We start from the raw sequence: 71621 nt of genomic DNA, 5'->3' as shown, positions 1-71621 counted from the left end.
CCCTTTATCCTGGCCATTTTCGGTCTGGGGGCTCGACATCCTCGGCCCATTTCCCCGAGTAGTCGGGGGCTTTGAGTACTTGTACATTGCAATCGACAAGTTCACAAAGTGGCCGGAAGTGGAAGCAGTGAGGAAGGTGACAGCACAGTCAGCAGTCAAGTTCTTCAGGTCGATTGTTTGCTGCTTCGGGATCCCTAACAGGATAATCACCGACAACGGTACGCAATTCACGAGCCGCACCTTCATGCAGTACGTCCAAGATCTTGGCGCCAAGGTCGGCTTCGCTTCTGTTGCTCACCCAAGAAGCAACGGTCAAGCGGAGAGGGCAAATACTGAAGTGCTGCGTGGGCTCAAGACCAGGACTTTCGACAGGCTGCACAAGTGCGGAAGAAACTGGATCGAGGAGCTGCCGGTGGTTCTTTGGTCGATCAGGACGACGCCAAATCGAGCCACTGGCCAGACACCTTTCGCTCTAGTCTATGGAGCAGAGGCAGTTCTCCCCACGGAACTCGTATACGGGTCACCTCGAGTGCTCGCTTATGATGAGCTTGAGCAAGAGCAGCTGCGACAAGATGACGCGCTACTCCTTGAGGAAGACCGTCTTCAGGCTACTGTACGAGCTGCTCGCTACCAGCAAGCTTTGCGCCGCTACCATAGCCGCAAAGTTAACGCTAGAAGTCTCGAGGAAGGCGGCCTTGTTCTTCGGCGTGTTCAGTCCGCCAAGAATTCCAACAAGTTGACGCCGAAGTGGGAAGGCCCTTACCGGGTGAAACGAGTCACTAGGCCTGGCATTGTCCGCCTTGAGACCGAAGATAGCATTCCGGTGAGCAATTCCTGGAACATTGAGCATCTTCGTAAGTTTTACCCGTAAGGCGCGGTTGCCGGAACCTGTTCCGGCAACCACCTTTTGTACAAGTCTTGCCGCTGTTGCATGTAATCCTTTGTACAAAGCCGGGCGCAGACCCCGTGCATAACTAAAGCTCATATGCTCCGCACATCTTGTCAATTCCATGCTTTCTATTTTTTGCATATGTGATCTGACACTTTGTGCAGCACCTACTCCCCGGTAAGCAATAACGAGCCGTAAGGCTCCATATCTTTATTTTCTCCTCTTTGTTTTTTCTCAAGGAAAGGAAGGTTCCCTCGCCCACAAGTTTGCCGGGGGGGGGGGGGGAAGGAGAAGATAATGGTATGGACCAGGCGTCGTTCAAGAAAGTTTCGCCTTACCGGGAAGCAAACAATAGAAAAGCTAAGTTGCCAAAGTTTGAGCAATCAGATTTTTTAAAATTTTAAGTTATCTCCCTTGAATGACTGCACTTTGTATGGAAAACCTGTGCGCGGAGGAACCAACTCGTAGCTAGTTGCGCCCTTACTTTGTTTCGAGTCCGCTCAACAACTTAAGTGAGCTGCGACTAGTTGCGACAAGGTTTCTTGTCGGTAGCGGCACCGCCAGCAGGCTGCTGACGTCCCGCACTCAGCGCTCGCGGCTAAGGTGCCTGCACCGGCAAGTTCCCTAAAAGCGTAGGGCAAAAACATACAAAGGGAGGAATCAAGTAAAGGGAATAACATTGCAATCATTACCCGGAATAGAGTTATATTACAAGGTAGCTTGTCGCGGCTCTAACAGATTGTTCTCATAACATGACCAGCAGCGACAAGAAAAGAAGAAAACGGGCGGCCTAGTCTACGCGATGCCCTCAATCCTCTTGATCCCACTCACCTTATCCACAATGGGTGCGACAAGGGTCTTGAGCGCCTCCAGATCAGCATCCGGCGGCAGGGTCTTGAGGACGTTGGTGAGGTTGAGGCCCGGGTTGCGGAAGGCCATCTTCACCAACACCTTTTGAAGAGCTCCCGCGCAGATCTTGCGCGACTCGTCGGCCAGCTGCTTTGGGATCTTCTCCCGGAGTCGCTGGAGGGCCGTCGCCACGCCTTTGAAGAACAAGATGAGCTTGGCGCTGGGTTGGAGGTTCTCGTCGGAGGGATACCCGAGATCCTCCATCCCCAGCTGCGCCAGCTCCCTGTCAATGTCTGCGGCAACATTCACGAGACCCTCCGTCCAGTGCTCCACATTCTCCCTAAAAGTGTTCTGGGCGGCAGCGGCACTCGCCAGCAGCGCCTTGTCGGCCTTGACCTCCTCCTTCAAGGCCGCCTCCTGCTCCCTGGCGCCGTCCAGCGTCTTGATCAAAGTAGTTAGCTTCAACTCAAGATCTGCGTTGGAGTCCTTGGCGGCGCTGAGATCCTTGCCCTTCTCGACGAGACGAGCCTGCAGCTCTGAGTGGCTGTAGGCATCCTTCTCCCGCTCACGCTTGAGCGCGGCAAGCTCCTCACCGCTCGCCTTGAGATCGGCCTCTAGCTGCGCCACCTTCGTCTCCAGCTCCTTCTTGGCGGCCTCGGCAGCATCCTCCGCTTGCTTGAGGGCTCCGCCGAATGTTCGCTCGCGCGCGGCAAGCTCCTCCTCATGGGCGTCAAGGTTGACCTTCCGCTGCACCAGCTCGCCCTCCTGCGCAGACAGCTTTTCAGCGGCAAGCCGCTGTTGCTCTTCGACTTCAGCCTTCTCGAGGAGGAAGGCCTTCTGCTCTTCGGCGAGTTGCTCCCGCTCCTCTGCCAGGGACCGGAGAGCTTCCTGGTTGAGACCCCGGAGCTCCTCCGCGCGCTTTTCGATGTCCACTCACGCCTTCGCGACAAGCGCCTCGCGGGATTCCAGCTTGGCTTGCCGGGCATGATAGAGCGACACCAGCTTCCGCAGTAGCCGCTCCTCCTCAGGCTCGCTGCTGCTGCTGCTCGGCACGTCAACCAGCGTCAGCCCAGCGGAGGCGAGCACCTCTCCGTCGAAGCTCTCTCCTTCGACCGGCGCCCTGGAGCTCGACGCCCAGGGGAGGTTGATGAAGACGCCATCGCCGGCCTTCAAGTAGACGCCTGGCTGGGGCTCTTCGGAGCCTGGCGCTGCAGCAGCGGCGGACGGGTCGGCGGTCGACGTAGCGCCTGGCGCTCCTGCGGCCTCAGGGCCGTCAGTGCGATCGCCAGACCCCCCGCCTGCTTCTGCGGCGGCAGCTTTGGCGGCCTCTGCGCCGGCGGGATCGTCAGCATCGGCTGCTTCTTCGGTGGCAGCGGCGTCGTCGGCGGCAACCTCGGTCTCCATCGGCTCCGCAGCAGATGGGTCTGACGGCCGGAAAAGGGAGAAGAGTCAAGCAAATACCCAAAAAAAAGAAGATCAAAAGAAGAAGAACCCAAGGGAAGTTTTGAAGCGAGAGGATTACTTGTACCAGGTTCTGCAGTCGTGGTCTCCGCCGCCGGGGGGCCGCTGGTGCTGTCCCTTGCCGGAGAACTCTCCCTTGCGGGAGACTTCTCCCTTGCCGGAGGACTCTCCCTTGGCATTTCGGGGGCGGCCTCCGGGCGCTCCTGGTGGGGCTGCTCTGCTCCTACACAAACCAACAGTCAGATGTCAGCAAAGAAAGAGTATCCATGCGTGCCTAACAGCGGAAAGTGAACCATATACTTACGCTGGGGGCTGCTCTGGAGAACAGTTGCCGGGTCCGGCAAGGTTGTCTCGGACGCACCCCCTGCTGTCGCGGTGGGTTCGTCCTCGATGATAATCACCGGGACCTTGGCCCTCTTCGCTGCTCTCTGGGCCAGAGTCCTAAAAAGGAATAAGTTCAGAGTAAAGCAAATGAGATACAAGACAAAACAGCAAGAATTGAAGAACTACAAGTACAACAAGAGAATCTTACTCTTCTTCTTCCTCGTCGGAACTGAACGCGGAGAAGTCGAAGTCCGGCTCACGTCCGGCGCGAGGAGGCGGAGAAGTAGTTTCCCTTGGCCGCTTGGCGGGAACAGCGGCGGTGGTCTGAGACGACCCCGCTCCAGCTGCCGCCGCGGCGTGAGAAGCGACAGGAGCAGAAGCGGTGGTCCGGGTGGACCCCGCTCCAGTTGCCGTAGCAGCGTGAGGTGCTCCCGCAGCAACAGTGCTTGCCGCGGTGGAGCGTGTCGCGCGGCGCGGCGGCTGTTCACTCGCCCGCCGCCCCGCTACGTCCTCGGCCTTGCGGAGACGCCTTCTTGGTGGAGATGGAGGCTCTGCTTGCGGCGAGCTGCCTGAAGATGAGGAGGAAGAGGAGTTGATCTCCAGCGAGCCGCTCGTATCCTCGGCGGGCTCGCTCGGCTCGACGTCATGCCCGGCAAGCTCTTTCTCGCCGACGAGCTCTTCTCGCTCGCCACGGCTTGCCGCCTCTGCTGCCTCTGCCTCCTCCACGGTGAATCCAAATTCGCCCGCGGCTGCGGCTGCCGCCGCCTCTTCCAGCCTAGTGGCGATGTGTGTCATCTCCGCATCGGTGGTGTCGCGGGTGAGGCTATTCTTTTCGTCGGAGCGGACCGGCACTTCTACCAAGCCGTCAAAGAACTCCTGCACGACGTTGTCTGCAGGCTCTTGCCAAGTTGGGACAATTCCATGCGAATCGCACAGCGGCATCATTGCACGGATGCGGTCGAGCGCGGAGTTGTTGCACAGCGGAACGACACCCTTCGGCAACCTGAACACTTCGGAATGTTGAGGGTCGTACTTGAACAGCTCCTGGAGCATCGCGTTGAGCTCCAGAACAGTGAAGTTGAAGTTGAGGCCCGGACGCAGCCTCATGATATCCGCCGCATTCTTGAATTCCCAGGCGGGTCTCCCCCGTTCCTGCAGGGGGGTGATGCGGCGGCGAAGAAAATCTGCGCCAACAGCGCCTACAGTGAGCCCGGCAAGCCTAAGGCGTAGGATCCGGGTGACAGCAATCTTCAGCCTATCGTCTTCCCGGGCCACGTCACTCCAATCGCTGCCGCATGCTACTGGGGCTTGGCGCCGGGCCGGCAATCCAGCACCAGTCTGCTCTCCATTCCTCCCACTTGTCGCGGAACTCTCCCTCCAGATAAGTGTCCTTCTTGCCGGCCCTCGAGATCCAGGCGATTCCGCCGGATAAAGGCTCTCCTCTCTCTACTCGGGGCATAAAGAAGTGGCGAAAAAGGGCTACATTGGGATAGACTCCGACAAAGTTTTCGCAGAGATGTGCGAAAACTGCCATGGTCAGAACAGCATTGGGGGTGAAGTCAAGGAGGTGGAACCCGTAGGTGTTCATAATATCGCAGAAAAACTCAGAGAAGGGCGGGCAGAGCCCGCATTAGAAGAACAAGGCGAAGAAAGGATATCCGTTTGGAGCCGTTTTCCAAGCGGCGGCTGGAAGTACCTTCGTGCGCGGATGCGCTCGCGTTTCCGTCGACCAGAAGAGGTAGTAATTCTCCCTCAGCTCCCTTGCGGCGAGCTTGGGGGGAAGATTGCCCGCTCCTTTCGCAGCGCCGCAAGCCGCTGCGCCTCGGTTGACTTCACAACCTTCCCTTTGTCGGCTCTCGGAGCCATGGCGGAAGTGGTGGAGGAGGTCGACGGCGTTGGTGGTGCTGGTGGCGATGGGGGGCGGGGCGCTGCTCTCTTTCAGCTTTGGGAAGACAAGGGAGCGGCGGAGATTTCCGAGATTGGAGTAGCAACCGGCGAATGGGCGAACTACCCCTGTTTCCCATGCTTATAAAGAGGGAGGGGGCGGACGTTCCTCCTTTCCGAATAAAGAAATCACCCACGATCTCTCCCACGACGCCGCATTCAACGCATGCCGTTCGGAGAGGGCGCGGTGGATACAGAGAGAGATACGGCGTAACCCAGGCCGCGCGTGCCCGTGCCCTGTTTTGGGCCTGGCCCAACAACGCTCGGTACCGTGTATGGCCCAGGCCCGGGGGCTCCTGTCGGTGTACTAGAGTAGGGGTACCCTAGTATCCCGAACTTGTGCACGGGCAGTCGCAGCATCCCGCGGCAAGGCTTGCCGGGTGACCGCCAAGGTCCTCTGTGGTTCCTTTGGAGCCATTCAAGGACAAAGTATCCAAGCCAAGGAGACAAGACCCCGGCAAGAGGAGCTTGCCGGGAAGGCCAACCAAGGCATCTCAAGGAACTTGCCGCGACGCGCCACGCGTCCCGGCAAGGCCCGGTGAGCGACAAGCTCCCGGACGCGACAAGACAACGACCGCGGCAAGGCGCTTGCCGCGGCAAGCCACCACTCTGTGCCCGCGCTCCAGCACATCCACCAACGTGTCGCTCTGGGACCCTTCCAGGCGTACGTGGCGGGAGGTTGTGCAGCCAGCGGTGCGCGGTGGCAAGCGGCACTGACAAGATTGCCATCGTGGCGAGCGGTGGCGTCCCTGACGGTCCCTTTTGCACTATTTAGGCGACGCAGACGGGCATTTAATGCCCTTGTCCCCTGCCGTCAGGGTTAGGTATGATACACTGTAGCAGGTAGCTGTACCAACCGCAACACCTTTCCATTTTTACCCTTGTCTATGTTGCCACCTGTCGGTGACCCCTTGAGCATATAAAAGGAGGCCCATGCGTAACGTAGAGAAAAAAAAGAGAACACTCACGCTCGGTCTCGTTAGCTGCTGGGGTGTACTGTAGCACTCCGCGCTCCCGAGCAAGAACTCAATACAAACCACAAAGCAGGAGTAGGGTTTTACGCATCCGTGCGGCCCGAACCTGGGTAAACTGCTCGTGTGCTTCGCCTCGATCCGCTCTTCGTGCGACCCTCGCCCCCGCCGAACCGAAAGGGACTCGGTCCGCCGGTCCCATAGGTGCTCGTGGATTAGTCCCCCGACAGTAATGGACAATGCTTACCATACCATGGGATCACTTGATCCCTCTCGGTACTTCTTCTACGCTTTGTGAGTTGATCAACTTGATTCACTCTTGACTTAGTCTTGATCAACATTGAATCTTTCCAACTCTCTTCATTTGGATGATGTCTTGAAGGTAAACATGAATGATCACACAATCTTCTTCTTCAAGACATGCTTGCAATAAGCTCAACTCACACATGACCAATCTTTGGATAATTCCTTGAAAAGCACTTTGGCCATCTCAACTCGCACATGGCCAATCTTTGGATAATTCCTTGAAAAGCACTTTGGCCATCTCAACTCACACATGGCCAATCTTTGGATAATTCCTTGAAAAGCACTTTGGCCATCTCATAAACTCCTTGAAACCAACACATGGACTTCAAGACAATCCTATGGACAAATGCTTCAAATATAACTCAAGGCAACCGTTAGTCCATAGAGATTGTCATCAATTACCAAAACCACACATGGGGGCACCGCATGTCCTTTCACCATTGTCACCACATATACGCACGGCAAGACATACATCAAGTGTTCTCAAATCTTTAAAGACTCAATCCAATAAGATAACTCCAAAGGGGAAACTCAATTCATTACAAGAGAGAAGAGGGGGAGGAGAAACATAAGATCCAACTATAATAGCAAAGCTCACGATACATCAAGATCGTGCCAAATCAAGAACATGAGAGAGAGATCAAACACATAGCTACTGGTACATACCCTCAGCCCCGAGGGAGAACTACTCCCTCCTCGTCATGGAGAGCACCGGGATGATGAAGATGGCCACCGGAGAGGGATTGCCCCCTCCGGCAGGGTGCCGAAACAGGGTCCCGATTGGTTTTTGGTGGCTACAGAGGCTTGCGGCGGCGGAACTCCCGATCTATTGTCCATTTTGGAAGTTTTAGGTTACGTAGGTATATATGGGTGCAGGAGGTACGTCGGTGGACCGAAGGGGGGGGGCACGAGGCAGGGGGGGCACGCCCGAGGGGGGTGGGCGTGCCCCCTACCCTTGTGAGCTCCTCCTTCATCTTCTGACATAGGGTCCAAGTCTATCCGGTAGGTTTCCTTCCAAAAATAACTTCTCCAGTTGATTTCGTTCCGTTTCGACTCCGTTTCATATTCCTTTTCTTCGAAACACTAAAATAGGCAAAAAAAACAGCAAATCTGGGCTGAGCCTCCGGTTAATAGGTTAGTCCCGAAAGTAATATAAAAGTGGATAATAAAGCCCAATATTGCCCAAAACAGTACATAATATAGCATGGAGCAATCAAAAATTATCGATACGTTGGAGACGTATCAAGCATCCCCAAGCTTAATTCCTGCTCGTCCTCGAGTAGGTAAATGATAAAAAAGATAATTTTTGATGTGGAATGCTAGTTGGCATAATTTCAATGTAATTCTTATTACTTGTGATATGAATATTCAGATCCGAAAGATTCAAGACAAAAGTTCATATTGACATAAAAATAATAATACTTCAAGCATACTAACTAAGCAATTATGTCTTCTCAAAATAACATGGCCAAAGAAAGTTCATCCCTACAAAATCATATAGTTTAGTCATGCTCCATTTTCATCACACAAGAATGCTCTCATCATGCACAACCCCGATGACAAGCCAAGCAATTGTTTCATACTTTAGTAATCTCAAACCTATAAACTTTCACGCAATACATGAGCGCGAGCCATGGATATAGTACTATGGGTGGAATAGAATAATGAGGGGGTTATGTGGAGAAGACAAAAAAGGAGAAATTCTCACATCAACGAGGCTAATCAATGGGCTATGGAGATGCCCACCGATTGATGTTAATGCAAGGAGTAGGGATTGCCATGCAACGGATGCACTAGAGCTATAAATGTATGAAAGCTCAACAAAATAAACTAGTGGGTGTGCATCCAACTTGCTTGCTCACGAATACCTAGGGCACTTGAGGAGGCCCATTGTTGGAATATACAAGCCAAGTTCTATAATGAAAAATTCCCACTAGTATATGAAAGTGACAAAACAAGAGACTCTCTATCATAAAGATCATGGTGCTACTTTGAAGCACAAGTGTGGAAAAAGGATAGTAGCATTGTCCCTTTTTTATTTGGCCTTTCTTTTTTTTATTTGGCCTTTTTTGGCCCCTTTTTATTTGGCCTTTCTTTTTTTTCTTTTTTGTTGGGACAATACTCTATGAATGATGATCATCACACTTCTATTTATTTACAACTCAATGATTACAACTCGATACTTAGAACAAAATATGACTCTATATGAATGCCTTCGGCGGTGTACCGGGATTGCGATGAATCAAGAGCGACATGTATGAAAAATTATGAACGGTGGCTTTGCCACAAATACGATGTCAACTACATGATCATGCTAAGCAATATGACAATGATGAATGTGTCATGATAAACTGGATGGTGGAAAGTTGCATGGCAATATATCTCGGAATGGCTATGGAAATGCCATAATAGGTAGGTATGGTGGCTGTTTTGAGGAAGATATAAGGAGGTTTATGTGTGACAGAGCGTATCATATCACGGGGTTTGGATGCACCGACTAAGTTTGCGCCAACTCTCAATGTGAGAAAGGGCAATGCACGGTACCGAAGAGGCTAGCAAGGATGGAAGGGTGAGAGTGCGTATAATCCATGGACTCAACATTAGTCATAAAGAACTCACATACTTATTGCAAAAATCTACAAGTCATCAAAAACCTCAGTACTATGAGCATGCTCCTAGGGGGATAGATTGGTAGGAAAAGACCACCGCTCGTCCCCGACCGCCACTCATAAGGAGGACAATCAAATAACACCTCATGTTTCAAATTTGTTACATAACGTTTACCATACGTGCATGCTACGGGACTTGCAAACTTCAACACAAGCATTTCTCAATTTCACAACTACTCAACTAGCACGACTTTGATATTATTACCTCCATATCTCAAAACAATCATCAAGCATCAAAACTTCTCTTAGTATTCAACACACTCATAAGAGAATTTTATTATTAATCTTGTATACCTAGCATATTAGGATTTTAAGCAAATTACCATGCTATTTAAGACTCTCAAAATAATCTAAGTGAATCATGAGAGTTCATCTATTCCTTCAAAATAAAACTACCACCATGCTCTAAAAGGTATAAGTGAAGCACTAGAGCAAATGACAAACTACTCTGAAAGATATAAGTGAAGATCAATGAGTAGTCGAATAATTATGCAACTATGTGAAGACTCTCTAACATTTAATAATTTCAGATCTTGGTATTCTATTCAAACAGCAAGCAAAGAAAAATAAAATGACATTCTAAGAATGGCAAACATCATGTGAAGAAGCAAAACCTTAGGATCAACCGAAGCTAACCGATAATTGTTGAAGAAGAAAGGTGGGATGCCAACCGGGGCATCCCCAAGCTTAGATGCTTGAGACTTCTTGGAATATTATCTTGGGGTGCCTTGGGCATCCCCAATCTTGAGATTTTGTGTCTCCTTAATTCCTCTCATATCAAGATCTCCCTAAATCTCAAAAGCTTCATCCACACAAAATTCAACAAGGACTCGTGAGATAAGTTAGTATAAACCATTGCAAAAACCTTATATACTCTACTGTAGCAAATCACTAAAATTATTATTCAACATTGCATACTAAATGCCTCTGCATATTTAATAGTCCTATACTCAAATAGAATCATTAAAGAAGCAAACATATGCAAACAATGCAAACATAACAGCAATCTGCCTAAACAGGATAGTCTGTAAAGAATGCTGCAACATCCATACTTCCCTTGCTCCAAAAATTATGAAAGAAAATTCCCACTGTAGTAAATTTATCAGATCTTAATATGCAAAATGTTTCAACATTTTATCACATTCTGAATTTTCTAGGGAATTATTGCAACAGCGGTAAACTTTCTGTTTTCAAACAGCAACATGTATACTTGTAACATAGGCATAGTAAAGGCTATCAATGCCACTTTTATTGAAATAAAAGATGCAAAACATTGTTCTAAATAACAGCAAGCAAATCCTAAAAAAATAAATTGATGCTCCAAGCAAAACACATATCATGTGGCGAATAAAAATATAGCTCCAAGTAAAGTTACCGATGAACGAAGACGAAAGAGGGGATGCCTTCCGGGGCATCCCCAAGCTTAGGCTCTTGGTTGTCCTGGAATATTACCTTGGGGTGCCTTGGGCATCCCCAAGCTTAGGCTCTTCCCACTCCTTATTCCATAGTCCATTGAATCCTTACCCAAAACTTGAAAACTTCACAACACAAAACTTAAAGTAGAAAACTTGTGAGCTCCGTTAGTATAAGAAAACAAAACACCACTTCAAGGTACTGTAATGAACTCATTATTTATTTATATTGGTTTTAAACCTACTGTATTCCAACTTCTCTATGGTTTATAAAATATTTTACTAGCCATAGATTCATCAAAATAAGTAAACAACACATGAAAAACAGAATCTGTCAAAAACAGAACAGTCTGTAGTAATCTGGATCAAACTTATACTTATGGAACTCAAAAAATTCTCAAATAAATTGATGGACCTGAGGAATTTATATATTAATCTTCTGCAAAAAGAATTAACTAAATATCACTCTCCAAATAAAAATGGCAGTAGTTCTCGTGAGCGCTAAAGTTTCTGTTTTTGACAGCATGATTAACAAGACTTTCCCCAAGCCTTCCCAAAGGTTCTACTTGGCACAAACACTAATTAAAAGCATAAAACCACATATAAACAGAGGCTAGATGAATTATTTATTACTAAACAGGAACAAAAAGCAAGGAACTAAAATAAAATTCGGTTGCCTCCCAACAAGCGCTATCGTTTAATTCCCCTAGCTAGGCATGATGATTTCAACGATGATCACATAAAAGATAAGAATTGAAACATAAAGAGAGCATCATGAAGAATATGACTAGAACATTTAAGTCTAACATACTCCCTATGCATAGGGATTTTGTGAGCAAACAACTTGTGGGAACAAGAATCAACTTGCATGGGAAGGTAAAACAAGGATAACTTCAAAATTTTAAGCACATAGAGAGGAAACTTGATATTATTGCAATTCCTACAAGCATATGTTCCTCCCTCATAATAATTTTCAGTAGCATCATGAATGAATTCAACAATATAACCAGCACCTAAAGCTTTCTTTTCATGATCTACAAGCATAGAAAATTTACTACTCTCCACACAAGCAAAATTCTTCTCATTAATAATAGTGGGAGAAAACTCAACAAAATAACTATCATGTGATTGAAAATTAAGATCAAGATGACAAGTTTCATGGTTATCATTATTCTTTAAAGCATACGTGTCATCACACTAATCATCATAGATAGGAGGCATGCTTTTATCATAATAAATTTTCTCATCAAAACTTGGGGGACAAAAAATATCATCTTCATCAAACATAGCTTCCCCAAGCTTGTGGCTTTGCATATCATTAGCATCATGGATATTCAAGGAATTCATACTAACAACATTGCAATCATGCTCATCATTCAAATATTTAGTGCCAAACATTCTATAGATTTCTTCTTCTAGCACTTGGGCACAATTATCCTTTCCATCATACTCACGAAAGATATTAAAAAGGTGAAGCGTATGAGACAAACTCAATTCCATTTTTATAGTTTTATTTTATAAACTAAACTAGTGATAAAACAAGAAACTAAAAGACTCGATTGCAAGATCTAAGATATACCTTCAAGCACTCACCTCCCCGGCAACGGCGCCAGAAAAGAGCTTGATGTCTACTACACAACCTTCTTCTTGTAGACGTTGTTGGGCCTCCAAGTGCAGAGGTTTGTAGGACAGTAGCAAATTTCCCTCAAGTGGATGACCTAAGGTTTATCAATCCATAGGAGGCGTAGGATGAAGATGGTCTCTCTCAAGCAACCCTGCAACCAAATAACAAAGAGTCTCTTGTGTTCCCAACACACCCAATACAATGGTAAATTGTATAGGTGCACTAGTTCGGCGAAGAGATGGTGATACAAGTGGTATATGGATAGTAGATAAAGGTATTTGTAATCTGAAATAATAAAAACAGCAAGGTAGCAAGTGATAAAAGTGAGCATAAATGGTATTGCAATGATAGGAAATAAGGCCTGGGGTTCATACTTTCGCTAGTGTAAGTTCCCTCAACAATAATAACATAATTGGATCACATAACTATCCCTCAACATGCAACAAAGAGTCACTCCAAAGTCACTAATAGCGGAGAACGAACGAAGAGATTATGGTAGGGTACGAAACCACCTCAAAGTTATTCTTTCCAATCAATCCATTGGGCTATTCCTATAAGTGTCACAAACAGCCCTAGAGTTCGTACTAGAATAACACCTTAAGACACAAATCAATCAAAACCCTAATGTCACCTAGATACTCCAATGTCACCTCAAGTATCCGTGGGTATGATTATACGATATGCGTCACACAATCTCAGATTCATCTATTCAACCAACACAAAGGACCTCAAAGAGTGCCCCAAGGTTTCTACCTTAGAATCACGACGAAAACGTGTGCCAACCCCTATGCATAGGTTCATGGGCGGAACCCGCAAGTTGATCACCAAAACATACATCAAGTGAATCACGTGGCATCCCATTGTCACCACATATACGCACGGCAAGACATACATCAAGTGTTCTCAAATCTTTAAAGACTCAATCCAATAAGATAACTCCAAAGGGGAAACTCAATTCATTACAAGAGAGAAGTGGGGGAGGAGAAACATAAGATCCAACTATAATAGCAAAGCTCGCGATACATCAAGATCGTGCCAAATCAAGAACACGAGAGAGAGATCAAACACATAGCTACTGCTACATACCCTCAGCCCCGAGGGAGAACTACTCCCTCCTCGTCATGGAGAGCACCGGGATGATGAAGATGGCCACCGGAGAGGGATTGCCCCCTCCGGCAGGGTGCCGAAACAGGGTCCCGATTGGTTTTTGGTGGCTACGGAGGCTTGCGGCGGCGGAACTCCCGATCTATTGTCCGTTTTGGAAGTTTTAGGTTACGTAGGTATATATGGGTGCAGGAGGTACGTCGGTGGACCGAAGGGGGGGCCAGGAGGCAGGGGGCGCGCCCAGGGGGGTGGGCACGCCCCTACCCTCGTGAGCTCCTCCTTCATCTTCTGACGTAGGGTCCAAGTCTATCCGGTAGGTTTCCTTCCAAAAATAACTTCTCTAGTTGATTTCGTTCCGTTTCGACTCCGTTTGATATTCCTTTTCTTCGAAACACTGAAATAGGCAAAAAAACAGCAAATCTGGGCTGTGCCTCCGGTTAATAGGTTAGTCCCGAAAGTAATATAAAAGTGGATAATAAAGCCCAATATTGCCCAAAACAGTAGATAATATAGCATGTAGCAATCAAAAATTATAGATACGTTGGAGACGTATCACCTAACCATAGCATGAAACATATGGATCCAAATCAGCCCCTTACGAAGCAACGCATAAACTAGGGTTTAAGCTTCTGTCACTCTAGCAACCCATCATCTACTTATTACTTCCCAATGCCTTCCTCTAGGCCCAAATAATGGTGAAGTGTTATGTAGTCGACGTTCACATAACACCACTAGAGGCTAGACAACATACATCTCATCAAAATATCGAACGAATACCAAATTCACATGACTACTAATAGCAAGACTTCTCCCATGTCCTCAGGAACGAAAGTAACTACTCACAAAGCATAAACATGTTCATGATCAGAGGGGTATTAATATGCATATAGGATCTGAACATATGATCTTCCACCAATTAAACCAACTAGCATCAACTACAAGGAGTAATTAACACTACTAGCAACCTACTAGCACCAATCCCGGACTTGGAGACAAGAACTGGATACAAGAGATGAACTAGGGTTTTGAGATGAGATGGTGCTGATGAAGATGTTGATGGAGATTGCCCTCTCCCGATGAGAGTAGCGTTGGTGATGACGATGGCGATGATTTCCCCCTCCGGGAGGGAAGTTTACCTGGCAGAACAGCTCTGCCGGAGCTCTAGATTGGATCCGCTAAGGTTCCGCCTCGTGGCGGCGGAGTTTCGTCCCGAAAGGTTGCTTCTTCTTTTTTTGCTCGAGAAAGACTTCATATAGCAGAAGATGGTCATCAGAGAGCCACCAGGGGGTCCACGAGGTAGGGGGCGTGCCCTAGGGGGGCGCCCCCACCCTCGTGAGCAGGGTGTGGGCCCCCTGGTCTTCATCTTTGGCGAGGATTTTTCATTATTTATTATAAGGTGTTCCGTGGAGTTTCAGGACTTTTGGAGTTGTGCAGAATAGGCCTCTAATATTTGCTCCTTTCCCAGCCCAGAATTCCAGCTGCCGGCATTCTCCCTCCTTATGTAAACCTTGTAAAATAAGAGAGAATAGCCATAATTATTGGGACATAATGTGAAATAACAGCCCATAATGCAGTAAATATCGATATAAAAGCATGATGCAAAATGGACATATCAACTCCCCCAAGTTTAGACCTCGCTTGTCCTCAAGCGAAAGACGATAACAATAAATATGTCCCCATGTTTAGAGGTAGAGGCGTTGATAAAAATAAAATACGGACATGAAGGCATCATGATTATTCTCATAACAGCAACATATATAGATATTGTCATATGATTACTTATGTTCAAGTGATGATCTATTCACAATGCAAAAGTATGAATCAGAAACCTTATTGAGAACCAACAAACTATAACCTCAGTCATTGAAGCAATTGCAATTTGTCATAACATCAGAAAGAGTCTATGTCAGAGCTAAAAAGCAAGTCCACATACTCAACTATCATCTAGTCCTTCATAATTGCTAACACTCACGCAATACTTATGGTTACAGAGTTTTAATCGGACACGGAGAAAGATAGGGGCTCATAGTTTCGCTCCACAACCTTTTACCTCGAGGGTAATGTCAACAATAATAACTCATGCCCCCCTACATCCAATTAGATATATCAATCAGGATCTTTCCAACACACTATGCTTGCCCAAGGATAAAATGTAAAAAGGAAAGGTGAAGATCACCATGACTCTTGCATAAGGTAGAAGATAATAATAAAAGATAGGCCCTTCGCAGAGGGAAGCAGAGGTTGCCATGCGCTTTTATGGTTGGATGCACAAAATCTTAATGCGAAAGAACGTCACTTTATATTGCCCCTTGTGATATGAACCTTTATTATGCAGTTCGTCGCTTTTATTACTTCCACATCACAAGATCGTATAAAGCTTATTTCTCCCACACTAATCATAAATATTTAGAGCAATTTTTATTGCTTTGCACCGATGACAACTTACTTGAAGGATCTTACTCAGTCCATAGGTAGATATGGCGGACTCTCATGGCAAAACTGGTTTAAGGGTATTTGGAAGCACAAGTAGTATCTCTACTTGGTGTTGAGAATTTGGCTAGAAAGAGGGGGAAAGGCAAGCTCAACATGTTGGACGATCCATGACAACATACTTTATCTCAGATATAAGAAAACATAACGCATTACGTTGTCTTCCTTGTCCAACATCAACTCTTTAGCATGTCATATTTTAATGAGTGTTCCCAATCATAAAAGATGTCAATAATAGTGTATTTATATGTGAAACCTCTCTTTCCTTATTACTTCCTATTAATTGCAACGATGACCAAAGCTATGTCTGCTAACTCCCAACAACTTTTAATCATCACACTCTTTCTATGTGAAGTCATTACTATCAATAAGATCAATATGAACTTTTGTTTCTTCTTATTCTTTTTCTCTTTTCTTTTATTCACCCAAGATCATAGCAAGAAAATCAAGCTCTTGACTCAACACTAATCTTTATTATATAGCTCACGGACTCGATTACATAGAGAGATCATAAGGTAAAACTCAAAACTAGATCATGCCATAAACTTTATTCTACTAAATCAAAATACTACTAATATGATCGAACTAAGGAAAACGGTAAAGATAGGAGTTGTGATTGTGATACGATATCGGGGCACCTCCCCCAAGCTTGGCAGTTGCCAAGGGGAGTGCCCATACCCATGTTATTATGTCTCCTTGGTTGGTGAAGAAGGTGGAGGTGTTGTTGACTTAGTTGATGGCATAGACTTCTCCCTTAATTTGCACTTGAGGACGTCATTTTGATCCCACAAATCATCAATCTCCCACTCCAGGGGTAATATCTTTTTGCATAGGTCCTTCTTATTTTCCCGCAAGAGACGAAAAGGGATAAACTCGAATTTTGGTTTCTTTACCCTATGAGGGAGACTTGACTTTTTGAACTCCATGTGCATATCCCCAGGTTGAGGTAATGGGGCTTCATCTTCATCTGAGCTCGTCTCCTCCTTCCCATTGGGTTCATAGTCCTCTTCTTCCTCCGTGGTCCAACCATCGTGCTCCACATCTCCATAGATCTTAGGATTAGCTAAGTAATCATCCACATAGCTTTCTCCTTCCGAATCCTGGGAAGACATGTTGATCTAATCTGCAGCAGCAACAGCTCAAAACAAAAACAGAGGATATTTGCGTGATACGGGAGTCAAAACCTTCGGGAGAATATATAGTGAATTTTTACCGACCAAAATACATATCGTGCAAGAAAACAGAGTCCGGAAGGCACACGAGGTGCTCACGAGGTAGGGGGGCGCGCCCTCCACCCTCGTGTCCTTCCCGGACTGCTACTTAATTTTCTATTTTTCTAAATATTCCAAAACGGAGAAATATTGCCTTAAAAACTGTTTTCGAGTCGGTTTACTTACCGTACCACATACCTATTCCTTTTCGGAGTCTGAAACGTTCTGGAAAGTGTCCCTTATGTATTCCTCCGGGGTTACGGTTTCAAGAATATTGGTTTCAACATTTATGGGATTACCTGAGATATAATGTTTGATTCTTTGACCGTTTACCACCTTCGGATGTGTGCCTTCGAAGTTGTTGATTTTTATGGCACTGGAACGATAGACCTCCTCAATAACATAGGGGCCTTCCCATTTAGAGAGAAGTTCTCCTGAAAAAATCTTAAACGAGAGTTGTATAGCAATACATAATCACCTACTCGTTCCGTTCCTAAATATTTGTCTTTCTAGAGATTTCAAATGGTCACCACATACGGATGTATATAGACATATTTTAGAGTGTAGGTTCACTTATTTTGCTTCGTATATAGTCACCATTTGAAACCTCTAAAAAGACAAATATTTAGGAACGGAGGGAGTACATTAAACTCACGCTTTTGTATCCTTTTGTCATGCCATCTTTTAACCTTTTCTTTAAACAACTTGGCATTTTCATAAGCTTGGGTTCTCCATTCATCAAGTGAGCTAATATCAAATAACATTAAACTCAATTCTACTTGACCACTAGACTGTGGGTGATACGGAGATGCAATTCTATGATTAACGTCATATTTAGCAAGCATTTTACGGAAAGCACCATGAATAAAATGTGAACCACCATCAGTCATTAAATATCTAGGGACTCCAAACCTCGGAAAAATAACTTCTTTAAGCATTTTAATAGAAGTGTTATGATCAGCACTACTAGTTGGAATAGCTTCTACCCACTTAGTAACGTAATCAACAGCAACTAAAATATGTGTATATCCATTAGAGGCAGGAAGAGGTCCCATATAATCAAAGCCCCAAACATCAAATGGTTCAATAACAAGTGAATAATTCATAGGCATTTCTTGACGTCTAGTAATATTACCAATTCTTTGACATTCATCACAAGATAGGACAAACTTACGGGCATCCTTGAAGAGAGTAGGCCAATAAAAACCGGATTGCAATACCTTATGTGCAGTTCTATCTCCCACGTGGTGTCCTCCATAAGTTTCGGAGTGGCACTTGCATAGGATCTGTTCCTGTTCATGCTCAGGTACACAACGTCTAATAACACCATCTACTCTTTCTTTATAAAGATGTGGGTCATCCCAAAAATAATGTCTCAAATCATAGAAGAACTTTTTCTTTTGTTGGTATGTGAAGCTAGGTGGTATAAATTTAGCAACAATGTAATTAGCATAATCAGCATACCAAGGAGTGCTAAGAGAAGTACTTATGACATTTAGTTGTTCATCAGGAAAGCTATCATCAATAGGTAGTGGGTCATCAAGAACATTCTCTAACCTAGATAAGTTGTCTGCAACGGGGTTCTCAGCTCCTCTTCTATCAACAATATGTAAATCAAATTCTTGTAGCAAGAGAACCCATCTAATAAGTCTAGGTTTAGCATCTATCTTCTCCATAAGATATTTAATAGCAGCATGATCAGTGTGGATAGTTACTTTAGAATCAACAATATAAGATCTAAACTTATCACAAGCAAATACAACTGCTAAAAGTTCTTTTTCAGTAGTAGCATAATTTCTTTGAGCATTGTCTAGAGTCTTACTAGCATAATGGATAACATTTAATTTCTTATCAACTCTTTGCCCTAGAACAGCACTTACAGCATAATCGCTAGCATCACACATAATTTCAAAGGGTAAATTCCAATCAGGTGGCTGAACAACAGGTGCAGAGACTAATGCTTTCTTAAGTATTTCAAATGCTTCTACACAATCATCATCAAAGACAAATGGTATATCTTTTTGTAATAAATTAGTAAGAGGCCGAGAAATTTTTGAGAAGTCCTTAATGAACCTCCTATAAAATCCGGCGTGACCAAGGAAACTTCTTATACCTTTGATGTCCTTGGGACATGGCATCTTTTCAATAGCATCAACCTTGGCTTTATCAACTTCAATACCTCTTTCAGAAACTTTATGCCCCAAGACAATACCTTCATTAGCCATAAAGTGGCACTTTTCCCAATTCAAGACAAGATTAGTTTCTTCACATCTCTGCAAAACTCGATCAAGATTGCTCAAGCAATCATCAAAAGAAGATCCATAGACGGAAAAGTCGTCCATGAAAACCTCACAAATCTTTTCACAAAAGTCAGAGAATATAGCCATCATGCATCTTTGAAAGGTAGCAGGTGCATTACATAAACCAAAAGGCATACGTCTATAAGCAAAAGTACCAAAAGGGCATGTAAAAGTAGTCTTAGATTGATCTTTAGCCGACACAGGTATTTGAGATAAACCAGAATAACCATCTAGAAAGCAGTAATGTGTATGTTTGCATAATCTTTCTAGCATTTGATCGATAAAAGGTAAGGGGTAATGATCTTTCTTAGTAGCCTTATTTAATTTGCGGAAATCAATTACCATCCTATAACCTGTAGTAATTCTTTGTGGAATCAATTCATCTTTATCATTAGGAACAACAGTAATACCTCCCTTCTTAGGGACACAATGAACATGACTTACCCACTGACTATCAGCAACGGGATAAATTATACCTGCCTCTAGAAGCTTTAGTATTTCTTTTCTTACCACTTCTTTCATTTTAGGATTCAGACGTCGTTGAGGATCACGAGCTGGTTTGGCATCTGCTTCCAAATTTAGTTTATGTTGACATAGAGTGGGACTAATGCCCTTAAGATCATCAAGAGTATATCTAATAGCAGCACGGTGCTTCTTCAGAGTTTTCAATAATCTTTCTTCTTCATGCTCTGAAAGGTTAGCACTAATAATAACAAGATATATCTTCTTTTCATCAAGATAAGCATATTTAAGATTATCAGGCAACGGTTTAAGCTCAAACACGGGATCACCTTTAGGTGGAGGGGGATCCCCTAGGATTTCAACAGGCAAATTGTGTTTCAGAATAGGTTCCTGTTTAAAAAATACTTCATCTATTTCCCTTCTTTCATTCATAAACATATCATTCTCATGATCTACCAAATATTGTTCTAAAGGATCACTAGGAGGTACGACAATAGAAGCAAGACCAATAATTTCATCCTTACTAGGCAATTCTTCTTCACGGTGTTGTTTACTAAATTTAGAGAAATTAAATTCATGAGTCATATCATCCAAGCCAATAGTAATGGTAGCATCCACGACAATAGAAGCAAGTCTATGGTAGCATTAACATTACTTAAGAAGGGTCTACCAAATATAATGGGACAAAAGCTATCTTGTGGGGAACCAAGAACAAGAAAATCAGCCGGATATTTAGTTTTCCCACACAGGACTTCAACATCTCTAACAATTCCCATTGGTGAAATAGTATCTCTATTAGCAAGTTTAATAGTGACATCAATTTCTTCTAACTCAACAGGTGCAATGTCATGCATAATTTCTTTGTATAAGTCAATAGGTATTGCACTAGCACTAGCACCCATATCACATAAGCCATGATAACAATGGTCTCCTATTTTAACAGAAATAACAGGCATGCCTACCACAGGTCTAGGTTTATCTGTATCATGGGGTTTAGCAATTCTAGCAGTTTCATTACAAAACTAAATAACATGCCCATCAATATTATCAGACAAGAGATCTTTAATAATAGCAACATTAGGTTCAACTTTAACTTGTTCAGGAGGTATATGAGTTCTAATATTGCTTTTACGAACCACAGTTGAAGCTTTAGCATGATCCTTTATTCTAACAGGGAAAGGTCGTTTCTCAACATAAGAAGTAGGAACAATAGGATCATTATAAGTGATAGTCTTTCTTCAACTTTAATAGGTGCAGCTACTTTTACTTCTATGGGAGGATGATATTTAAACCACTTCTCCTTGGGGAGATCAACATAAGTAGCAAAAGATTCGTAGAAAGTAGCTACTATCTCAGAGTCGAGTCCATATTTAGTGCTAAACTTACGGAAAATATCGGTATCCATAAAATATTTAACACAATCAAAACTAGGTGTCATACTTGACTCCTTACCATTGTCGAGGTCCCAATCTTCAGAGTTGCATTTAATTCTTTCCAATAAATCCTATTTGAATTCAATAGTCTTCATCATAAAAGAGCCATCACAAGAAGTATCAAGCATGGTGCGATTGTTACCAGAAAGCCGAGCATAAATATTTTGAATAATCATTTCTCTTGAGAGCTCGTGATTGGGGCATGAATATAACATTGACTTAAGCCTCCCCCAAGCTTGAGCAATGCTTTCTCATTCGCGAGGCCAAAAATTATATATATAATTGCGATCATGATGAACAATATGCATAGGATAAAACTTCTGATGAAATTCCAATTTCAATCGTTTGTAATTCCAAGACCTCATATCATCACATAGTCTATACCATGTCGATGCATCTCCCTTCAAAGATAAAGGGAATACCTTCTTCTTAACAACATCTCCAGGTACACCTGCAAGCTTAAATAATCCACAAACTTCATCCACATATATTAGATGTTCATCAGGATGTTTTGTTCATCTCCTAAAAAAGGATTAGCTAGCAGTTTTTCCATTATACCCGAAGGAACTTCAAAGCAAGCATTTTCATTTTCAGTAGGTTCAGTAGGTTGAGGAGCAACTCTTTGCTCTACTGGTCGGGGTGAAGATACCCCAAACAAGCCCCTCAGAGGATTACTTTCCATAGTAACAAGTGACAGTAAATTTCAGCACACTATATAAATTTTTCCTTACCAAATTCCTCCTACCAAAGGTGCTTCACTCCCCGGCAACGACGACAGAAAAGAGTCTTGATGACCCACAAGTATAGGGGATCTATCGTAGTCCTTTCAATAAGTAAGAGTGTCGAATCCAACAAGGAGTAGAAGGAAATGATAAGCGGTTTCCAGCAAGGTATTCTCTGGAAGTACTGAAATAAGTGGTAACAGATAGTTCCGTGATAAGATAAGTTGTAATGAGTGAGGGAGTCCTGGATTAGGGGGTGTTCGGGTAGCCGGACTATACCTTCAGCCGAACTCCAGGACTATGAAGATACAGGATTGAAGACTTCGTCCCGTGTCCGGATGGGACTTTCCTTGGCGTGGAAGGCAAGCTTGGCGATGCGGATATTCAAGATCTCCTACCATTGTAACCGACTTTGTGTAACCCTAACCCTCTCCGGTGTCTATATAAACCGGAGGGTTTTAGTCCGTAGGACAACTTCATCATACAACAATCATACCATAGGCTAGCTTCTAGGGTTTAGCCTCCTTGATCTCGTGGTAGATCTACTCTTGTACTACCCATATCATCAATATTAATCAAGCAGGACGTAGGGTTTTACCTCCATCAAGAGGGCCCGAACCTGGGTAAAACATTGTGTCCCTTGTCTCATGTTACCATCCGTCCTAGACACACAGTTCGGGACCCCCTACCCGAGATCCACCGGTTTTGACACCGACATTGGTGCTTTCATTGAGAGTTCCTCTGTGTCGTCGCTTTCAGGCCCGATGGCTTCTTCGATCATCAACCACGATGCAGTCCAGGGTGAGACTTTTCTCCCCGGACAGATCTTCGTCTTCGGCGGCTTCGCACTGCGGGCCAACTCGCTTGGTCACCTTGAGCAGATCGAAAGTTACGCCCCTGGCCATCAGGTCAGGTTTGGAAGCCTAAACTACACGGCTGACATCCGCGGGGACTTGATCTTCGACGGATTCGAGCCACAGCCAAGCGTGCCGCACTATCTCGATGGGCATGATATAGCTCTGCCGCCGAACAGCGCCTTGGAGGCCGCACACGCATCGGTTCCGACCATTGATTCGGAGCCCACTGCGCCAATCGAGGATCAGCGGTTGGACGCTACCTCAGGGGCTGCGATCGAGCCGAACTCCAGCCCCGCACTCTGCATAGCCCGTGACTCCGAGGAGCCGGATTCCTCTCCGAACTCCGAGCCCCCCGCGCCCCTGCCGATCGAATCCGATTGGGCGCCGATAATGGAGTTCACCACCGCGGACATCTTTCAGCACTCGCCCTTCGGCGACATCCTGAATTCTCTAAAGTCTCTCTCTTTATCAGGAGAGCCCTGGCTGGACTACGGTCAGCAAGGTTGGGATACGGACGATGAAGAAATTCAAAACCCACCCACCACCCACTTCATAGCCACTGTCGACGACTTAACCGACATGCTTGACTTCGACTCCGAAGACATCGACGGCATGGACGACGATGCAGGAGACGAACACAAACCAGCACCTGTAGGGCGTTGGAAGGCCACCTCGTCATATGACATATATATGGTGGACACTCCAAAGGATGGAGATGGTGATGGAACAGCGGTGGACGATACCTCTAAGAAACAGCCCAAGCGCTGGCGTCAGCGGCGCCGCTCTAAATCCTGCCAAAGCAAAAATGGTGATTCCGGCACGGGAGATAATACTACTCCGGATAGCGCCGAAGAACACCACCTCCAGCAAAATTTGGCACAGGAGGACAGAGAAGCCAGCCCTCACAAGAGGGCGGCGGACCAAGAGGTTGAGGACGATAATTATACGCCTCCCTCCGAAGACGAGGCAAGCCTCAACGATGACGAGTTCGTCGTGCCAGAAGATCTTGCCGAACAAGAACGTTTTAAACGCAGGCTCATGGCCACGGCAAGCAGCCTCAAGAAAAAGCGGCAACAGCTTAGAGCTGATCAGGATTTGCTAGCTGACAGATGGACTGAAGTCCTTGCGGCCGAAGAGTATGAACTCGAACGCCCCTCCAAGAGTTACCCAAAGCGCAGGCTGCTACCCCGACTAGAGGAGGAAGCACCTACATCACCAGCGCATGACATGGCCGACCGGCCACCTCGTGGCCGCGACAGAGAGGCCTCTTGGTCCTCCACTCAAGCCATGCCCCGGCACCGCGTCAAGCATACTAAGGCACGGGAAAATGCGCCTGACCTACGCGACATCCTGGAGGACAAGGCAAGGCAAACAAGATCGATCTACGGATCGCGCAGGCGCCCCACGGCATGTGACGGTGATCGGCACTCCGGACGCAATGAATCCGGCTGGGCCGAACTCAACAGACAAAGCTCCTTCGAGCTGCGTCGTGATATAGCCCAAACAGAGGCGCCGCACACCCACTATGCTTCACAGATGAAGTAATGGATCATAAAATCCCTGAGGGCTTCAAACCCGTAAACATCGAATCGTATGATGGCACAACAGATCCTGCGGTATGGATCGAGGATTATCTCCTTCTTATCCACATGGCCCGCGGCGATGATCTACACGCCATCAAATACCTCCCACTCAAACTTAAGGGACCGGCCCGGCATTGGCTTAACAGCTTGCCAGCAAACTCAATCGGTTCTTGGGAGGACCTGGAAGCCGCATTCCTTGACAACTTCCAGGGCACTTATGTGCGACCACCAGACGCCGATGACCTAAGCCACATAATTCAGCAGCCAGAAGAATCGGCCAGAAAATTCTGGACACAGTTCCTAACAAAGAAAAACCAGATAGTCGACTGTCCGGACGCAGAGGCCTTAGCAGCCTTCAAGCATAATATCCATGACGAGTGGCTGGCCCGGCACCTGGGACAGGAAAAGCCGAAATCTATGGCAGCCCTCACGACACTCATGACCCGCTTTTGCGCGGGAGAAGATAGCTGGCTAGCTCACAGTAACAACTTAACTAAGAACACTGCTAATTCGAATACCAAGGACAAAAGTGACAGGTCGCGTCGGAACAAACAAAAGCGTCGCGTTAACAGCGACAGCAACGAGGATACGACAGTTAATGCCGGATTTTGAGGCTACAAATCCGGTCAACGGAAACAACCATTCAAAAGAAAAACTCAGGGCCCATCCAGTTTGGACCGAATACTCGACCGCTTGTGCCAGATACATGGCACCCTCGAAAAGCCAGCCAATCACACCAACAGGGATTGTTGGGTGTTCAAGCAGGCAGACAAGTTAAGAGCCGAAAACAAAGACAAGGGGCTGCATAGCGATGACGAGGAGGAGCCCAGGCCGCCAAACAACAGTGGACAGAAGGGATTTCCCCCGCAAGTGCGGACGGTGAACATGATATACGCAACCCACATCCCCAAGAGGGAGCGGAAGCGTGCGTTACGGGACGTATATGCGATGGAGCCGGTCGCCCCAAAGTTCAACCCATGGTCCTCCTGCCCGATCACCTTTGATCGAAGGGACCACCCCACTAGCATCCGTCACGGCGGCTTCGCCGCATTGGTTCTAGACCCAATCATTGACGGATTTCATCTCACAAGAGTCCTCATGGACGGCGGCAGCAGCCTGAACCTGCTTTACCAGGATACAGTGCGAAAGATGGGCATGGATCCCTCGAGGATCAAGCCCACCAAAACGACCTTTAAAGGCGTCATACCAGGTGTAGAAAGCCAACTGTACAGGCTCAGTTACACTGGAAGTGGTCTTCGGATCTCCGGATAACTTCCGAAGCAAGGAGTTAATCTTCGACATAGTCCCGTTCCGTAGTGGCTATCACGCACTGCTCGGGCGAACCGCATTCGCAAAATTCAACACGGTACCGCACTATGCATACCTCAAGCTCAAGATGCCAGGCCCTAAAGGAGTAATCACGGTCAATGGGAACACTGAACGCTCCCTCCGAACGGAGGAGCACACGGTAGCGCTCGCAGCAGAAGTACACAGCAGCCTCTCTAGGCAGTTCTCCAGTTCGGCCTTCAAAAAGCCGGACACTGTCAAGCGCGCCCGGAGTACCCTACAACAAGACCGCCTGGCACATTCCGAGCTAGCGTAGCAATGTGGCCCCAACCCTAGCCCTCGCGATATAGCGAAACCAGCGCTTCGCGTACATAACTATGCTCTTGAAATACCATGGGCACAGGGGAAGGGGCACTATCACGGCACGCCCGAAATACGGCTTAAACCGCACCAGGGGCTGCCGGATTCCTTCTTTTTTTCTCTTACTCTCAGGACTCCATACTTCGGATGACCCGTTCGGCAATTCAACTGCCGCACAAACGATGCAAGATCCAGGGAAGCAGACAAGCCACGCCGCATTATGGAACTCCCAAGTGGTCTCTATTGCGAGCAGTATACCTGTTTTTAATACAATTCCGCGGCCTGCCCCTGGCCAGGACATGTTAAATAGTCCAATTTATTCTGCTTATCACACTATTTGTATCGTTCCGCTTTCATAGCAGCCTTTCTATAAACAATGCATAGCTTTTTGTCTATTTTTTGCATTACCCTCTTTTTATATATATGTTTATTAATAACATGCTGCATCCGTACACTGTGGTACGGCAAAATACGCTAGGGGCTTCAGTACCCATCAATATGGTGTGAGAAGTCCGTCCACTTTCACAAGTGCGGCACCCCGAACTTATAGCACTATATGCATCGGCTCCGAATCATGATTTGGGTCAATAGTTGGGTTTGCCCGGCTCCTATGTTTTGGTGCCTTACGTTCCGCTATATCGGCTAAGGTAGCACTAGGAGAACCACTGCGATTGTGCCCCAGTTGAGCTGGGCCGAGCACCTCAGTGGAGAAAGCTAAAACTGACTGTCATGATGAGGCGAGAGACCGCTCGCTGTTCGAGAGGTTTTTCGAGTCCTTAAAGGCTTATGCTGCTTCGAGCGAGGAACCGGCTCTGTCCGGCCAAGGCGTGGATAGCGCCCCGAACTCGGTCTTCCGAATACTAGGGGCTTCGCCGAAATTTAAAATTATAGAGTTCTATGGTTAAGTGAGAGTGTTCAAGCATTATAGTCCGATTGCCTTGTTCGTTGTGCTGACCGCCTCCCTCGACGGACCCAATCATGGGAAAAAGAGCACTCAGGTTTATCCCGAACACCCCAGCACTAGTGGCATGGGGGCAGAAGCCGACGACTGGCCATCTCTCAATTTTTTGATAAACGGCCGCACAGAAAGTAATATTTTAAATTCAAGCATTGCTTAGCGCATATGAACAAGTTTTCAGTGCATAGGATAACACGAGCGAGTTCATTCAAAAATTACATCCTTGGTACATTCATCCGCCACAAGGCGGGCACCAGCAAGAACATCCTTGTAATAGTTCTTGGGCTTGCGATGCTCCTTCCCCGACGGCGGCCCGTCCTTCATAAGCTTCTCACCGTCCAGCTTACCCCAATGCACCTTTGCACGGGCAAGGGCCCTACGGGCACCTTCGATGCAGACGGAGCGCTTGATGACCTCGAGCCTTGGACAAGCCTCCACCAGCCGCCGCACCAGTCCGAAGTAGCTCCCAGGCAGGGCCTCTCTAGGCCACAGCCGAACTATGAAGCCCTTCAGGGCCTGTTCGGCCGCCTTGTGGAGCTCGACCAGCTGCTTCAGCTGGTCGCTCAAGGGCACAGGGTGTCCTGCCTCAGCATACTGAGACCAGAACACCTTCTCTGTTGAGCTGCCTTCCTCGGCTCGGTAGAATGCGGCGGCATCGGATACGCTGCGGGGAAGATCTGTGAATGCCCTTGGAGAGCTCCGGATTCGGGTAAGTAACTAGTTTACTTTTATATGTCTGCTTTGCATATAGAATGCCTTACCCGCCGCTATCTTTTTCACTGCATCCAATTCCTGGAGGGCCTTCTGGGCTTCGGCCTTGGCAGATTTGGCAGTTTTAAGGGCCGCAGCAAGCTCGGACACTCGCGTCTTCAAGTCGAGCTCCAAACTCTCATGTTTTTGCATGAGAACCTGAAGCTCTTGCCGCACCTCGCCGACCTGCGCCTCAAATTACTCCCGCTCGGCGCGCTCCGTGGCCGCTTTCTTCTCGGCCTTGGACAACACCTGCTTGAGGGTCGCCACCTCAGTTGTGGCCCCTACAATAAGTAGTATACTCCTGTCATTTTTTGCAATTGCGCCTTCCTATAGGCATTTTTTCTATAAGGTATCTCTTACCTTCTTTCTCCTCGAGCTGCCGTTTGGCAAGGCCGAGCTCTTGCTCGGTCCGCTCGAGGCCCTGCTTCAGGGCACCCACCTTCGCAGTCAGTGCGACGGTGGCCAGCAGCGAAGCCTGCATATGTATATTGACTCCTTTTTAGTTAGACTCCTGCGATATTTAATAGATCCTCTATTCGGCTTTTCTTTCCGAACGCCAAACAGAGCATCAGGGGCTACTGTCTATATGGTAATATTTTTACATATTTTTAGTTTCCTCGAAGCCTGTTAGAAGGCTAGCACAAGCTTCATTTAGTCCGCTTTTGGCGGACCGGACCTTCTGGACCACCGTACTCATGATGGCACGGTGCTCCTCGTCGATGGAGGCGCCCTTAAGCTCCTCCAGTAGATTGTCCGGCGCTTCCGGTTGGACGGAGGACGCCGGCTCAGTAGGCTTGCTCCTCTTGGAAGGAGTTCGCCTACCGTGGTCCGAAACCGTTGATGATTCCGGCGCAGTGTCCGGCTTAAAGCCGGACTTGGAGCCCAGGGGGGTCTTGTCCCCTTCACTCCTGGAGTCCGGGAGGTCGCCTCGCGGCTCCTCCTGGACCACCTCCTCTCGCCCCGGAGCTTGTCGCGACGCCACTTCAGCGTCATCCGTAGCACAGGGGGAAGCAGCGGGCGGAACTGAATTCACGTCCGACGAATCCAGGGAGCCGCTCGACGACTCGTCGAGCCCGTCCTTGGGCGGACTGCATGATTATATCCGACGTTAGGGAAAGCTGTGCAACAAAAGGAATATCACGAGTTACTTTGGTATCCGAACACTTACGATCTCTCCGGACGCTTGGCCCTGTCTGGCCACTCCTCTTCGTCCTCGTCGGCGTCGGGAACGTAGTCCGGCGGAGGGGTTTTCCTCTTCTTGGACCCCTCGGCTTCCCCTACTGGGGCGGCCTTCCTCTTCTCTCCTCCCCCCACTGGAGGGGGAGAGGTTTCTTCTTCCTCCTCCTCGTTTTCACGGGAGGAGTATGTCTCGGACTCGTCGGACGACGAGTCCGACACCACCATATGCCGGGAACTCTTTCGAGTCCCCATGGCCTTCTTCTTCTTGGCCTTCTTCTCCGGCACCACATAAGGTGCCGGAACCAACAGCTTCTCTAGGAGAGCAGGGGCTGGGTCTTCGGGCAAGGGAGCCGGACAGTTAATCTGTCCGGACTTCTCCCACCAATCCTGTCAAAGGTGAGGGAGTTTAGATCCCGCATAGAGTCAAACTATGAAAAAACTTAACATCCTGTAAAGGATGGAAATATCTTACCTCGCCAGCAGGACGCTGCGAGCTGAATCCGCGGTCTTCGGAGGCGGATGTGGGAGCCTCGGCGCCTTTGGTTAGCCCCCTCCAGACATCTTCGTACGCCGTGTCGAAGAGCCTGCTCAGAGTGCGGTGCTACGCCGAGTTGAACTCCCACAAATTGAAGTCCCGTTCTTGACACGGAAGGATCCGGCGGACGAGCATGACCTGGATTACGTTGACAAGCTTGAGCTGCTTGTTCACCAGGGACTGGATGCATTTTTGCAGTCCGGTCAACTCTTCTTCGTCGCCCCACGACAAGCTCGTCTCCTTCCAGGACGTGAGCCGCGTAGGGGGTCCGGATCGGAATTCAGGTGTTGCGATCCACTTCGGATCACGTGGCTCGGTGATGTAAAACCACCCTGACTGCCACCCCTTCAAGGTCTCCACAAAGGAGCCCTCGAGCCATAGGACGTTGGCAATTTTGCCCGCCATGGCACCTCCGCACTCCGCCTGGTTGCCGCGCACCACCTTTGGCTTGACGTTGAAGGTCTTGAGCCAGAGGCCGAAATGGGGGCGAATGCAGAGGAAAGCCTCGCACACGACGATAAACGCCGAGATATTCAGGATGAAGTTCGGGGCCAGATCGTGGAAATCTAGGCCATAGTAGAACATGAGCCCGCGGACAAATGGGTGGAGAGGAAAACCCAGTCCGCGGAGGAAGTGGGGAAGAAATACTACCCTCTCATGGGGCCTTGGGGTGGGGAGAAGCTGCCCCTCCTCAGGAAGCCGGTGCGCGATGTCTTTGGACAAGTATCCGGCCTTCCTTAACCTTTTGACATGGCCCTCCGTGACGGAGGAGACCATCCACTTGCCTCCCGCTCCGGACATTGTTGGAGAGGGTTGAGGTAGGGAGTGCGGGCTTGGGCGTTGGAGCTCGGGTGCGCAGAAGATGGATATGCAAAGGAGGAAGAAGGCGTAGGTAAAAAGGTGGATCCTTATCCCCTTATATGGGCGGATGCGACTATGCGTCCCCACCAGCCTAGTAAAACTCGCTTGCCTCCCAAGCGCCGTGATAAGTGGCGCGGTTGGGTTACCCACGTCCGTATTAACGAGAATCCCGTAAACAAAGGGGGCACGATCTCTGCTTTGACAAGACGTGCCAAGGAAACCGCCTCGCAAAACACGCTGAGGTGGATAAGTGAAAATGATTCGAATAAAGGCTTGGCCGTAGTGTGATGTCACGCTGTGGAATACGTCAGCAGATTAGATTTGTGTTAATATTATTCTCTCTATGGCAATACGTGGAAGCTTATTTTGCAGAGCCGGACACTACTCTTGGTGTTTACAAACTTTTATGAAGAATTTGGAGGAGGAACCCGCCTTGCAATGCCGAAGACAATCTGCGCGCCGGACTCGTCGTCATTGAAGCCTGGTTCAGGGGCTACTGAGGGAGTCCTGGATTAGGGGGTGTTCGGGTAGCCGGACTATACCTTCAGCCGAACTCCAGGACTATGAAGATACAGGATTGAAGACTCCGTCCCGTGTCCGGATGGGACTTTCCTTGGCGTGGAAGGCAAGCTTGGGGATGCAGATATTCAAGATCTCCTACCATTGTAACCGACTTTGTGTAACCCTAACCCTCTCCGGTGTCTATAAACCGGAGGGTTTTAGTCCGTAGGACAACTTCATCATACAACAATCATACCATAGGCTAGCTTCTAGGATTTAGCCTCCTTGATCTCGTGGTAGATCTACTCTTGTACTACCCATATCATCAATATTAATCAAGCAGGACATAGGGTTTTACCTCCATCAAGAGGGCCCGAACCTGGGTAAAACATTGTGTCCCTTGTCTCCTATTACCATCCGGCCTAGACGCACAGTTCGGGACCCCCTACCCGAGATCCGCCGGTTTTGACACCGACAACGAGCAACAAGTAACAAAAGTAAATAAATTGCAGCAAGGTGGCCCAATCCTTTTTGTAGCAAAGGACAAGCCTGGACAAACTCTTATATAAGGAAAAGCGCTCCCGAGGACACATGGGAATATCGTCAAGCTAGTTTTCATCACGTTCACATGATTCGCGTTCGGTACTTTGATAATTTGATATGTGGGTGGACTGGTGCTTGGGTGTTGTTCTTACTTGAACAAGCATCCCACTTATGATTAACCTCTATTGCAAGCATCCGCAACTACAACAAAAGTATTAAGGTAAACCTAACCATAGCATGAAACATATGGATCCAAATAATCCCCTTATGAAGCAACACATAAACTAGGGTTTAAGCTTCTGTCACTCTAGCAACCCATCATCTACTTATTACTTCCCAATGCCTTCCTCTAGGCCCAAATAATGGTGAAGTGTTATGTAGTCGACGTTCACATAACACCACTAGAGGCTAGGCAACATACATCTCATCAAAATATCGAACGAATACCAAATTCACATGACTACTAATAGCAAGACTTCTCCCATGTCCTCAGGAACGAAAGTAACTACTCACAAAGCATAAACATGTTCATGATCAGAGGGGTATTAATATGCATATAGGATCTGAACATATGATCTTCCACCAATTAAACCAACTAGCATCAACTACAAGGAGTAATTAACACTACTAGCAACCTACTAGCACCAATCCCGGACTTGGAGACAAGAATTGGATACAAGAGATGAACTAGGGTTTTGAGATGAGACGGTGCTGATGAAGATGTTGATGGAGATTGCCCTCTCCCGATGAGAGGAGCGTTGGTGATGATGATGGCGATGATTTCCCCCTCCGGGAGGGAAGTTTACCCGGCAGAACAGCTCTGCTGGAGCTCTAGATTGGATCCGCCAAGGTTCTGCCTCGTGGCGGCGGAGTTTCATCCCGAAAGGTTGCTTCTTCTTTTTTTTCTCGACGAAAGACTTCATATAGCAGAAGATGGTCATCGGAGAGCCACCAGGGGGCCCACGAGGTAGGGGGGCGCGCCCTAGGGGGGGTGCCCCCCACCCTCGTGAGCAGGGTGTGGCCCCCTGGTCTTCATCTTTGGCGAGGATTTTTTATTATTTATTATAAGGTGTTCCGTGGAGTGTCAGGACTTTTGGAGTTGTGCAGAATAGGCCTCTAATATTTGCTCCTTTTCCAGCCCAGAATTCCAGCTGTCGGCATTCTCCCTCCTTATGTAAACCTTGTAAAATAAGAGAGAATAGCCATAAGTATTGTGACATAATGTGAAATAACAGCCCATAATGCAGTAAATATCAATATAAAAGCATGATGGAAAATGGACGTATCACGCCCCCCTTTCCTTCCCCTCTATCTCCTCCTTCCCCCTTCTCCTACTCGTACTAGGAAAGGAGGAGTCCTACTCCCGGTGGGAGTAGGACTCCCCCCTTGGCGCGCCCTCCTTGGCCGACCGCCTCTTCCCCTTGCTCCTTTATATGCGGGGGCAAGGGGCACCTCTAGACACACAACTTGATCTGTTGATCTCTCCCAGCCGTGTGCAGTGCCCCCCTCCACCATAATCCACCTCGATCATATCATAGCGGTGCTTAGGCGAAGCCCTACATCGGTATCAACATCATCATCGTCATCACGCCGTCATGCTGACGGAACTCTCCCATGAAGCTCTGCTGGATCGGAGTTCACGGGACGTCATCGAGCTGAACGTGTGTTGAACTCGGAGGTGTTGTACGTTTGGTACTTGGATCGGTCGGATCGTGAAGACGTACGACTATGCTAACGCTTCCGCTTTCGGTCTACGAGGGTACGTGGACAACACTCTCCCCTCTCGTTGCTATGCATCACCATGATCTTGCGTGTGCGTAGGATTTTTTTTGAAATTACTACGTTCCCCAACAGTGGCATACGAGCCAGGTTTATGCGTAGATGTTATATGCACGAGTAGAACACAAGTGAGTTGTGGGCGATACAAGTCATATTGCTCACCAGCATGTCATACTTTGGTTCGGCGGTATTGTTGGATGAAGCGGCCCGGACCGACATTACGCGTACGCTTACGCGAGACTGGTTCTACTGGCATGCTTTGCACACAGGTGGCTGGCGGGTGTCAGTTTCTTCAACTTTAGTTGAACCGAGTGTGACTATGCCCGGTCCTTGAGAAGGTTAAAACAACACTAACTTGACGAACTATCATTGTGGTTTTGATGTGTGGGTAAGAACGGTTCTTACTCAGCCGGAGCAGCCATGTAAAATTTGCAACAACAAAGTAGAGGACGTCTAACTTGTTTTTGCAGGGCATGTTGTGATGTGATATGGTCAAGGCATGATGCTATATCATGTTTTGTAACCGAGTTATCGGCAACTGGCAGGAGCCATATGGTTGTCGCTTTATTGTATGGAATGCAATCGCCCTGTAATTGCTTTACTTTATCACTAAGCGATAGCGATAGTCGTAGAAGCAATAGTTGGCAAGGCGACAAAGACGCTACGATGAAGATCAAGGTGTCGCGCCGGTGACGATGGTGATCATGACGGTGCTTCAGAGATGGAGATCACAAGCACAAGATGATGATGGCCATATCATATCACTTATATTGATTGCATGTGATGTTTATCCTTTATGCATCTTATTTTGCTTTGATTGACGGTAGCATTATAAGATGATCTCTCACTAAATTTCAAGGTAAAAGCGTTCTCCCTGAGTATGCACCGTTGCGAAAGTTCGTCGTGCCGAGACACCACGTGATGATCGGGCGTGATAAGATCTACATTCAAATACAACGGGTGTAAGACAGTTTTGCACACGCAGAATACTCGGGTTAAACTTGACGAGCCTAGCACATGCAGATCTGGCCTCGGAACACTGAGATCGAAAGGTCGAGCGTGAATCATATAGTAGATATGATCAACATATTGATGTTCACCATTGAAAACTACTCCATCTCACGTGATGATCGAACATGGTTTAGTTGAGATGGATCACGTGATCACTTAGATAGTCCCTGAGCTTAGTGAAAGGCTTCAGGTCGAGACGCTGAGCGGCTACGCGTGTTCGGACGTCTTCCCGCGACATTTGCCCTTCCTCGTAGAACATCCCTGTTTTTTCGAGGACCTCCTTCATGATGATTTGGGCAAGTTCATGCTGGATGTGATAGAACTCAGCTCGAAGTCGATGATCCGGGATATCTCCTATGTTCTTTGCCCATTGCAGAATATGGGCATCGCCGGATGTAGGTGACATGCGAAGGTTCTGTTGATCCCGTCTATACTCCAGCATGTGGTGTAGGACATAGAATCCATCACTAAGAGTATCACTCGGTTGCTGGATGCAGCAGAAGTTGGTCTTATGGCCGAAGGCGGTCCTGCCGTTCCTTTTCTTCTTGGTCTAGATCTCTCCACCCCGTACGTCGTAGAAAAAGATAGCACTGTCGAGAACAGACTTGATGTGGGTGTAATCCTTTTTGTGCATGTTCTTCGACGAGTCCAAGTAAAGAGCATGGGAGAATCGGGGGTAAAGGATGATGAGGACGGCGCGCCCGTGGCTGCGCAAAATAATTACACCTCAAATTAATTAGCCTCCACTATGCAAATGAATGATTGAAATCAAAGAAAGGATATCTGCGCGGATGACTTACAGGGGATGATAAGGCATGAGAATCGTCTCCTTGTCCTTATTGGCGACCATGAAATCGATGATGTAGTCCCTCGCGTATTCACGGTGCTTTGCGCAGACTGCCAAGAAGCCCTTGTGCATGAAGTAGGGTAAGCGACACAGATATAAGGTATCTGCTCAATCTCGATGATGTAGTTCATGTACAAGGCATAAAGACGGACAAACATAAAATCCAGCTTCTTCAAGTGAAACACGTCGAAGATGTAATCGAATCGAAGGAAGAACTTGTCCGTGGGGAATGTGTCGACGTACGACCTTTGCCGCGGCAAGTTAACCACATAGAGTGGGTATCCTGGATTTTTCGAGGCGATTAGGCTTTTGTCTCTCCGCATCACATCGTCATAAAGTCTCCTTAGATCACCGTGTACCGGCTGTGGAACAATTGTTCCTTCGGCTTCATTATCGTCGCCTTCCCCACGTCCACCTTCTAGCCGCTAATATTGTACATTATGGTGCACGGGGTTTCGTCGGCCTGCAAAGACATGTCTGCGACGTGAGACATCCGAAAGGCAACAGTCTCGATGTGAGACATCTTTTGGCTCAAAATTGTCGTCGTCCACCTCCGTGACCACCACTCTAGTAGTGATGAGCTGGTTTGGGCGCCGTTGTCTCTTTGGTTTCGGTTCTATACCGGCTCCGCCAGTCTCGGTGCCGGTCTCGATGTCGGTCTTAGTCTTCGATGTGACAGGTGGGCCCAGCAACAACAACCGTTGATCATCGGCAAGGTTCAAATATTCGTCTGCCGCCAGGTAGATGTCATCGCAATCACCATAACCCTGTCCTTCATCGTTGCTAGCCATGTTTCCTATGATTAAATCTAGTCAATTAATTCTAGACCTAATAAAGTGAATAATGACATAAAAAGGCCTATGTTTTGCAGGAACGTTGATTCCTTCCTGGTGCGGCAAATCCCGGGCACTCGATATGTCCTAGTTTGTAGCACAAGTCATGCCAAAATTCACGGAAAATTTCGGCATGACCTTTGCTAAAAATTGGACAAATCGAGCACCTGAAATTTGCCAGAACGGAAATGAATCAAAACATAGGCCACTTTTTAGCAAAGGTCACGCCGAAATTTTCCCTGGAAACAACAAAAGGCCACTTGGGCACAATCGAACCACTTCAATGAAAAGATATAACATGACCACTTCAATGAAAATATATATTCAACAATAATGGAATATGCAAATGAACATCAATGACATATATCATATAACATCAATTCTGTTTTTTGTTTATACCTAAATGCCATAGCTACAGTTTTTTATTTTTAGCTAAATGCTTTTGTTTTTTTAAAGCTAAAAGTCTAGGAAGGGATCATATTTAAAATAAAACTTGCCTAAATTCTTTTCCTTGAAAAATAGTGGTCTTTTCAAAAATCAAAAACCTTTGCAAAATGACCTCACTAAACACTTCTCTACCTAGGACAGAACCCAAATTCTGTTCTAGCTATTCCTCTCTCTCTCACACACACACACATTATTTTCTTTTCATCCAAATTGTTTTAGAGCAAATATTCCAACAATACTTGGCCTTATTAGAAATTGCAAAGGAACTCCATTTTCTCTAACCCTTCTGACCTCACCATTTTCCACAGCAAGACCTTAGTACCTACACCCAATTTCTTCAAAAATATCTAGGTCCATAGTCCAAATAATTTAAATTTCATTTGAATGAAATTTAGACCAGATTCAGGTCCATAGTCCAAATAATTTTTTATAGCTAAATGCTACTGTTTTTTTGTTTATAGCATGTATTCATTTAAAGCTAAATGCTACTATAATTTATATACCCTCTGTTAATTTAAAGCTAAATGGAATTACTGTTTAGGCATTTTCATCAAATTTTTCCCTAGCTAATTTCCTAAAAAGATTGCTCATCTTTTTTCCTAAATGCTAAAAAGTGCCTACTGCCCTAAACAAATCTAGGGTTCATATATATGAACATCATCAAGCAGCAACATATGAATTGCCTTACCAGAGAGATAGATAGGGGCAGGGGAGAGGAGAGTGAGAGCCTTACGGTCGGCGGCGAGGGCGGGCTCGGGCGGCGGCGGTCTTGTGCGGGCTCAGACGGCGACGGTGAGGTCGAGGGCGGCCTCGGTCAGCGGCGGTGAGGTTGAGGGCGGCCTGGGCGGCGGCGGTGAGGTCGAGGGCGTGCGCGATCGACGGTGGCGACAGAGGAGTTGGGGGAGTTGGGGGAATAGGGGGAGAGGGGGGAAAGGACTTAGCAAAATTTTAAGCCCGCGCGTGGTTAAGTCAAACTAGCAGTAGCGCTGGTAGGAAAAACGCGCCACAACTAAGTTAGCTATAGCGCTTTTAGCCAAAACGCGCTATTGCTACAGGAAATAGCTATTTATTTTCTTTTTTCTTTTCCTTTTATCTAAGGAAGTTAGCTATAGCGCGGTAACACAAAACGCGCTACTGCTAATATAGCTATAGCGCTTTGCGAGAACAAGCGCTACTGCTATGTCTTTCTTCACTATTTTTTTCTTTTCTTTTTCTTTTTTTCATTTCTCTTTTTTCTATTTCTTTCATTTATATTTACTTTTCTATTTATTTTCCTTTTCTTAGCAGTAGCACTCTACAACACAAACGCGCTGCTACAAGGCACTTAGCAATAGTGTGTTTCCCTCGGGCTCGCTACTACTATTTCTAGCCTATCGGCAACAATGTGGGGATTATAGTAGTAGCGCGCTACAACTATAGTTGTAGCGCGCTTTTGTGACAAGCGCTACTACAAAGTAGCAGTAGCGCTTAGTTTTGACCAGCGCTACTACTATACCTCTGTGTATAAGGTTTTTCCTAGTAGTGATTCTAGAATACGGGGTGAATCGTTTTTCATAAAAGTCAAACATATGTATGCTTGACCAAGACCATAGAACAAAATATCAACGCCTGCAATACCAAAAATAAAATAAAGTATATAAATAATTTTCGTGATGGATTTAATGATACAAATTTGAAATATAGATATTTACTATATTTTTCAAAAACTCGGTCTAATGTGCACAATTTTGACTTCTTAAAGCATCTACAGCCGGGTGTCCCAAACCCTCCTCAAATGCCCGGACGGACCGTCCAATCACTGACCGGTCACGATTTTTCGACCCAGGCGGCCGCCTCAAACGGGCCACAAATGCCCGGGCTGACCGGCACCCCTCATATCCAACCCAAATATGGGGCGGATATGAGGGCGCCCGGACACGCATCGGACTCGATCCATGCTGGCCCACCCGACCCCACATATATTCCTCCCCATCCGCTCGCCGGACCAAACTAGCCACTTCATTCCACTCCTCTCCGCCACCCGAGCTCACCTCCGGTGGTTTCCGGCCTTCTCCGGCATGGCAGGCAGCGGATCTGACTCCGACCAGTCCGAATCCGTCAAGTGGGGTGTCATTCCATGCGGGTTGGAGGAGGCAATGTCGGTCCGCATTGCACTCCGCCGCTCCGGGGAGGACAACGCCCGGCCGACGGACGGATCTGTCCGCCGCGACTCCATAGCGTTGGCGCAACAGGCGCTCGGGTCCTCTGGGGCTGGATCCTCGCAGTCCCGGCAGTCGGAACCCCTCTCCTTCCCCATCACCGGGCGGGCATACTATGAGTCCCACCGGGAACGGGCGGCCTGCCGTGGGAAGGAGAGGATAAGGGCCGCTGAGGCCCGTATCGTGACAGAAATGGCGGCGGCGGAGGCGGCCGCAGAGGTGGAAGCGATTTGTGCCCGCATTGTGAAGAAACGGCAGCGGAGGAACACGCGCGCCCTCGCTCGAGAGCAGAATCGGGCGGTCCGTGCCATGGCCGGACTGCCACCGAAAGAGGAGAAGGAGGACAGCTCCGGCGACGAGCAGATCCGGCTCAATCCGTATTGCGTCTTCGACCGGTACTTAACTAGTAGTGATGGAATAGCCGGACGATGTGTGTGCAACGACGTAGTTGCATGGGTTTGTATGGATTTGAGATATGATAATTAAAGTGTTCGAATGTGGATTACATTATTTGAGGGGTGTCCGGTCAGTGTCCGCGGGCTGGATTTACTTGGCGACTGTAGATGCTCTTATGTCCTACCAATTGTGGTACTATGGTTTGGCCATGAAGCTCGGATGCCCGTGACGCCAACCACAAGATTCATAGTACTGTTTTTTTGGCAGTGATGCTTATATTCATGATTGTCAAGAACAATTGTTGTGAAAATACGGATTAATGTCCTACCAAGTTTTGAGGATCATGTGCCTTTGCTGGACATTTCTATACCTTGTTACGCGACTGCAAAAGTAAAGTGTGTTCTCATGCCAAAATCCTTGAAGCCAAAAACACAAGAGGCCGAGTGAAAGATGAACACCATCATCGATGAACCTTCGAATAGAGAATCAAAAACCAAAGGGTCAATTAACATCCAGTGAAGAAAGGGTAAGCGGAAAAACGGCGCAGCAAGGCGAGCGTGTGCTTCCAGTGAAAAGGAATCCGAAAGAGGTAGCATTAGCAATGTGGCGAGGAAACAGAGCAAACTTGACCGCCGGCCGAGTCACGGGCACGCCGTATACGCCGTATACTTCCACCACGTAAGTCGTAGCCGCATGTTACACGTACGCACGCTATGTACAGACCATGCCTAGCTATGCCTAAGTTTTGCGTGTGCGTCCATGCTGTACCGCAGGTTTGGACAAAAGCATACTCATTTTTTCAGTTCGCCGCAGGAAAAAAAACAAACAAAGCCATACCCCCTTGCGTCGCCTCCCCTGAGCGACGCTAGGGGCCCCAAAACCTAGCGCCGCCAGCATCCCCCTCGTCCATTCTCCTGCCGCCCTGCCGCCGGCAAGGTCCACGGTGGCGACAAGCCTAGTGCCCAAGGCGCTAGGGTGGGTGGATCGTAGCCGGAATCCCCCGGAGGGGGTAGGGACACCTGTTGTGGTGCGTCTATGGGCAGCAGGCAGGGCAGCGGCCGGCGACCCTTGGCCAACGGCTAGGGCTTTCGGGTGGTGGTGGTGGTCGACACTCCATGGCCGACATGGTGAGGCTCTTCTGCCTGGAGATGGGTCGCGGCGGGCGCGTGTGGATGGGTGTGCGTAGGATGATGCCGTTATCTGGCGTCGCAGTGTAGTCGATGACGTATGACATGGTGAGGTGAATGTATTGATCGCTCCATGCACATGCGGTGTGCGCAAAGGGTCTAGTTAGACCGATCGGTGCTCTCGGCTGGCTAGTGAAGCCATCGAAATATTTGATGTGTGTTGATATGAGGTCAGGACACATAATCAAGTATGTAATTGTTACGACAATAGTTGTTAAGAAGGTGACTTTGACCCATAGTTTATAGTCTTTTCAGCAGGGTGTCGCCAAATGACCGCCTTTATAAATAGTCCGTTATAGCTTTGTCATAGTTAATTTAAAGACCCGTTGCTATTTTTCTTAGTCCGCTATTTAAAACATTGCTTTGACCTTTGAGTTGATCCATGGATTTATTTTGACGAATATTGTTAAATAATATAATAAAATGGTTGTGTAGATAGGTCAGGGTCATCCTCCATTTCGATTTATTTTTTCCAGTTCGCCTATGAAGCCCGAGCATGTGTAGTCGTATACGTGTATGCTCATGTTGTTTTAGCAGAAAGAAGTGCGTGCCTGAGTCAGTGAGTTGGTTTGTCGGGAACGTGCATGTCTTGCCTGAGCAGCCACGCGCCCACGGCCGGCGTCCTTGCTGGCCTCTGAAACTCTGCACTTGACAGCGCGCATAAATAAAACCGCCGGTGCAACTCACTCCCTCGCCATGGATGATAGACCGCTCGTCGCCGAGCTCCGAACTAAAACAGACTTGTTACCTGTGCAGTGTCTATGGATCAGGGCACCCACAGTCGATGGAGGAGTCCATTTCCCGGGTCGCCCATGGAGCGCGTGGACGCGCATGGCGGTGGCCTCAAGGCGCTGGAGGTGGACGTGGAGCGGCAAGAGGAGATAATCGACTTCGAGGCAGAGCCGCCGGGCTCCTCTGAATCGGTCGAGATCCTCGACCTCAAGAAGCGCATGTGGAAGGACCAGATGCGCCTCATGAAGCTCGAGGGCCGCGCCGGCGCCAGGAGCGGTGCGCCGGCCCGGCGGCAGCTGGAGGACCAGGAGGAGGACGGTCCCGAGGCGCGGTGCCGGCGGAAGGCGATGCTGCGCGCGCAGGACGGCGTGCTCCGGCACATGATGAAGATGATGCAGTCCTGCAACGCGCGCGGGTTCGTGTACGGCGTGATCGACGAGGCCGGCGAGCCCACGTCCGGCTCCTCCGACAGCCTCCGCGGCTGGTGGAAGGACAAGGTCGTCTTCGACCGCAGGGGCCCGACGGCCCTGAGTCTAACCGGCAGCTCCGCCGCCGACGGTAGCAGCAGCCCGCTGGGGCTGGCCTCCTACCTCCACCGCCTCCAGGGCATCCAGGACAACACGCTGGGCTCGGTGCTCTCGGCGCTCCTCCAGCACTGCGAGCCGCCGCAGCGCAACTTCCCCCTGGAGCGGGGCCTGGCGCCGCCGTGGTGGCCGACGGGGAAGGAGCCGTGGTGGGGCACGCAGGGCGAGACGCAGGCCCACCAGGGGGCGCCGCCGTACCGGAAGCCGCACGACCTGAAGAAGGCGTGGAAGGTGTCCCTGCTGAGCGCGGTGATCAAGCACATGAGCCCGCGCTTCGACCAGATGCGCAGGCTCGTGTGGCAGTCCAAGCGGCTGCAGCAGAGGATGAGCGCCAAGGAGTCCGACACCTGGTCCAAGGTGCTCCGGCAGGAAGAGGCGCTCAGCGGCCGGCTCAAGAGCTCGCTTCGGATCACGCCCCTCGACGACGACCACGACGGCGAGGGGCTGGAGGACGGCCCGGAAGACGTGGCGCGTGGCCCGCATGACAAGCGCAAGTGCGAGGACGCGCCCTGCGGCAGCTCGGGCGGGAAGTGCCGCCGCAGGCCAAGAGGCGGGAGCCGGGACCTGGCCGCGATGGTGCCCGGGCTCGAGGCCGGAGTCCTCGCCGAGGAGAGCCAGGGCTCCATCAACGAGCTCATGGAGCTGTACTACAGCTGCCTGCAGGGGGGCGGTGCGGAGGAGAAACACGACGTGGCGATGCAGGGAGCGCCGAGAGGCGTCGATGATGTGGCGCAGCAATTCCTGATGGATGTCATCGGGAGCTGCCCGGAAGTAGATCATGTGCTGCGCTTGATGGAGTAGTGATGTGCCTTGTGGGGAAATGAAATTAGTAAAGAAGAAGAAAATTGGAAGAGAATGGTGGGACATTTCTATATTTGCACACATCAGACATGGTGGGACAGACATTTAGTGAAGAGAATGGAGCAAGGAAGTGCGGAGCTCGTTGGTGTTGTGGTTAGGCCCGTGAGGTGCAAGATAAGCTTAGTGTTGTTCACGGGTAGGTTTTTCTATTCTCCGCATTCCAATTACCCCCATCCTAATACTAGTCGCCATATGTGGAAATCGTCGTTGCAAATTTTTAGGGTTCTAGATCTTGGAGATGAAGCTTTTGTATACGAAGCTTGTGTGTTAAATGCAGTCGGATAGATTTGGTGACAAGACTTTCTAAATTATCATTAACCCTACTCACAGTAGTATTATTTTGTCTAAGATGTTCGATTATTCTCTTTGGTGTATGTTTATATTTCGATAAATAGATTTTTTTTACCACAACTCTCAGCTAGTGGGCGGTTATGATCCTCTATAAATATTTTGACGTACCATGACGACTGGTCGCTAATCGACAACTTGGTCACTGCTTTATCACACATTGTGGTCGACAACTTAGCTCCATTTGGAAAACGCTAAAGTAATTTATCATTACTTATTAGATATACCATAGGGAGATTCCTACATTGTGCGAATATACCTTGTTACTGTTGTTTACCGAAGGGTACATTTTATAGAATTGATAGAGTGCTGCTATACACACGACGGTGTGCAGCCGATGTTTGCACGATTCTACAGACCCAGTCGTGCATACGTGTGCACCCGTTGAGAACAGATGTAGTACTGTACTAGGGCCCTGTTCAGAGTACCTCCACAACTCCACTCCTGGGGCCTGATGGAGTTACGGTTGAAAATCACGAAGCACCTTTTTTCTGGCTCGGCAGCTCCCCGATTTCACGGAGCTGGTGGAATTCCGAACAAGGTCTAGAACATACGCTCAGCTTTTGTGTGTAATTTCTTGGTAATCTTCCGTATGCGCAGTTAAAAAAGTCCTTATAAGTCCCATCTAAACCAAACATGAGGGACTTATAGGGACTTAAAGTGGGCATTTGAAACTTATGAAATAAGACTCTCAAGGAGGGACTTATAGGGACTTATAGTTATAATATGGTCTTATAGAGGCTTATAAGTCCTAGAAACCAAACAGGCAGGGACTTGGGACTTATAAGTTGGGACTAAAAAAATCCTAGGACTTATGAACCAAACAGGGCCTTAATTGTTCATAAAAGCTTCTCCAAAATCAATGATGATATATAGGTACAAGTAGAAATGATCAACTCTTTTTAAATGTAAAAAACTTGTTCACAAAGAAACAACTAGGGGTCGAACTTGTAGAACTTGGAGGGCTTGAGGCCGGCGGTGAAGTTGAAGTATCCGAGTGCGTGCGCCCAGCGCGGGTTGTCCTTGAGGCGGTGCACGGCGATGGTGTCCGGCACGAACTCGTGGGAGCACTCGTCCACGGGCACCGGCAGCGGGTAGTCGTACATGGCCGGCTTGGCGTTGAACCTGTTCTTCCCCTTCCCGCCCACCCTCAGCCACTCCCCGGTCATCCTGTCCTCCGGCCCCACGGTGCGCCCCCGGGTGACCTCGCCGGCGCCGGCCACCCACTGCACCAGGTCCCACGACAGCGCGTACCCCATCCCCGACATGTACCCCCTCCCGGGGTCCATGCTGTTGCAGGGGATGGTGGCGCCGTAGTACATGTCCTCCCGCGGCATCGCCCCCAGCGACGCCACCAGCGCCGGCAGCCGGATCAGGATGTCGTCGTCGGCCTTCATCACGTAGTCGTAGGGCGCGTCGGCGTAGAGCTCCGCCACGGCGGAGAAGAAGGTGTGCGTCTTTCCGCCGTTGAGGTTCTCCTCGCAGCCGTCCAGCACGATCACGTCGCCGTGCGCCAGGATCTCCAGCGGGATCAGGACGCGCTGGTCGTCCTTGTAGAGCCGGCAGAAGACGAACCGCACGTCCACCTGCGCCGCCAGGGCCGGGTCGGCGGCGAGCTGCAGCCCGTACACCATGCGCAGCAGGTGGCGCCGCTCGTACACGTCGGCGCGGGTCAGGATGCCGATGAGGAGCCGGAAGTCGGGCTTCCGGGCGTACGCGATGGCCGACGTGGACGACAGGGTGGAGCCGTTGGCGGCGGTGTAGGTGCCCGGCGGCGGGACGCAGGAGCTCATCAGGGACTGCAGCTCAAACTCCTTGGGGTACACGAAGAGGTAGATGAAGGCGAGGAGCAGGAGCGGGAGCAGGACGAGCGCCTTGCTGGACGTGGACAGCCTCGGGAAGCCGACGGCGTGCTGCTGCTTCCTCGCCGCCGTGGCGGCCTGGTGGTGCTCTCCTCCTATGTGCTTCGCGGCGGCGGCGGCGGCCATGGACTTGAGGAAGTTGCTCGGCGCCGGCATTGGTGATTGGTCGATCGAAGAAGAAGCTAGCAGTGTATGTCGTGTGCAAGCTTGATGGATTGGGTGTAATGAAGCTAGCTAGCTTCTCGTGGGGGAGCTTGGGATGCACGGGATGGTCTCACGCTTTGCGTAAAGGTTTGCCGAGCGCGCCATGCGAGGGCGCCGGATATTTGGGGGATCGCGGCATCGGGTGCATAGAGTCAACGAGCTACTTTTTTTTTATGGCGTGTTTTGCTTTTGATTTCGAGAAAAAACTTTCAATCTATTAATAATCAATCATGGTAATTCAAAAGGAAAAAGCTTACCGTCATCTGGCGGATCGTAGTGGCCGCATCCGCCACCTCCGCTGCATGACACGCGTTCAAAATTTCAAATGAAAGCTTGCATGTCGTCCTTTATCAAACGCGCTTTCGAAACAAAGGCTATATTTTAAAAACAAATGCGGTATTGCAATGGTCTATGACGGGTCTAGTTTTGCAACAAAACTTTAGTTGCATAAAATTTTTGCAATAAAATTGTCGTTGCAAAAAAATTCTGCAACAACACCTATGTTACAGAAATAATTCTGCAACAAGACCTATGTTGCAGTTCTTTAGACATGCTCGGCTCGCTTGATACGGCAAATCCGACGGCTCACGAGCCGACTGATCTTTTAAAGATATCAGCCGGCGAACGCGTAGCATGCCCGAATTCAAAAACACTAGAGGTAGTAACAAAAGTACTCCCTCCGTCCGGAAATACTTGTCCTTAAAATAGATAGAAAAAGATGTATCTAGAACTAAAATACATCTAAATACATCTTCTTTTATTCATTTTGATGACAAGTATTTTTGAACGGAGGGAGTAGCAACTATGTTCCTGGACCACCCAATCCAACGACTAAAAGCACTAGAGCGTGCCGTCGTCATCATCCCTGCCTCAACGGAGCCGAACAACCATATGGGCTACGTGTACATACAAAGTTCTAACAAGAGACACTTATCCCTAGATAAAATGTATGCAATTAATTCTGATTAGCAGACAAGCTGAAAACTGTGTTTCGACAAAGCTTTATGAAAAGCTAGAGTGATTTCACTGGGGTTACCAGATTACAGTGACATACATGAACCGAAACACCGACATGCTGTTTACAACCATCAGGGGCACACAGAAAGGATGTGAAAACAAAAGCACTGCTGCTACGGCATGGATGCAAACATGCACAGAATCGAAGGGAAGCCTGCTCAATTGTACACCATGTACTTCGGGGTTGCACTGAATTTCTGATACCCCTTTATCACCTTGTTGACAGAGTCGAGGAAGTCCTTCTCTGTCACAGTTTTCCTCCGGGCGCGGATTGCATACATGCCGGCTTCTGTGCAGACACTCCTGATGTCGGCACCTGAAACAACAAATCAGACAGTCGGATCAAATTGTTCAGAGGCCGGATCCTAGGTGCCTGAAACAGTCGAACCAAATCAAACAGGAATTCAGAGTGCAAAGTCCATGTACTGACCAGTGGCGTTGGGGCAGAGTCGCGCCAGTAGCTCGAAGCGTATATCACGCTCACAGTTCATGGTGCGCGTATGTATTTTGAATATCTGGGTACGGCCTTCCAAGTCAGGTAACCCAAATTCCACCTTTCTGTCCAAACGACCAGGACGCAGAAGTGCAGGGTCCAGTGTATCAGGCCTGGAAAACAAGATAAGAAGGTTATCCTCTCAACTCTATCCATGTGGCCATGATGTTTTAGCTGCAATTAATTTCTGATTGAGGCGTGAAGACTGAAGAGTTTTAAATAGCACAGACCACTGAAGTTTCTTAATCATAAGTCCCATCTATTAATAGCATACAAGTAGGATATTCAGAATTTAAGGTGAGCATCATGCCATATTGGACCACATGAGAATGTGCATGAAAGGAAAGGCAAGTACCTGTTGGTGGCCATGAGAACCTTGATATTCCCCCTAGCATCAAAACCGTCAAGCTGATTGACAATTTCAAGCATAGTACGCTGGACTTCGTTATCGCCCCCAGCTCCATCATCAAAACGAGCACCACCAATTGCATCAACTTCATCGAAGAATATGATGCATGCTTTCTTCGACCGAGCCATCTGACAAGCAATAATATATTTCAATCAAAACGATTGTTTCTATGACAGAACATTCAGGTCAAATAAACCAGATGAAACCCTGTAGCCTGTAGGTTATCTGCAGAGCTGGATATACCTGAAATAACTCCCTAACCATCCGAGCGCCCTCACCGACATACTTCTGAACTAATTCACTACCAATTACACGGATGAAACAAGCATCCGTGCGATTAGCAACAGCTCTAGCAAGAAGAGTCTTGCCAGTGCCAGGAGGACCGTAGCAAAGGACACCTTTCGGAGGGTCGATACCAAGCTTCACAAACTTTTCCGGGTGAAGCATGGGGAGCTCGACTACCTGTGAATAGTTGTTAAGAAAAACAGTAAATAAAGCAGGTCCAAGACTAGAATGTACTAGCATGCACAGGTTCACAGATTAAGCACAAGTTCTGAATCACAGGGAATTTTTTGGCATACCTCACGCATTTTTTCAATCTGCTCCTTGCACCCGCCAACATCATTATACGTGACATCTGGTTTTTCCTCAACAGTCATCATGGTGACACTGGGATCAATCTTTGGTGGCAATGGAATCTGTATCTGATACTTGTTCCGATCGACACTGAATCAGGCATGAGATCACAATTCCACAGTGAGAATGATAGTGTGCAAGCACAGAAAAGGATAACAATTCTGGGTAGCATCAATGATGATTTATCCAAAAAAATGCATTCATAAAATCAGTATTAGTTTAGCAAGATCCAAAAAAGAAGTAGGGGAGTAAGTTCCGTGCTCCCACCTTCTGCATTCTATGAACAACCAGAAGGAACTTATACCTAAGCCAAGGAGATGATGACAAGATACTGCCTCAGAGATTCAGCATGTTCTTAGTTAATAATCATTGCCTTACAATCAATGATACTCATACACTAGGGGAACAAACGTATGATAAATTAACATCTGATATAGTCACAGTAGCAAACACTGGTCCATTCAGTTTACAAAGTTTTTCTCTGCTTACATGATGGCATATAACACATCCTACATGTATAGTATATGCTGCAGCCTTATAACATGGTTTAAATCAAAAACAAAAATCACCAGGTGCCAATTACTCAGGTTGATCTGAATGAAAGATGTATGATACAGTAAGGCCAAAAGACAGGTAGTAACCTACCCGACTCTCATCCCTTCCTCGATATCAGTTGGCGAAACTTTATCCCCCAATCCAACCACAAACTGCAAGATTAAAAGATAAAGCATAAGGAGGCTGGTGGGAATCAATGTGCATATGATTGAAATAATAAGATAGGATAAGCACGGTATACCTTTGCAATTTGTTTTACATTAATCATGTACTTGGCATCGTCGGTATTAGGGTTTATAATCTTGGTGCACCTTGCTACCTGCAGCATGAGGAAGGTAACTTAGACCCAAACAATTATGCATGCTAAACCACAACTATAAAATTGGGAAGAAGTACGAAAACATTAGGCCAAGTAGCATACTTGTAATGGCTGCTCCTCTTGCATCATTTGCTTATCTGACACCAGATCCCACTGGCTAGGTGGAGCCAGCCCAGTATCAGACTCCTTTATCCCTGAGATTTAATATATAAGGGCATAATGGGTCAGGCAAGCTTATTAAAAATGTTACCCTCCTGACATTTTAATATCCAGATAAACTGCACAGTTGTATGGAAGTTCGAAAGTTAAGCGAATATTCTGAATGTTCATGAAACCGCTAAACAAAAATTCTAAAACATGAACCAAATGGGAAGAACATTGCAAGCAAGAGCAGCAGACAGATGCAATATCATCAAACAATGCCCTGCTAGTTGAGTCTGTCAAAACGAACACTGCAGTCATACACCTTAAATTCTGAACAACTTATACCATACTTACTAACTACAAACACTATCTTCAGTAGGTACATGCCTCAATATTTATCATATGAACGAAAGCTGCCTGGTGAAAGTGTGAAACAACAGAACAAAGTGCAGACAACTGATCTCTATCTAGCCCAGGAACAAATTCTAGAGCCAAACCAACAAACAGATTACCAAGTCCTTACTCACCACATAGGTCATTGATCCTCTTGGCCAGTTCCTTGATCTCCTTCTCGGCCGTCTTGATGCTCGTGGAGTATGGCCCAAGCCCCTGTCAGGTGTCAGCAGCAGCCAGAATCAGCAAACTTGAGCAGAAACCCTAAAGAGAGAGCACTCCACATCTCGCAGAAACACCCCAATTCCGCCGCGGAGAAGGAGCAAACAATACAAAATAAACAGCATCCCGTCGCCCGCACCAAAGCCCTAAAGGAATCAACAGCCACCCCACATAGAACTGCGAAACACCAACAGGGCACAGGCCACGGGGCCTGCCCAAACGAATCCACCAGAAGGCAACGACCAGGTTCCCCAGAGAGCAGGAACCAAAAACCCTAGGCTGACCGCGACCGCAAACCCGGCCGCGCCCAGCCCGAGACCAGATCACAAATCCACAAAAGGGGCCTCCCCCCAAACAAATCCACACAAGGGGCGACGACGATTTCCCCGAGAGAGCATGAACCGAAACCCTAGACTAGGCGGGCCGCGGGCGCGAAACCGTGCGCCGCGCCGAGCCCGGGACCAGATCGCCGCCAGACCGAAACGCAGATTCGAAGGGACGGGGGGAGATCCGACGGGGTCGCGGGGCCACTCACGTAGGTCTTGAGGAGGGCGATGTCGTCCTCGTCGAGAGGGCGCGGGTTCTTCTCGGCCATGATGTCGTCCTCCGGCTCCGGCGCCATGGCGTCTTCTCTGCGGCGGGCGCGAGGCGAGAGGGAGGCGCTGGCGGTGTCTGGCTCGGCTGCGTGTGCGACAGGCGAGACTGCGGGTTCGGGTGCGCTTGGGTCTGCCCTCTGCTGGCTACTACTAGTACTAATCAACTCCTGCCCCAAGAAGAAGGCAGCCCGGGCCGGATACGTATATCCAGAACCCGTGTTCCCTCTCCAAGAGAGAAGGCAGCCCGGGTCGGATAGTATACATCCAGAACCCGTGTTCCCAAGACGGAAACGGATTTCTCTTCTCTCTCTCTCAAAGAAAAAAGACGGAAACGGATTCGAACAAAAATTCTTCTTTCGATGCAAGTTTGACAGGCTACGCTTTTTTTTTCCTTTTTGATTTCGTGACTGCAAGTGCCAGGTGAGAGGCGTCTGTAGATTCAAACTGAGATTTCAAACCGAGAGTATGATTAAGTGACACATTGTACAGCTCAAAGATTTGTGCGGTTTGTGTGGCAATTTTGCAACGCAAAATGTTGGTTTGTAAAATTAACAGATGATTACCCAGCATCTGGATAGTGTTACTGCTTCGTCCGATTGCATCTAGTGCTCTGGTCGTGCTATTTTGGGAGAACGTGTTTGGAAAGACAGTAAATTTGGAGGATAAACAATTAAGAGATCTCTGCATACAAAGCATATGAATTTTGATGTTCATTCTAATCTCTGTCACAGCATATATATTCTCCAACGTTTGCATCACTTGTCCAAATAGCAACTGTAAAATACGGGCACCATCAAAATGGGCAGCACTGAACCTCTCCTCTCAATGTGGCAAAATAAACTAAAAGCGAATCATTACATCCCATTCATGTTAATGCCTCATCTACAAGAACCATAGATATTTCTCCGCAGGGTTAACGGCGAGCTCGACCAATGATTACAAGAAGATAGGGGCCATGACCAGTGTGATCGTGGCAAGCATCTTGATGAGAACATGGATCGAAGGCCCCGCCGTGTCTTTGAATGGATCTCCAACCCTGCGGCATAACATACTCGTAAATGTTACTTCAGGTTGCATGATCGTTAAGAATGAGTCAAAAACAATGCCAGGTCACGTTACGTGTATGCGTACTTATTATAGGAAAAGAACATTGTTATTCAGTTTAGCATGTGTTGATCAACAGTAGAAACTCAGTTCAAGAAACCAAAAGCAGCAGCACATTACTGAGAAACGAGGAACTTACGTATCGCCAGTAATTGCAGCCTTGTGAGCCTCACTGCCTTTACCACCAAGTGCACCAGTCTCGATGTACTTCTTAGCATTATCCCAGGCACCGCCGGAAGTGTTCAGGAAGAGTGCCATGAGGATACCAGTAACGGTCGCAAACATGAGCATAGAGGCGACGACTTTAGCTCCAAGGAGAGGCTGCCCCGTAGCATGGCCCAAAATCCGAAAGATGATGCCTACAGATCATGTAAATGAAATTTTAAAACAACACCAAATATCATAAATTGAGTTTCAAAACGCATGAAATATCAGAACCATAGCACCACTACTCCCAGACCCATAAAACTCACCAACAGCCATGGGAGACAAAATTGCTAAAGCCCCTGGCTTTATCATTTCCCTCAAGGATGCAGAGGCCACAATTGCAACACAACGACCATAATCAGGCTTCTCTTTGTAATCCTGTGTTTATATCATCTTGTAAGTTAGCATTAGTTTTTCCAGGCATAAGAACTCAAGTACTTAATCATAAACAGGTACTCACCATAATTCCAGGCCTCTCAATGAATTGTCTCCTGACCTCAGTAACAACTTCTTGTGCAGTTCTGCCAACAGCTGAACAAGCCCATCCACTAAACAGGAATATAAGCATCGAACCTAGTAAACCACCAACAAAAACCTCTGGAATTGCTATGTCAACCTGCAATCCATTGTGTACAACCAGTCATGTGTCATAAGCACCTAATCTCAACATTACATGTATAGAGGTGATAATAATACATACCTCTTTGAATGGCAACTGTGCAAAAGCAGCTACTTCATCCATATATGCGCTGAACAGGAGAAAGGAAGCCAGTGCTGCTGACCCTATAGCAAATCCCTTTGTGGTAGCTTTCGTAGTGTTACCCACAGCATCTAGAATGTCTGTGATCTCCCTAACACTTTCAGGCTGCAGAAATTATTCGATCGGTGTTACAATGATTAAAGAAAACATAAATAGTCTAAACTCATGTATAAACATAACTAATTAAATGTTAACATTTATTTATAGCCATTACAATTTTAGATGCTTCGAAAATGTACACTGAAAACATAAACCGTCTTAGCACAGGTAAAATGTATGTTTGAATATTATATACATGAAGAAATTTGCGAGTGTACCTGCTGGCTCATCTCCACAATACCACCGGCATTGTCAGCTATAGGACCAAACATGTCCATGGTGAGAACATATGCTGCAGTACTAAGCATTCCCATTGTAGCTACAGCTGTCCCAAAAAGACCACCAGTTGGATTGCCAAGCTCATCTACCAAGCCACAGGTACGTCCCAACCAAAATGCTGATATAATGGCTACAGATATCACTAGAACTGGTAAGGCTGTTGCTTCCATTCCCAAACTTACTCCAGCAATAATATTAGTTCCATGTCCTGTTGAACTTGAAAGAGCTAAAAGGCGGACGGGCTCATGTTTATAATCTGTATAATACTTGGAAATCCAAACAAAAGCATATGCTGTGATGATGCCCACCAAGCCACACAAGGCAAAATTGAACCATGCAGTAGGTGCTTGTTCAGTGTACAAGAGCCAACGAGTAGACTGCAAATATAACACATGTAAGTAGTTGAAAAACAACTCCAAGGGAAAAGGAATGTAAACTAGAGTTATTACCCACATGACAAAACAAACATATTGAATGCTCAACTGGTTTATAGTTCACAAATATTTATCCTTTTGAATATGGTTGATTTACATCCAATAATGGATTGGTCATGATTACCGGACTGGGGACACCCTAAATGTTTTCCTTTGTTCAGATCGTGTTTGATGTTTTTCCCCTGGGATCATTTTTTGTAATAAAATATGTCCATAGAGAAATATTACAATAGTCAAACAAGAGAAGTATGAATAACTAAACTTACCCCTCCAAAGGTAAGAACAGCAAGCAGTATAGTAATAGAATAGCCTTTCTGCATAATTGCCATGGGATCTTCAATAGGGGATATTAATCCAGAGTCACGTGTTCCCCTAATTGAGAGAATTCCAACTGATGACACCACTAGGTCAAAAGAATGGACAACAAGAGGAAACAGAATAAAGCCAGAGGGATCTGCAACAGTAAGTAATGTTGATTATAATCCAGCACAATCACAAGGATTGTTGACCCGCAAAAGAAAAAGGTGGTTATCAATTTTATTCAAAGCCAGGCACATCCCAAGCACCGAGAGTCAGCCAACACTATTTCTCAACATAGTCCCTAGATTAAAGCTAATTTATTATATTATCCATATTAGCAACTACCTGTGGACAGTGCTCTTATGGACCAAAGTACATTCATAAGAAAAAAAATGTCACTCGACATCCCAATCAGAGATCTAGCATGGCAAGCAAAAGAGCCTTGCCTTCAATTTTGCAGCGCTGTGCCATTGTTGCACCAAGTATCATTGCACTGATAATTTCTGCTGCTATGCTTTCAAAAAGATCGGCACCACGGGCAGCACAATCTCCAACATTGTCACCAACCTGTGAAGTTTTCTTATTATTAGCATATGCAGTAGCAATAAAAGAAACATAGGCTAATAACAATCTGATAATTAGTTTTAGAGACAAGCAAATCTTGCATTCCAGCACAGGCACAAATATTTGATCATAGGAAATGCATCTACTGAACTTCAGAATTCTACTGTACAACGCATTGGACCACAAGACCAGTCCACCCCTTGCAGAAACAATAATTTGTTTAGGTTTCAGAACGAATGCAAGCTGTTAAGGTCATATTATCTCTGATAAAACTTATGGAGCTCATCATTATTGAATATCATCCCTTATGTCTAGGTATATTTCATGAAAAATATGAGACAAGTTTTAATTAAGAGCATGAAGAAAAAATATTCCACATTTTTTTTATTGAAGAAACACCATTACCAAGTCAGCAATGACAGCAGGATTACGAGGATCATCTTCTGGTATTCCCTGTTCAACCTTTCCAACAAGATCAGCTCCAACATCAGCTGCTTTGGTGTATATGCCACCACCCAACTGAGCAAAGAGGGCAACAAACGACGCACCAAAACCGTACCCCACAAGGAGAAGAGGCACTACACAAAATCACATGAAATCAGCAACAGCAATTATGTTCTTTTGAATTGAAAACACATATACAAGTTTGCAACTACAAGCATATCAGCAGTGGATCAGTTACCAGTGTCAATTTAGGACTTAAAGTTACTTTTTTATAGAACATGAACATCTTATATAATGAGTCATTTTATCCACTCAAACTTTCAGTGTTGATCACATTGTGGTACTTCCCAATAAATAATTGTTCCCATCTTTTCTTTTAAAAGTTTGACCATAAGTTCAAAACTACTCCCTCCGTTCCTAATATTTGTCTTTTTAGAGATTTCAAATGGACTACCACATACGGATGTATATAGACATATTTTAGAGTGTAGATTCACTCATTTTGCTCCGTATGTAGTCACTTGTTGAAATCTCTAGAAAGACAAATATTTAGGAACGGAGGGAGTATATAAATTGGCCATGAGATGATTAAATAACTAGATTTACTGTTGAAAATGTTTCTAGTATTAGTTATTTTTACTTAATAATATAAGGACTAGCTTAATGTTCAAAGTCGCATCTTGGTGTTGTGAAAGGCCAAATAAAAATGATGTAAAAACCACATTAACAATCTTTGAAGCAAAGTACTTTTCCTTACTCAACATTACTCCTACAGAATTGTCTTTTATGAACTCATCATTGGTCACCAGTTTAAGAAGAAAAAAATATGTATGAACCAATTTAACAATTTTGACCATGTACAGTAGACCATATAGCTCAACAGGCAATTCGAGTATAGTTCTATTGTCCCAGGTATTGAATATATCATGTTTGAAATAACTTACAGTCTGTAACCTTCATCGAATCAGGTGAATCTACTCCAAGCCAAACATAAAATGTTGCATAGAGTAATGCCACACCAAATACAGCCATGCCAACAACAACGATGGCCGAGAAACCACCTGCACGGACAGCAATCTGTTTCGAGAAATCAGTCATGATTTCAAACTACACCGTACAGGGGAAACGCATTAAAACATGAAAGATAATGTATCAAGGATGCGAAACAAAACCTGCAATGCTTCCCTTGCAGACCGTCGAGCAGCACTTGAAACTCTAACATTTGCACGTACGGAGACCCACATCCCAACATATCCAGCTAGTCCAGAACACACAGCTCCAAGGAGAAAGGCAATAACTGTAATATATGCAGATGTTGTCCTGTGTAGCGATAAAATTTATGAGACAACAAAAGATGCGTACAGCCAAGATTTCATAATAACAGTACAAAATCACCTTCCTAGGCCTGATGCCTCCTGCTGCGGGGTGGTAGTGCGGAAGAGATAAATGAACAGGATAACAAGTGCCAGGATGCAAGCCATTTTAGAAATAGCCCCATACTGTGTCCTAAAAAATCCTTCAGCACCATCCCTTATGGCATCAGATATCTGAGCAGTACATGCAACATGACAGATCAAAACCTTGATAACCTTACATACAGAACTCACGGAAGTAGATGCATAAATAAATAAAATACTGAAAATCAGGATTTCCAAAAGGGGCAACGTTGATGTAAGCTACACCATGACAGTCCATGACCATTTTACAGGTACAAATAAAATATTTACAGAGAAGAACTTACACTTACTTATTAGCAACATGAGTAGTCACAACATAACAGTGTAGAGTGTACATGTGTTGCTTTGTGCATTTAAGAATGTCATTAAATAAAATAAAACATAAAGCCAATGCACAACAAGCTGATATTTTGTATGAGTGTATGACTTACTTCCAAACCCATAATAACCTCCTGAAACGGGATCATGCTAGATTGTGTGATATGTTAATTTGGTAAAATGCTATGATATGGGATATGTTCTCAATTTGCATTGAACCTATGTTTTTAAAGCGTCCCTAAGGCGACGCCTAGGCGTCGAAGCGCTCCCCCTCCGCTTTGGAAAATCGACCGCTTTGGGCGCCTAGGCGCCAAAGCGCCCCCCCCCCCCCCCTCCCTAAGGCGGTAAGGCGTCGCCTTAAAAACATAGCATTGAACTGTGTAGCTACCATAAAGTGATACATGCCGCAGCTAAATAGCATTCTGCAACCCCAATCAACACATACAAATAGCATTTTACACTGTGTGTCCTAATCATATCCATGATCTATCAAATATCAACACATGGACTAAAACAAAACCAGTAAACCTTAAATGTAAATTGCAGAATAAAATGGGCCAGTAGTCTCATAGGATGGTATGGTTAACTGTCAAGCAAGAGATGATAGAAAATGTGTTATACAGCACTTTGCAGACATTGAAACATGCCAAACAAACCAATAATTTGAAGTGAACATTAAGAAAATGAAGGCGCTGCTATATCCTCCACGAGCTTAACACAAGCATTTTCAATACCTCGGACATTTCTGGAGGTCCTTCATCCTTGGCAAGAACCCACTTTGTGAGGTAGAGAGAGAAGAATAAACTGAGAGTGCATATACAGAACACGAAGACTATAATTGGTGATGTACTGGCTCCTAAGTAGAACACACCACAGACAACCAGCAGAAGAAGAACTATCAGGGCACGAGGATTTATCTTCATCAACACACGGAAGACCTGCAGCAGTCAGAATAGCAACTAAATGAGGCACAAATAAATTGCTCGTAACAGGGCAAAGTATATCCAACCAACCGATCAGTGGAAATGTTTAAACACTTGTTTTACTTATTGAACTTCCAAATTTATATTAAAAAAATGCACATAACATCTAGATGAAAACAGCTACTTGGGTTGAATCATTTCAAAACCTGCAACAGCTTCGAGACAAATAAACAAGCAGCAGTGGTGTAGACATTGAACTTTTGACTTTTTTTAGCAACATAACTTTTTTTGTTGAGTTACAAGCAGCAATAAACAGAGCAGACCTCATTTGTTTATGGCAATTACATCATTTAAGAGAGGGAAAATTCTAGTACATGGTAATAAATATAAAGTTAAACAGAGGAAAGAGTAGTCATGATGCAGCATTGTGTGGTATGTCAAATTTTTGGTTGGTGTGTACTTCAACTTGTAACGTTGTAAGAAAATAAAATGGTGAATACAAAACATGATACTGTGGATATTTTGACAAATTAAACATATGGACCATTCAAACTGACAGAGATTAAGGAGAAAGAGCTATCACCTCCCATGCAATTGCATATACTACGAACAGCTAAAACGAAGTGGGAGAAAGACACATGGAAAGATGAAAATGAGCTAAACTGATACTCCTAGTAACTGCTAAGCTCGGTGTGTAAAAGGTGGAGAATGCTTAGCAATAGGCCATACCAGCGGGATAGATGATTTACTTCGTACAGTGGAAAAAGTTCTTGGTTTCTCCTGATACGGTCTTCCTTTTTCCATTTCACTTTCCATCATGATGGAATAAGAGTTTGCCCTCTTCGTTACTAGAAAAGGAGCGAACTCCCCACCTTGGGGCAGGTCACTCCCAGATCCTGGGCGCTCAATTTTGGATGATCTATATCAAACACCTTCAGAACACAAGCAGTAAGTTCAGAAGGTCAGGCACAGCCAGCTCTTAGGCCTCAGCCACCAAACTACCCTTTGCTACAAAAGAACCTTTCCCCTCACAATTCTATAAGATAAACATTTCATGTCATACGAAAAGCATTAAAAAATGATCCACAATCTGTATAATCGTTGCCTAATTTATGTTCAGACGCTAGGGCACGAAGTCGAGTTATGATGTGATATCAGGTAATGATGTGAAATCAGGTACAGGCTATACGTAGATCAGACTATGTTTACATAGAGAACAGAGTATGATTAACATAAAAGGGCAATAGAAAATGATTAACGTCGGTCAGACACTGATAGTTTTTGCCACAAGCAAAGCAATAGCACTCATTTTGAATGCCAGCCTTGACTACCAAAAATGAAGGGAAATTCGGTTTACTTGGATATATCAGGGGCCATGGGGCAGTAACCATGAACCACAGCTCCACAACCACAAGCACTTCACACCAATTGTGCAGCCCAGGGAAACTAGCGACCATGCACAGCTAGTACGAAAGGAGGATAACTATGAATGAACCATCTACATCGAGTGCGCACTGCGCAGCCCCAAAAAACGAGTAACCACGAACAGGTCGTACTTGACACCAAAACTATGACGGATCCACCTAAGTCAATCACAGACGTAGTGCCAACGTCCAGAATTAACACGCCTAGCATTCTGCAATCGCCACGAATCAACCTGATCTACCAGCGCCTACGCAGATCGAGCAGATGCGGGTCCGTACCTTCGGCTTTCGATGGGGCGGAAGCCGGTCAGCGAAACGTCGACGGGAATGAAGAGAAGTGGAGCCCAACGGTGGCACGGCCCTCCGCGGGGTCGCCGAGATCTCTCGTTGACGCGGTCGCGTTCCGGTCGCTGCCTGCCGTGCTCCCCTCGTCGCCGCGCGCGGTCGCCGGCGCTGGCGGAAGTGGCTGTCCCCCTCGTCGACGCGGCCGCCGGCGGTCGCGGTCCCCCTCGTCGCCGCGCACTGAGCTGGGTGGAGAGAGAGAGGGGAGGAGGTGCGATGCGGTTGGAGTGGAGATGCGGGGGAGAGAAAGGTCAGGAGGGAGGGATGGGAGAAAAACGGAGCTCGTTGCGAGCCGCCTCGAGTCTCGGCTCGGCTCGGTCACCATATCAGCCGAGCCTTAGCCAGCCCAGCTCGCATTTGCTCATATGGTTCATCTTCTTTTTTTTTTCATGGTAATATGCCCGGCTGGACAGTCTAGACAGTCAGACACTACCTGAACAAAAAAAGAGAAAATTCCTTATATAACACTATTTTAAATTTTGTTTTCCTATTTGACACCAAATAACTTTTTCTTCCCTATCTAACACAGTCTCTAAATTTTATGTCCTTTATGACACTTTCGTCCATTTTAAACTTTAATGGTGTTAAATGACACCTGAAAAGATTTATTTGCTCCTCATATGATAGGTGACCAAAATTTTACGTGGTAATTTATCTTCAGATCAGCAGGGTAGCCGGTGTACATCAATAATACATGGTGCACTACATACGGGATCGATAGTATACAACAAGTCAGATTTGCATATAAAGCCGCATTCTAATATGATACTTATCATTTGATGGATATGTTACCAGCGGGGGTTTCTTTGGGCTCCCCTGCGGCGGACAGTGCGGCCTGAAGTTGGGCTTTGCACTCTTCCAGCTCCTGGGACAGTTGAGTATTCTTTTCTGTAAGAACCTACATAACAAATGATCCTTAAATCAGTTATCCTAACTGTTTCAAGTCTCAGGGGCTACTGATATATATAATCATCAAATTTTCTCACCCGTATGTCTTTTACATACTGCTCCGTGGCTCTGGCTAGACCATTTTGAGTGGCACGGAGGTGCGCATCTCCCGAGTTAAAGGCATCCAAAGCCTCTTGGGAGAAACAAGCGTCACGAAGAACAGTCCGGCGACGCCTATGGTTCATGGCACTTTCCACCTCGGAATGGGTGGCGGACAGTCTATCTGTATCCTCTGTCGGAGGAGCACCCGGTGCACGCCTTGTACTCGTTCCCACCCCTGAGTCCGGCCTTGGAGCCTGGCTTGTGGAGGCACGGTTGGTAGCCTCTCCGGGTATAGTCCGGCGAGCGCTCTTTTTCCTGAAAAGAAGGCATGGGCGTTAATATGCCTCTGTAAATAATGTCTTGCAATAAAGACGGCGCGCCATACCGCTGCGCCGGTGCCTCAATCCGGACTGTGGATCTTTTTAGCCTGCCTGGCCTAGCGGCCCCTTGTTGGCTAGTTGCCACAGGCTCGGCCTTCTGCCCCGAGGACCTCCCCTGCAAAACATGGTTGTTATACGGCAATAAAAAAGAGCACAAGGACGGATCCCTTTTTAAGTGCTGGGACTTCGGTCTCAATCACCTGTGAGGCTGGAACTAGCCCAGGGTAATCGGCCGTAATGGTCACCAAGGTATTGTCATTACTCCCTTGGTAAAATACCCCGTCGATCAGCTCCACGGATATGTCCGGATCCTCCTGGGAGGCCGGGTCAAGGGACCGTCCAGGGTCCTCGGGTTGTGGAGGAGGGTTGTTTATCTCCTTTACTGTCTGGCGCAGCTCCTTCGATGAAATCGCTAGAATGAATACTTAAACTACGGGAATACGAAACGGATGGGCGAGAAAAAAAATCTCCGCTTACCCAGCTCGGAGGATTGTACATGCAGAATCTGCCCTGCGGGTTGACACGGAGGAATTCCTCCTCTTCTCCCTTGTACAAAGTGGACAAGATCTTTATTAGATCAGCAGCCGATCCCGACCCTTTGCGGCCGTGGCGGGTGGCGTCATCCTCCTCGTTGAAATCCCACATGGGATGGCCTCTGTACTGGAGCAGCTGCACCCCCGCATAATGCATATAGCCATGACCTCGATCATGGTCAATCCAGATCGAGCTAAAGAACTTATCCGTCTCATCAGATAAAGAATGTCCCTATCATCTTCCTCCAGGGAGCTCCGTGGACGCCAGCTCCGGCGCTTCTTCAAAGGGGCGTTGTCAAACTCAGGAAGGCCTATCCGAATAGGGTTCGGAAGGGGGACATCTTCTATATAAAACCATTCTGAAGGCCAGTCTTCGGACGTCTTCTTCGGGGTCCCGGACAGGTATCCGGTCCCGGCGATACGCCACACTTTGGCTCCGCCCACTTGATATATTGATCCCTTCTTGGAACAGGGCACAAGGCAGAACAACTTCTTCCACAGAGCGAAATGAGCCTCACAGCCCAAAAATAACTCGCAAAGGGCTACGAATCCCGCGATATGCAGCAGGGAGGCAGGCGTAGGATTGTGCAGCTGGAGGCCATAGAACTCCAGAAGCCCCCAGAGAAACGGATGAATTGGGAATCCGAACCCTCTTACCAGGTAAGGGACAAGGCATACCCGCTCTCCCTTGGAGGGATTGGGACGGCTCTCCGCTTGCTCTCCACCATTGTAGGTGGCAAGCCCGGCTCGAACCGGGACCAGGTACGCTGGGGGAAGAAATCCCTTAGACTGAAGCATCACCAATTTGCTGTGCGGGATGGAACATCTCTCCCAATCTCCAGGCTTGGAACTAGGGGTGTGAGAGGAGGAGCTACGTCGACCGGCCATGATGGAATGGATCTCTGTCGAGCACGCTCCGATGAAGACTCGGCAAGGGAGGATGATGTGATTTGGATCTGAATCCTCGCCTTTTTAAATAGGCGGCTCATTTACATAGCTAGGGGTAAATTTGAAAACACCCTGGCTCTTCACATTCGCTCGACACGTTGAAAGTGGCCATTATTGGGCATAGAAGCCAAGGAGTACAAACCGTCACAAGGAACCGGACATTATTTCGACAGGTACACGGAATTTGAAGAGGAACCCGCCTTGCAATGCCGAAGATAATACTGCGCGCCGGACTCGTCGTCATTGAAGCCTGGTTCGGGGGCTACTGAGGGAGTCCTGGATTAGGGGGTCTCCGGATAGCCGGACTATCTCCATTGGCCGGACTGTTAGACTATGAAGATACAGGATTGAAGACTTCGTCTCGTGTCCGGATGGGACTCTACTTGACGTGGAAGGCAAGCTAGGCAATACGTATATGGATATCTCCTCCTTTGTAACCGACCTTGTGTAACCCTAACCCTCTCCGGTGTCTATATAAACCAAGGGGTTTTAGTCCGTAGGACAACAATCACAACATACAATCATATCATAGGCTAGCTTCTAGGGTTTAGCCTCTCTGATCTTGTGGTAGATCTACTCTTGTAACACCCATATCTTCAATATTAATCAAGCAGGACGTAGGGTTTTACCTCCATCAAGAGGGCCTGAACCTGGGTAAAACTTCGTGTCCCTTGCCTCCTGTTACCATCCGGCCTAGACGCACAGTTCAGACCCCCCTACCCGAGATCCGCCGGTTTTGACACCAACATTGGTGCTTTCATTAAGAGTTCCGTTGTGCCGTCGCCACAAGGAAGGATGTCTCGTCCCGTCTTTAAAGATGTCACTATCGCTGAGGGGGCTCTGGCTATCGGCCAAACTCTCCGGCTAGGTGGCTTTCTTATGACCGCATGTCGGCCGCTGCGCCGACGATGACTTCTTGGGTCATCAAAAGCAATCTTCATGTCAACTCGGAACTCGCCGAGCAGTTAGATCCAATGGAGCTCTCTTCCCTGAATGAGCTCTTGGATCGGATAGCTGCCCTGGGAGTCGCTACAAACTACGATCAGGTTGGGCCTAAACCCGATCTGAGAGAAATTAACTCTCCCCAGGTCACCCATCATGTTGCAGTGGTGGAAGAACAATGCGGCAACCCTTCATCCATCTTAAGGACTAGCTACGTCCGGATTCCCGATCCCTCCAAGCCGGATACCCGCGGAGGGGAGGATGTCACTCAAAGCCTGAATCCAGAATCAGGCAGCGGGTCAAATTCACCGGAAAACATCCAAGAATCCAAACTTTCGAGTTCAGAAACTCCTTGGCCACTGAGCCTCAGATCGGGTGAGGATTCGGATTCAATTCCACCCACCCACCCAAACATACACGATCTATCCCAAATTAGGCAAGAGCCCGAAGAAACAGTACACCATTACTGGGCCAGATTCCTCCTGGTCAAGAACAGGATAAAGGACTGCCGCGAGGAAGACGCAATTTTACTCTTCTGCAATAATTGCACAGACAAGGGAATCCTCAACGCCATAAGTCGTCGCGAAATTACACGCTTTGCCGACTTGGTGTCCATAGTACGAAAGTACTGTGCGATGTTGGAAATATGCCCTAGAGGCAATAATAAATTGATTATTATTATATTTCCTTGTTCATGATAATCATTTATTATCCATGCTAGAATTGTATTGATAGGAAACTCAGATACATGTGTGGATACATAGACAACACCATGTCCCTAGTAAGCCTCTAGTTGACTAGCTCGTTGATCAATAGATGGTTACGGTTTCCTGACCATGGACATTGGATGTCGTTGATAACGGGATCGCATCATTAGGAGAATGATGTGATGGACAAGACCCAATCCTAAGCATAGCACTAGATCGTGTAGTTCATATGCTAAAGCTTTTCTAATGTCAAGTATCATTTCCTTAGACCATGAGATTGTGCAACTCCCGGATACCGTAGGAATGCTTTGGGTGTGCCAAACGTCACAACGTAACTGGGTGGCTATAAAGGTACACTACGGGTATCTCCGAAAGTGTCTGTTGGGTTGGCACGAATCGAGACTGGGATTTGTCACTCCGTGTGACGGAGAGATATCTCTGGGCCCACTCGGTAGGACATCATCATAATGTGCACAATGTGACCAAGGAGTTGATCACGGGATGATGTGTTACGGAACGAGTAAAGAGACTTGCCGGTAACGAGATTGAACAAGGTATCGGGATACCGACAATCAAATCTCGGGCAAGTATCGTACCGATAGACAAAGGGAATTGTATACGGGATTGATTAAGTCCTTGACATCGTGGTTCATCCGATGAGATCATCGTGGAACATGTGGGAGCCAACATGGGTATCCAGATCCCGCTATTGGTTATTGACCGGAGAATGTCTCGGTCATGTCTGCATGTCTCCCGAACCCGTAGGGTCTACACACTTAAGGTTCGGTGACGCTAGGGTTATAGAGATATTTGTATGCGGTAACCCGAAAGTTGTTCGGAGTCCCGGATGAGATCTCGGACGTCACGAGGAGTTCCGGAATGGTCCGGAGGTAAAGAATTATATATAGGAAGTGCTATTTCGGCCATCGGGACAAGTTTCGGGGTCATCGGTATTGTACCGGGACCACCGAAAGGGTCCCGGGGGTCCACCGGGTGGGGCCACCTGCCCCGGGGGGCCACATGGGCTGTAAGGGGGTGCGCCTTGGCCTATATGGGCCAAGGGCACCAGCCCCAAGAGGCCCATGCGCCAAGGGATAAGGAAAGGAAGAGTCCTAAAGGGGGAAGGCACCTCCGAGGTGCCTTGGGGAGGAGGGACTCCTCCCTAGCCGCACCCTTCCTTGGAGGAAGGGCCAAGGCTGCGCCCCCCTCTCCCTTGCCCCTATATATATATATGTGTGTGTGTGGGGGTGGGAGGGCAGCCATACCTTTGCCTTTGGTGCAGCCCTCCCCTCTCCCAAGTCCTTCTCCTCTCCCGTGGTGCTTGGCGAAGCCCTGCAGGATTGCCACGCTCCTCCACCACCACCACGCCGTTGTGTTGCTGCTGGATGGAGTCTTCCTCAACCTCTCCCTCTCTCCTTGCTGGATCAAGGCATGGGAGACATCACCGGGCTGTACGTGTGTTGAACGCGGAGGTGCCGTGCGTTCGGCACTTGGTCATCGGTGATTTGGATCACGACGAGTACGACTCCATCAACCCCGTTCACTTGAACGCTTCCGCTTAGCGATCTACAAGGGTATGTAGATCCACTCCTCCCTCGTTGCTAGATGACTCCATAGATAGATCTTGGTGACACGTAGGAAAATTTTGAATTTATGCTACGTTCCCCAACAGGAAAGCGCTTGGAAAACCGAATAAAATTTTGGGATAATCCGGCCCTGAATACAAACCCAGTACGAAATAAAAGGGTGTATTATCACAATACACCTGGGTTAACTACCAAAAAGCAAAAGCCCTCTACGGGGCAAGGAACCGTACTGGAGGGATGGCTCAACGGACCCTGCAAAATTCATAGTACAGTGGATGCGATACTAATGCACAGCCTTAGAGCATGCTGGATACTCCGGCAGGTGGCCAAAAGTGGTGAGGATTTACTCCTCCCAAAAACCACAGAGCACCACCCCGAGGACAACAATACGGTCTTAACGGTCTTCGAGACCTTCGCGTCAAATAATAGACAGAAGCGAACACTCCGCAGCACGTCCGAAATCTGCCACATAGCAGAAACAAATCCTTGGAGCGACACAGCTATTACCTTCAATGCCAGTGACGAACCTAAATTCCGAACAGCCCGAGTACCAGCCGCACTGGTCCTTAGTCCAATCGTGGACGGCTTTCGACTCACCAAGGTACTCATGGACGGCGGCAGCGGATTAAACCTCATCTATGAGGAAACTCTTCAAAAGATGGAAATAGACTGGAGCCGCATTAAGCAAAGCAGCACAACCTTTAGAGGAATCATCCCCAGTCGGGAAGCACGTTGCGTCGGAAAAATCACACTAGACGTGGTATTCGGCACGCCGGATAATTACAGGTCCGAAGAAATTACATTCCAAGTGGCCCTGTTCAGCAGCGGATACCACGCTCTATTAGGGTGGGAGGCGTTTACAATCTTCCAAGTCATACCCCATTACGGGTACATGAAGCTCAAAATGCCCAGGCCCAACGGAATCATCACTCTTGTTAGTGATCCGTACATGGCACTCCGCGCCGAAAATAGGACAGCTGCACTGGCCCTTGAGGCACTATCCGAAGCCCTAGCAGCCGAAGAACTAACTACGCTGCGCTCCACGGTGAACAGGGATGACGTGATACTCGATAAAAGATCCAAGTCCACCTCCTTTAAGCCGGCGGACGAAATAGTCAAATTCCAAGTCCATCCAACGGACCCTACAAAAACATCTTCCATCGGGGCACAATTAAACCCTGATGTCGACGCCGCACTGCGAGAGTTCCTACGTGAAAACTGGGACATTTTTGCCTGGCACCCTTCAGACATGCCAGGAATCCCACGCAGGCTGGCTAAACACAGCCTAAATATCCTAAAAGGATTCAAGCCAGTAAAGCAGGCTCTTCGACGTTTCTCCGAACCTAAAAGACAAGCCATGGGAGAGGAACTAGCCATGCTATTGGAGGCCGGATTCATCAGAGACATAAAACATCCGGACTAGCTAGCAAACCTGGTGATGGTACCAAAGAAGGACAAATCCTGGCGCTTGTGCGTCAATTTTAAGGACCTTAACAAGGCCTGCCCAAAGGATCCCTTCCCCCTCCCCCGCATCGATCAAATCATCGATGCTACCGCAGGACACGATTCATTGTGCTTCCTCGATGCATACTCCGGATACCATCAAATCAAAATGGCAGAGCCAGACCAAGCCGCAACGGCATTCATCACACCATACGGCCCATTCTGCTTCAACACAATGCCCTTCGGGCTAAAAAAACGCCGGTGCAACATATCAGCGCATGATTCAGACATGCCTGGCAAACCAGATCGGCAAAACAGTGGAGGCATACGTGGATGACGTCGTCGTTAAAACCAAGCATGTCGACACTCTAGTAGACGACTTGAGGCTCACATTCGACAACCTCTGAACATATGACATCAAGCTCAATCCGGAAAAATGCGTTTTCGGCGTACCAGCAGGAAAGCTCCTGGGATTCATTGTCTCCAGTAGAGGTATTGAAGCTAATCCAGCCAAAATTCGAGCGTTCTCACAGTTGGCTACCCCAACAGACCTCAAACAAATACAAAAATTAACTGGATGCGTGGCGGCTCTAAGCCGTTTTATCTCCCGCTTGGGAGAAAAGGCATTACCCCTTTATCGCCTCCTCCGGCGCACCGAACACTTCGAGTGGACGGACGCCGCCACGGCTGGACTCAACGAAATAAAGGCCATATTGGCAACAAACCCAATCCTGGCCGCGCCAAACATTGGCGAACCAATGCTATTATACATTGTGGCAACTCATCAAGTAGTAAGCGCAGTGCTTGTCGTCGAGCGAGAAGTGGACGGACACAAATTTCCCCTTCAAAAGCCGGTTTACTACGTTTCCACTGTCCTTACTCCATGCAAATCACGGTACCCGCATTATCAAAAGATAGCATACGCGGTATTCATGGCATCCCGGAAGCTGCGACACTACTTTCAAGAGTGTTCGATAACAATAGCCTCGGAAGTACCACTTAACGATATTATAAACAACCGCGACGCGACGGGCCGGATTGCCAAATGGGCCATTGAGCTCCTCCCGTTCGACATAACTTACAAGCCACGGCGAGCTATTAAATCGCAAGTTTTGGCTGACTTCGTCGCTGAATGGACGGAAGCCGAACTCCCTAAAGAGTATGACACATATTCAAACTGGATCATGCACTTCGACGGCTCCAAAATGTTGGCTGGTCTGGGGGCTGGCGTCGTTTTGACATCCCCAACAGGAGACACCGTTCAATACGTACTACGGATAATGTATACGGACTCCAACAATGCAGCCGAATATGAGGCCCTTCTACATGGTCTCCGGATGGCAGTATCCATGGGCATTCAACGCCTAGAGGTGCGCGGGGATTCAAACCTCGCGATATCCCAAATAAATGGAGACTTTGATGCCAAGGATCCAAAAATGGCCGCTTATCGCAATGCCGCCCTAAAAATGTCAGCTCGGTTCGAGGGGCTCGAATTTCACCATGTGGCTCGGGAAAACAATCAGGCGGCGGATATCCTCGCCCGCATTGGCGCCAAACGCGACGCGGTCCCTCCCAACATTTTTCTGGAAAGGCTTTTCAAGCCATCCGTAGCATGGGAAGGGGACACCGGTAACAACAGTCCGAACCCGGCCAAAATACCCGATACCGAACTCTCTGACACAATCGGAGGCTCCGCCACCGAAATAACACAATCAGCCCACGAAATAATGGCCATTATTGCCCCGTGGACAGAACCATTCCTGGCCTACTCAACTAGACAGGAACTCCCGGAGGACCAAAATGAGGCACGCTGCATAGTGCGGCGATCAAAGGCCTACAGGGTCCATGAGGGAGAATTGTACAAAAAAAGCGCTACCGGAGTCCTTCAACGGTGCATCTCCGAAGAGGAAGGACGAAACCTTTTGGCAGAAATTCATGCCGGACTCGGCGGTCATCACGCCGCAGCCCGGGCTCTTGTGAGCAAGGCCTTCCGTACAGGATTCTATTGGCCAACGGCCCAGGCAGACGCACAGGACTTAGTCCAGCATTGCGCCGGTTGCCAGCTCTTTGCAAATCAAAGCCATATGCCACCCACCGCCCTCCGAACAATCCCCATTACATGGCCCTTCGCGGTCTGGGGGCTTGACATGGTTGGACCCCTTAAAGGTGGAACCCACAAGAAAAAATACTTATTGGTCATGGTGGATAAATTCACCAAATGGATAGAGGCCAAACCGGTTAAAACAGCCGAATCCGGACCGGTGATAGATTTCATATCCGGGGTTGTACATCGCTACGGCGTCCCCCACAGCATCGTCACTGATAACGACACGAACTTCACGGCCGACGAGGTAAAACTCTGGTCCAGCAAAATGGGCATCAAGCTCGATTATGCTTCAGTCTACCACCCACAAACCAATGGTCAAGTCAAACGAGCAAATGGTCTTATAATGAGCGACATTAAACCCAGACTAGTGCGCTCCTTAACAGAGTCTGACACGCACTGGGTAGAGGAGCTCGACTCCGTACTCTGGGGGCTGCGGACCACGCCGAATCATAGTACCGGATACACACCATTTTTTATGGTGTACGGCGCAGAGGCAGTCCTGCCCTGTGACATAATTCATGACTCACCTCGAGTGTGCATGTACGAAGAAAGAGAAGCCGAGCTCGACCGGTAGGATAGTCTGGACACCTTGGAGGAAGAGCGCGACATAGCCAAAGCCCGTTCCGCATTTTACCAGCAACAGGCTCGCCGATACCAAAGCAGAGAAGTACGAGCCAAAACTTATAACGTTGGCGAACTAGTTCTCCGGCTGCCGGATAAGAAGAAGAACAAGCTAGAGCCCAAATGGGAAGGTCCCTCCATCATCGACCAAGTTCTGACCGGCGGAGCATACCGACTACGGGATGCATCGACTAGTCGACTCGAGCCGAACCCATGGAACGCAGCCAGGCTCCGAAGATTCTATGCCTAGCACCGGACTTTATGTTAGTCCCCTCCCTTTGTCCATTTTCTGCATATGCGTCATCTGTCTTGTTTCCCTTTCTTTCTTTTATTCCTCTAGGCCTTCAAGGGTCACCTTGTGCCTCACTTGTACATTACAGATGTGCTAGCCGCACTCTCTACACCTGGGGGCTTCTTTCACAGAAGCTTAAATTATTTACCTGGGCATCACGCCCAACACATGCGTTATACTTCCGCATGTACCTTTTTTCACCATTATATGCATCGATATGACTTAAGTTTTGGCCAAGCTGGGTTGCCTGGCTCTTGTATTTATGCCCTAGGTTCCCGTTAATTCGGCTAGGGCATAAGGGGAGCACCTCTGCGATTGTTACCGCCGGGTCAGCCAGACGTGTACCTCAAACTGGGTGAAGCCGAAAGCTAGCGTTCTTAAGAGAATATTCGGTCGGTGAACAAAAGATGACTTTTATTTATTATCCATATCTGCCCCCAGATGTTTTTTCTGCGCTTCTCGTCGCAGGCCGGACATGCACTTTAGGGCATGCCTACCCAGGGAAAGGAACCCTTAACAGAACTATTCTCTCTGGAAGATGTTTCTTACTACCCTTGTAATATAACATAACAAGTTGGGCACTTGTCTGATAAAGCACTAATGACCCCTACGCCTGGTCTCCACGCATGCCCCGGTTCTTACATAACCAAGAGGGTATTCGGATACACTCCGGACTGTCGGGTCCCGAGGTTGAAGAGAAAAGGTCCGCCACGACAAACAATCCACAATCCGGCTAGAAGGCATCATATATGTCACTTTAAAATTACATAGTCAATTTGACTGGTCGAATTCCTCTTCAATGCCATCCAATAGGCTGTCTAGTCTACAGTCCTGTTGGGAATACTTTGCGGCCAATTCTACTTGGCCGTACACTAAACTCACAGGGATCTCCTTGCCATCAGGCCCCACAGGTCCGACTTTGGCCATGTGGTTCGGGTCAGCCTTCGTGTACTGTGTCTTCACCATTGCCCAGGCTTCACTGGCACCCTAACGGCAGGCCGACACCTTCCATAATCGGAAGCGCCGCCGTGCTCCCTTCAGCTTTTCTGCAAGCTCTCCAAGGCCTGCGGGTATGGAGACGGATGGCCACAAGGCCTGGGCGACGCCTTGCATCACCTGCCGAACTCGTTCGTGCAACTGCGCGAGCTCGGGAAGAAGATCACCTGTTGAACCAGGCATCTCCTCGGCAGGACGTCCTGTTAGCATACCTACAAGACATAACTTTGTCAGCCAGCTTCCTTGCCGAACTCTTTTTCAAAGTTCGTTCAAGCACTTACTAAATATGCCGCGTCAAAGCCGCCGATTCTCCTTAACAGAATCCGACAGTTGGGCACGAACATCTTTTAGTTCCACGCCCAGCTTGGTGTTGGCATCTTGGAGATCATTCTTCTCCTGCCTCACCCTCGTTAGCACACTCTCACCAGCCTTTAGCTAGCATATGAGCTGCTACTTATCCGGATTCGCTCCAGCGTCATCTGCAATTTTATCGTCAGATTTGCATATAAAGCTGCACTCTAATATGATACTTATCATTTGATGGATATGTTACCAGCGGGGGTCTCTTTGGGCTCCCCTGCGGCGGACAGTGCGGCCTGAAGTTGGGCTTTGCACTCTTCCAGCTCCTGGGATAGTTGAGTATCTTTTCTCTAAGAACCTACATAACAAATGATCCTTAAATCAGTTATCCTAACTGTTTCAAGTCTCAGGAGCTACTGATATACATAATCATCAAATTTTCTCACATGTATGTCTTTTACATACTGCTCCGTGGCTCTGGCTAGACCATTTTGAGCGGCACGGAGGTGCGCATCTCCCGAGTTGAAGGCATCCAAAGCCTCTTGGGAGAAACAAGCGTCACGAAGAACAGTCCGGCGACGCCTATGGTTCATGGCACTTTCCACCTCGGAATGGGTGGCGGACAGTCTGTCCGTATCCTCTGTCGGAGGAGCACCCGGTGCACGCCTTGTACTCGTTCCCACCCCTAAGTCCGGCCTTGGAGCCTGGCTTGTGGAGGCGCGGTTGGTAGCCTCTCCCGGTATAGTCCGGCGAGCGCTCTTTTTCCTGAAAAGAAGGCATGGACGTTAATATGCCTCTGTAAATAATGTATTGCAATAAAGACGGCGCGCCATACCGCTGCACCGGTGCCTCAATATGGACTGCAGATCTTTTTAGCCTGCCTGGCCTAGCGGCCCCTTGTTGGCTAGTTGCCACAGGCTCGGCCTTCTGCCCCGAGGACCTCCACTGCAAAACACGGCTGTTATACGGCAATAAAAAAGAGCACAAGGACAGATCCCTTTTTAAGTGCTGGGACTTCGGTCTCAATCACCTGTGAGGCTGGAACTAGCCCAGGGTAATCGGCCGTAATGGCCACCAAGGTATTGTCATTACTCCCTTGGTAAAACACCCCGTCGATCAGCTCCACGGATATGTCCGGATCCTCCTGGGAGGCCGGGTCAAGGGACCGTCCAGGGTCCTCGGGCTGTGGAGGAGGGCTGTTTATCTCCTTTACTGTCTGGCGCAGCTCCTGCGATGAAATCGCTAGAATGAATACTTAAACTATGGGAATACGAAACGGATGGGCGAGAAAAAATCTCCGCTTACCCAGCTCGGAGGATTGTACATGGAGAATCCGCCCTGCGGGTTGACATGGAGGAATTCCTCCTCTTCTTCCTTGTACAAAGTGGACAAGATCTTTATTAGATCAGCAGCCGATCCCGGCCCTTTGCGGCCGTGGCGGGTGGCGTCATCCTCCCCGT

General features: G+C 47.6%; 4 protein-coding genes across 4 annotated transcripts; 1 reads left to right on the top strand and 3 right to left on the bottom strand.

Annotated features, from left to right (window-relative positions):
* The first annotated feature begins 40992 nt into the window (after nucleotides 1-40992).
* Nucleotides 40993-42458, top strand: LOC125512717 (ETHYLENE INSENSITIVE 3-like 5 protein). Its single transcript, XM_048677808.2, has one exon. It carries the CDS (start codon nucleotides 41048-41050, stop codon nucleotides 42401-42403), a length of 1356 nt encoding a protein of 451 aa, XP_048533765.2. The 5' UTR covers nucleotides 40993-41047; the 3' UTR covers nucleotides 42404-42458.
* A 1165-nt stretch (nucleotides 42459-43623) lies between these two features.
* LOC125512716 (beta-1,3-galactosyltransferase pvg3) lies at nucleotides 43624-45670 on the bottom strand. The gene has a single exon (XM_048677807.2). The coding sequence runs from the start codon at nucleotides 44827-44829 to the stop codon at nucleotides 43747-43749; it is 1083 nt and encodes a 360-aa protein (XP_048533764.2). The 5' UTR covers nucleotides 44830-45670; the 3' UTR covers nucleotides 43624-43746.
* A 144-nt stretch (nucleotides 45671-45814) lies between these two features.
* On the bottom strand, nucleotides 45815-49820 carry LOC125514978 (26S proteasome regulatory subunit 7A). The gene is made up of 10 exons (XM_048680380.2): nucleotides 49601-49820; nucleotides 48978-49059; nucleotides 48409-48500; nucleotides 48229-48306; nucleotides 48078-48139; nucleotides 47378-47522; nucleotides 47040-47258; nucleotides 46743-46924; nucleotides 46325-46500; nucleotides 45815-46210 (listed from the first exon to the last, which is right to left on the bottom strand). Exons 1-10 carry the CDS (start codon nucleotides 49685-49687, stop codon nucleotides 46053-46055), a joined length of 1281 nt encoding a protein of 426 aa, XP_048536337.1. The 5' UTR covers nucleotides 49688-49820; the 3' UTR covers nucleotides 45815-46052.
* A 523-nt stretch (nucleotides 49821-50343) lies between these two features.
* Nucleotides 50344-58573, bottom strand: LOC125514977 (pyrophosphate-energized membrane proton pump 3). The gene is made up of 15 exons (XM_048680379.2): nucleotides 58254-58573; nucleotides 57280-57482; nucleotides 56362-56565; nucleotides 55248-55399; nucleotides 55025-55172; nucleotides 54797-54929; nucleotides 53814-53986; nucleotides 53291-53411; nucleotides 52811-52998; nucleotides 52050-52487; nucleotides 51673-51837; nucleotides 51433-51588; nucleotides 51239-51350; nucleotides 50905-51124; nucleotides 50344-50697 (listed from the first exon to the last, which is right to left on the bottom strand). The coding sequence occupies exons 2-15, from the start codon at nucleotides 57367-57369 to the stop codon at nucleotides 50598-50600; spliced, it is 2400 nt and encodes a 799-aa protein (XP_048536336.2). The 5' UTR covers nucleotides 57370-57482; nucleotides 58254-58573; the 3' UTR covers nucleotides 50344-50597.
* Nucleotides 58574-71621: the final 13048 nt, after the last annotated feature.

The sequence above is a fragment of the Triticum urartu genome, chromosome 6A (assembly GCF_056163025.1).
Source record: "Triticum urartu cultivar PI428250 chromosome 6A, HENAU_Tu73, whole genome shotgun sequence".
NCBI classification, from domain to species: domain Eukaryota; kingdom Viridiplantae; phylum Streptophyta; class Magnoliopsida; order Poales; family Poaceae; genus Triticum; species Triticum urartu.
Note: the sequence above shows the minus strand (reverse complement) of the source record. Positions and strands in the feature narration are given on the sequence as shown.

Coding starts and splice junctions, on each gene's coding strand:
- LOC125512717 (XM_048677808.2), top strand. CDS start 41,048: ATGGATCAGGGCACCCACAGTCGATGGAGGAGTCCATTTCCCGGGTCG.
- LOC125512716 (XM_048677807.2), bottom strand. CDS start 44,829: ATGCCGGCGCCGAGCAACTTCCTCAAGTCCATGGCCGCCGCCGCCGCC.
- LOC125514977 (XM_048680379.2), bottom strand. CDS start 57,369: ATGATGGAAAGTGAAATGGAAAAAGGAAGACCGTATCAGGAGAAACCA. Junction 52,999..53,290: donor ACAGCGCTGCAAAATTGAAG/GCAAGGCTCTTT, acceptor TTACTGTTGCAG/ATCCCTCTGGCTTTATTCTG. Junction 51,589..51,672: donor CACAGTTGCCATTCAAAGAG/GTATGTATTATT, acceptor AATGGATTGCAG/GTTGACATAGCAATTCCAGA.
- LOC125514978 (XM_048680380.2), bottom strand. CDS start 49,687: ATGGCGCCGGAGCCGGAGGACGACATCATGGCCGAGAAGAACCCGCGC. Junction 48,307..48,408: donor AAGAGGAGCAGCCATTACAA/GTATGCTACTTG, acceptor CTCATGCTGCAG/GTAGCAAGGTGCACCAAGAT. Junction 46,211..46,324: donor ACTCTGCCCCAACGCCACTG/GTCAGTACATGG, acceptor TTGTTGTTTCAG/GTGCCGACATCAGGAGTGTC.